Here is a 72,089-nt window from a genome sequence, read left to right as displayed (position 1 = left end):
TGATAACCCACAACTTAAATAAATAACAACAACAGAGCTATGAAATATGCACAATTTAAATGAAAAAATGCATTAATTTGCCACAATTTAATATTCGAAACTTTTCGGGTCATCAAATATAATCTATCAATAAAGAAGGAAGCATATTTATCATTACTAGAGTTGAACAAAAAACACAATACTGCAATAACTTTGATCAATGCAAGACAATAATGTACTCAGTTTTCTTTTCACGAGGCTTTTTTTTTTTTTTATCCAGTAAAAGAGAAAGAAGAAATTAAATTATTTATTTTTACCAGAATCCACATGACTCATCCTCACCAGACCAATCAGACTTTCCCAACTTTCCTTTATTTTTAAGACAGAGGTTGCCTAGGTAGTTCCTCTCACATCCTTGGCTGATCTCAGACACAAAATTCAACCCTTTAATATGCAAATATACCACCCACAATTGTCAAGAATTAATCAATACAGATGAGTGTAGGAAATTAGTGCTGCAAACAAAGTTCGGGGAATAAGATCAAATCCCAAAGACGCAAAATATTTGAGCTAGACAGCACGTTCATATAGAGTCAGAAAGCAATTAAAACTGATGGTCTATAGTCTTCTCCAGTTATTGAACAAATATGGAAAGGGAAAATAGTGCAAGTTTCAAACCATGATTTGGTATGCATGAACATGTAATAAAACTAAAATGAAGTAATTGATGCCATAAGGGGTTATTGGTATGCACTTCAAAATAAATGATGAGGAAACAATCTCAAGTTTTTTAAATTTGATGAAAAATAGTGATGCTTATAATAAAAATGACAATTCGATTTAGATGTGGCAAACCTCTGCAAATTTTACGTGAGATAAATAGCTCAATTGAATAATTGGAAGAACGGTTCACCGATTGGCGTCAAGCTACTGGTTGGCCATTCACAGACACAGAGCTCGTGCCGAGAGTTTTTAGAAAGAAAAATCCATCTGTTTTCATCTTGATTATTGCCTAAACGATATACTTACATCGGATAAGGTTGTTCAAGATCTGAAAACATAAAAGAAAAATGATAGCCCAAACTTAAATGCATGACAACAACAGAGCTATGAAATATGCACAATTTGAACGAAAAAAATGCATTCATTTGGCACCATTTAATATTCGAAACTTTTTGGGTCATCAAATATAATCTATCAATAGAAAATAAAACATATTTATCATTACTGGTGTTTAACAAAAAACTCAATACTGCGCAAACCTTGATCAATGCAAGACAATAATGTACTCAATTTTCTTTTCACGAGCCTTTTTTTTTTTATCCAGTAAAAGGGAAATAAGAAATTTATTTATTTATTTATTTTTACGAGAATCCGCATTAGTGATTCATCCTCACCACACCAATTAGACTTTCCCAACTTTCCTTTGTCTTTCAGACTGAAGTTGCCTTAGTAGTTCATCTCACATCCTTGGCTGATCTCAAACACAAAATTCAACCCTTTAATATGCAAATTTACCACCCACCATTTTTAAGAATTAATCAATACATGTGAGTGTAGGAAATTAGTTCTGCAAACAAAGTTCGAGGAATAAGGTCGAATCCCAAAGACGCAAAATAATTGAGCTAGACAGCACGTTCATATAGCATCAGAAAGCAATTAAAACAGATGGTCTATAGCCTTCTCTAGTTACTGAACAAGTATGGAAAGGAAAAATAATACAAGTTCTAAACCATGATTTGGTGTGCATGAACATATAATAAAACTAAAATGAACTAATTGATTGCATTACGGGTCATTGGTATGCATTTAAAGATTAATGATAAGGAAACAATCTCAAGTTTTTGAAATTTGATGAAAAATGTGATGCTTATAAAAAAAAATGACAATTAGATTCAGATGTCTCACAACTCTCACTACAAAAAAATATCAATTTTGTAACAAGATTTTTTCGTTTTTAAATCAACTTTTTCCGTTACTAATGATATTAGAGACGGAATCAGGGATGGAATTACGTTAGCTACGTGAACTTTAAGAACGGAATTCCGTTACAAATATACTATTTTTTTGTAGTGTCTGCAAATTTTAGGTGAGATAAGTACCTCAAGCGAATAATTGGAAGTAAGGTTCACTAATTGGCTTCAAGCTAGTAGTAGGCCATTCATAGACACAGAGATCGTGCCAAAAGTTTCTAGAAACAAAGATCCATCTACTTCCATTTTGATTATTGCCTAAACGATATACTTACATCAGTTAAGGTTGTTAGGGATCTGAAAACAAAAAAAACAATGATAGCCCACAACTTAAATAAATAACAACAACAGAGCTACAAAATATGCACAAATTAAATGAAAAAATGCATTGATTTGCCACATTTTAATATTCGAAAGTTTTGGGTTATCAAATATAATCTATCAATAGAGAAGGAAACATATATATCATTACTGGAGTCGAACAAAAAAAAAAAATACCACACAAACCTTGATCTATGCAAGACAATAATTTACTCAATTTTCTTTTCACGAGCCTTTTTTTTTTAATCCAGTAAAAGGGAAAGACAAAATTAATTAATTTATTTTTACCAGAATCCGCATTCATGATTCATCCTCACCAGACTAATCAGACTTTCCCAACTTACCTTTGTTTTTCAGACAGGTTGCCTAAGTAGTTCCTCTCACATCCTTCACTGATCTCAAACACAAAATTCAACCCTTTAATATGCAAATTTACCACCCACAATTTTCAAGAATTAATAAATACAAGTGAGTGTAGTAAATTAGTGCTACAAACAAAGTTCGGGGAATAAGGTCGAATCCCAAAGACGCAAAATAATTGAGCTAGACAACACGTTCATATAGCATCAAAAAGCAATTAAAACAGAGGGTCTATAGCCTTCTCCGGTTACTGAACAAACATGGAAAGGGAAAATAGTGCAAGTTCTCAACCATGACTTGGTATGCATCAACATATAATAAAACTAAAATGAACTAATTGATGTCATTACGGGTCATTGGTATGCACTTAAAGATTAATGATGAGAAAACAATCTCAAGTTACTGAAATTTGATGAAAAAAAGTGATGCTTATAAAAAAATGACAATTAGAGTCAGATTACACGACTCTGCAAATTTTTAGGTGAGATAAATACCTCAAACGAATAATTGGAAGTATGGTTTACCGATTGGCCTCAAGCTACAGGTAGACCATTCAAAGACACTGAGCTCGTGCCGAAAGTTTTTAGAAAGAAAGATCCATCTGATTCCATCTTGATTATTGCCTAAACGATATGCTTATATCAGTAAGGTTGTTCGAGATCTGCAAAATAAAAAACAATGATAGCACACAACTTAAATGCATAACAACAACAAAGCCATGAAATATGCACAATTTAAATGAAAAAAATGCTTTATTTTGCCACCATTTAATATTAAAAACTTTTCAGGTCATCAAATATAATCTATCAATAGAGAAGAAACATATTTATTATTACTGTGAATCGAAAAAAAAACACAATGCTGCACAAGCCTTGATCAATGCAAGACAATAATGTACTCAGTTTTCTTATCACAAGCTTTTTTTTTTTTTTTTTCTATCCAGTAAAAGGGAAAGAAGATATTAATTTATTTACTTTTACCAGAATCCACATTCATGATTCATCCTCACTAGACCAATATGACTTTCCCAACTTTCCTTTGTCTTTCAGACAGAGGTTGCCTAAGTAGTTCCTCTCACATCCTTGGCTGATCTCAAACACAAAATTCATCCCTTTCATTCGCAAATTTACCACCCAAAATTTTTAAGAATTAATCAATACAGGTGAGTGTAGGAAGTTAGTGCTGCAAACAAAGAAAGGGAAATAAGGTCGAATCCTAAAGACGCTTAAAGATTAATGATTATGAAACAATCTAAGGTTTCTGAAATTTGATTAAAAACCGTGATGCTTATCATATAAAATGACAATTAGATTTAGATGTTGCACAACTCTAAAAATTCTAGGTCAAAAAATATCTCAATCGAACAATAGGATCTAAGGTTTACCGATTGGCCTCAAGCTACTGGTAGGCCATTCACAGACAGAGAGCTCTTATCGAGAGTTTCTTAGAAAGAAAGATCCATCTGCTTCCATCTTGATTATTGCTTAAACGATATACATACAAAGGTTAAGGTTAATAGGGATCTGAAAACATAAAAAAACAATGATAACTGACAACTTAAATGCATAACAAAAACAGAGCTATAAAATATGCACCATTTGAAAGAAAAAATGCATCAATTTTCCACCATTTAATATTCAAATCTTTTCGGATCATTAAATATAATCTATCAATAGAGAATGAAACATATATATCATTACTGGAGTCGAAAAAAACACAATACTGCATAAACCTTGATCAATGCAAGACAATAATATATTCAATTTTCTTTTCCCGAGCCTTTTTTTTTATCCAGTAAAAGGGAAAGAAGAAATTAATTTTTTTTATTTTTACCAGAATTCACATTCATGATTAATCCTCACTAGATCAATCTAACTTTCCCAACTTTCCTTTGTTTTTCAGACTGAGGTTGCCTAAGTAGTCCCTCTCACATCCTTGGCTGATCTCAAACACAAAATTCATCCCTTTAATATGCAAATATACAGCCCACAATTTCAAGATATAATCAATACAGGCGAGTGTAAGAAATTAGTGCTGCAGACAAAGTTAGGGAAATAAGGTCGAATTCCAAAGACACAAAATAATTTAGCTAGACTCATATATCTTCAGAAAGCAATTAAAACAAAGGATTTCTACCCTTCTCCAATTACTGAACAAATATGGAAAGGGAAAATATTGCAAGTTCTAAACCATGATTTGGTATGCAACAACATATAATAAAACTAAAATGAACCAATTGATGCCATTACGGGTCATTAGTATGCAATTAAATATTAATGATGAGGAAACAATCTCAAGTTTCCGAAATTTGATAAAAAATGTGATGCTTATAAAATAATAATAATAATAATAAAAGAAGATAATTAGATTCATATGTCGCACAACTCTTCAAATTTTAGGTTAGATAAATACCTCAATTGAGTAATTGGAACTAAGGTTCACGGATTGGCCTCAAGCTATTGGTAGCTCATTCACAGAGACAGAGTTCATGCCGAGAGGTTTTAGAAAGAAAGATACATTTGCTTCCATCTTCATTATTTCCTAAACGATGTACTTATAACGGTTAAGGTTGATAGGGATCTGAAAACATAAAGAACAACGATAGTCCTTAACTTAAATGCATAACAACAGAGCTATAAAATATGCATAATTTAAATAAAAAAAAATGCATTAATTTGATAGCAATTAATATTCCAAACATTTTGGCTCATAAACAATAATCTATCAATAGAGAAGGAAACACATTTATCATTACTAGAGTTGAAAAAAAAAACACAATCTTGCACAAACCTTGATCAATGCAAGACAATAATGTACTTAGTTTTCTTTCACGAGCCTTTATTTTTATGCAGTAAAAGGGAAAGAAGAAATAAATTTATTTATTTGTACCAGAATCCACATTCATGATTCATCCTCACCAGACCAATCAGACTTTCCGAACTTCCCTTTGTTTTTTAGACACAAGTTGCCGAAGTAGTTCCTCTCATATCCTTGGTTGATCTCAACCAGAAAATTAATCCCTTTAATGTGCAAATTTACCACACACAATTTTCAAGAATTAATTAATACATGTGAGTGTGGGAAATTAGTGTTGCAAACAAAGTTAAGGAAATAAGCTGAAATCCCTAAGACGCAAAATAATTGAGCTAGACAACACGTTGAGATAGCATCAGAAATCACTTAAATTAGAGGGTCTATAGCCTTCACCTGTATTTATTAATTCTTGAAAATTGTGGGTGGTAAATTTGCGTATGAAAGGGATGAATTTTGTGTTTGAAATAAGTCAAGGATGTGAGAGGAACTAGTTAGGCCCTCTCTCTGAAAAACAAAGAGAGTTGGGAAAGTCTGATTAGTATAGCGAGGATGAATCATGAATGTGGATTCTGGTAAAAATAAATAAATTAATTTTGTCTTTTCCTTTTACTGGATAAAAGCTCTTGAAAAGAAAACTGAGTACATTATTGTCTTGCATTGATCAAGGTTTGTGCAGTATGGTGTTTTTGTTCGAATCCAGTAATGATAAATATGTTTCCTTCTCTATTGATAGATTATATTTGATGACCCGAAAAGTTTGGAATATTAAATTGTGGCAAATTAATGCATTTTTTCATTTAAATTGTGCATATTTCATAGCTTTGCTGTTGTTGTTTATTTAAGTTGTGGGCTATCATTGTTTTTTTATGTTTTCAGATCCCTAACAACCTGAACCAATGTAAGTATATCGTTTATGCAATCATCAAGATGGAAACAGATGGATATTTCTTTTTAAAAACTCTTGGGACAAGCTCTGTGTCTATGAATGGCCTGCCAATAGCTTGAGGCCAATCGGTGAACCTTACTTCCAATTATTCTTTTGAGGTATTTATCTCACCTAAAATTTGTAGAGTTGAGCGACATCTGAATCTAATTGTCATTTTATAAGCATCACTTTTTTTAATCAAATTTCAGAAACTTGAGATTGTTTCCTCATCATTAATATTTAAGTGCATACCAATGACCCGTAATGGCATCAATATGTTCGTTTTAGTTTTATTATATGTTGATGCATACCAAATCATGGTTTAGAGCTTGCACTATTTTCCCTTTCCATAATTGTTCAGTAATTGGAGTAGGCTATAGACACTCTGTTTTAATTGCTTTCTGACGCTATCTGAACATGTTGCCTAGTTCAATTATTTTGTGTCTTGGGAATTGGACCTTATTCCTCGAACTTTGCTTGCAGCACTAATTTCCTACACTCACCTGTATTTATTAATTCTTTGATAATTGTGGGTGGTAAATTTGCGTATGAAAGGGATGAATTTTATGTTTGAGATCAGGCAAGGATGTGAGAGGAACTACTTAGTCAACCTCTGTCTGAAAAATAAGAAAAATTGAGAAAGTTTGATTGGTCTGGCGAGGATGAGTCATGAATGTGGATTCTGGTAAAAATAAATTAATTTATTTCGTCTTTCCCTTTTACTGGATAAAAGAACAGCTTGTGAAAAGAAAATTGAGTACATTATTGTCTTGCATTGACAAGGTTTGTGCAGTATTTTGTTTTTTGTTCGACTCCAATAATGATAAATATGTTTCCTTCTCTATTCATAGATTATATTTGATGACCCGAAAAGTTCCGAATATTAAATTGTGGCAAATTAATGTATTTTTTATTTAAATTGTGCATATTACATAGCTCTGTTGTTGTTATTTATTTAAGTTGTGAGCTATCATTGTTTTTTTATGTTTTCAGATCCCGAACAACCTTAACCAATGTAAGTATATCCTTAAGGCAATAATCAAGATGAAAGCGGATGGATCTTTCTTTCTAAAAAGTCTCGGCACGAGCTCTGTGTCTGTGAATGGCCTACCAGTAGCTTGTGGCCAATCGGTGAACCTTACTTCCAATTATTCATTCAAGGTATTTATCTCACCTAAAATTTGGAGAGTTGTGTGACATCTGAATCTAATTGTCATATTTTTATAAGCATCACTCTTTTTCATCAAATTTCAGAAACTTAGATTGTTTCCTCATCGTTAATATTTAAGTACATACCAATTACCCGTAATGGCATCAATATGTTCATTTTAGTTTTATTATATGTTGATGCATACCAAATCATGGTTTATAAGTTGCACTATTTTCCCTTTCCATATTTGTTCAGTAACTGGAGAAGGCTATAGACCCTCTTTTTAATTGCTTTCTGACGCTATATGGACTTGTTGTCTAGCTCAATTATTTTTTGTCTTTGGAATTTGACCTTATTCCCCAAACTTTGTTTGCAGCACTAATTTCGTACACTCACCTGTATTTATGAACATGAAATGGAGAAGGAAAAGCTATGCAATCATAGAATCGATTCCGATCATGCTTAAAAAGAGAAGTCATTATTATTATTATTAGTAACCTCCAAACGCCACCACTCCAAGGAAGGGGATTTGGAAGGACATTCAACGAACTATAAGCCGCTAAAATCTCTTCCATGCTCCTTATGTGGGTTGTTTGGACATGCTAACGATAGAATCAGAATTAAGGGGGGAAAATGACTTACCCAACATATAGGATATGTTGAAAGTGGATTATATTTGTTTTTGGATTTTGGTTGATATTGTTTGCCGATGGTTGATCAATCCAATGAAGACCTAAACAAATGGATAGAGAAAACTCGTTGGTCCCCCCAATCCATTTGTGGGGAATAACAAAAATTGGTTGCAATAAACTTTGTGAAGGTAGGGACAGAGATAGTGGAGGAAAATATTCCATTCTTGTTGAGTTTGTTAGAGTGAATATACTCTTGTTTGAAGATTGAGCTTTATATAGAATATAGAGTGAAACAAGAGAGATTTGGGGAGCATATAGAAAAATCTGAATGTAATTCATCTAAAGAAAGAATTGAGTGAGAAAAATAAAACATTGAGGGTGAGGGGTGTGTGGGATAGGTTTAGTATGGGAAATCGTCAAGAAATGGGTAGATAGATTTCTTGAGTGTGTAGCTCGATTGTATTCACACATCTTGTGCTTCAATGGTTTCAGTAGTGGTTTTCGCCTGGGTTGGAACCCCCCAGATGTAGGCTGGTGCAGCCAAACTAGGTTATGATTTTGTTGTGTTTCTATTGTTCTTTGTCACCAGTATGTTCATTTTCAGTTTGATTATCCAGCAAACAACCGATCCGAATTTACAATCTGATCGTGGAAACTGTCTTTGTTGCTCCTTTGCGTGTTCTAGGTGTTGAGATATTGTTGTTGTTTGGTTTGGAGTGAATACGGTGATCACAGAGGAATAGGCTACACTCTTGGAGCTGCAATTTCTCAAACAACATTTGTCAATGGTGGATTGCTCTTTGAATCAACTGGTAACAAAGAATGTGGTAAACTGACTGCTATTTTGAAACCCTCTGAAAATTGAAGGTATGTCTGGTGGTCGGGCAGACAACTATCAAACTGCAAGTATTGCAAACAATCTGGACACTAGGAGTTGGACTGTGATCAAATTAGACAAGATTTATGGCTGGGCAGAAAAGTATTTTGGCCATCAAAACAATTGAAGAACAAAATTATGACAAGACTAGTGTAGAGACCTAAGGTGAATAAAGAAGCATGTCCAGTTGTTCTCTCCACACAGAACATTGGAATGGAGTCCTTTAACGTGAGCTGCCGCAATGAATTTTCTGAGGTAAGAAGTCAAAATTCAAGTGATGACAAATTTGAATTGAAGTAGAGCACATAGAGATTGGATTTGATTGATGCAAATAAAGATGAGTCAGATTGCGTTTGGACATCCCACGAACAACCCACATGAGCAGCAACCTTGAACCATCAATAAAAATTCTTATTAAAGCCAACAAGAAGCATTCACCGGATCATATCCTTGGAGACGCTCACTGTTGCACATCAGAAATCAAACTAAACAATGTTGTTAAAGGTTCAGAAAATAGACTGTGCAGTCTTGATCATGTGCAGACAACAAATCAACTGGAAGACATTCAAATCAAAGCCTTGAATTCGAATCAATGTGAAGAGCTATGACAGAATCTTGATATGTGTTTCTTGCAGTAATGGGTGTTGTCTTGGAAGAGTAGTCGAGCGCAAAAGTGTATCTGTGTAGCAAAAGTGGTCATCATCTTGATCAAATGAGTATGTTTGGTATTAAAAGTTTGGGCGCATACTTATGGGAGGTACATGCTTCAATTCATATCTCTAATATTTTGAATTAATCATATTATGGAGGTTTGGACTTGTTGACTCTATTTTGGAGGAGATAATTTTTTTGGGCCAGGTGTTTTGAGAAGTGTGTTAGTCCACTAAAATTGTTTGGAAGAGATGTTCTAGGTGTTGGTGAAATCAATGAGATGGATGAGGTGCCGGTGATGGATGAAGAGTAGTTCGATAATTCGATGGATTGACATTCCTTTTTGGATAGTTTTTCCCCAAAGGGGAGAAAAAGTTGTTGTCATTCATACATTTTGGTTGCTGTTAGTAATTGAGGACAACTACGTCTAGAGATTGTCTAGATCAACAGAAAACAATCTGGTAAAGAAGATGAGAAAGCATTTACTTCCTTCCAACTCTAGTTGAAGTCAAATGCATATTCAATCCGTTTTGGCTTGATTGTCTCCCACGGTGGAGAACAAAAGGAACGAGTAAAGCTGCGATTGATGGGGTAAATTATTTATCTTCATCTTAATATGATTTGATATTGGATTGATGGATTGGATTAATTGCTTGCTTGTGCATATTAGTTATTGTTGCTGATTGTGATGGATAACTAAGCTGATGTGCATGGATTAAGGGGGAATCTCTTACATTCTGAAACATAGTCAGCCCCTATTTCGTCGTTGAAGATTTTTTTTGTTTGATGTCTCCCAAAGGGGGAGTGGATTGCATTTCCTTAGCTTGATGTATTTATTCTTGGTTGAGGGGGAGTTATATAATGGTCTGAATGTGTGCTTATGGTGTGTAATGCTGAAAAGATCATCCCTATTGTGGTTGGTAAACATCAACCAAAAAGGGGGAGATTGTTGAAAGTGGATTATATTTGTTTTTTTATTTTGGTTGAAATTGTTTGGCCATGGTCCGATCAATGGACGAATAGTGATGGACAGACGCGGCTCAATTTGTCTTGAGTCCAATCAAACAAGGAAATAGCCCAAATTGATCAATCCAATGAAGAGAGAAAACTCGTTGGTCCCCCCAATCCATGTGTGGGGAAATAACAAAAATTGGTTGTAATAAACTTTGTGAAGGTAGGGAGAGAGATAGTGAAGGAAAAGATTCCATTCTTGTTGAGTTTGTTAGAGTGAATATACTCTTGTTTGGAAATTGAGCTTTATATAGAATATAGAGTGAAACAAGATAGATTTGGGGAGCATATAGAAAAATCTGAATGTAATTCATCTAAAGAAAGAATTGAGTGAGAAAAATAAAACATTGAGGGTGAGGGGTGTGTGGGATAGGTTTAGTATGGGAAATCGTCAAGAAATGGGTAGATAGATTTCTTGATGTGTAGCTCGATTGTATTCACACATCTTGTGCTTCAATGGTTTCAGTAGTGGTTTTCGCCTGGGTTAGAACCCCCCTAGGCTGGTGCAGCCGAACTGGGTTATCGTTTCATTGTGTTTCTATTGTTCTTTGTCACCAGTATGTTCATTCGCAGTTCGATCATCCAGCAAACAACCAGTCCGAATTTACAGTCTGATCGTGGAAACTGTCTTTGTTGCTCCTGTGCGTGTTCTTGGTGTTGAGATATTGCTGCTGTTTGGTTTGGAGCGAATTTGGGGCCAACAGGATGTATCATACTTGAAAATTGTAGGTGGTAAATTTATGTATGGAAGGGATGAATTTTGTGTTTCAGATCAGCCAAGGATGTGAGAGGAAATACTTAGGCAACCTATGTCTGAAAGAGAAAGCAAAGCTGGGAAAGTCTGATTAGTCTGGCGAGGATGAATCATGAATGTGGATTTTGGTAAAAATAAATAAATTAATTTCGTCTTTCCCTTTTACTGGATTAAAAAAAAGGCTCGTGAAAAGAAAACAGAGTACATTATTGTCTTGCATTGATCAAGGTTTGTGCAGTATTGTATTTTTTATTCGACTCTGTTGATAAATATGTTTTGTTCTCTATTGATAGATTACATTGATGACCCAAAAAAATTCGAATATTAAAGTGTGGCAAATGAATGCATTTTTTCATTTAAATTGTGCATATTTCAAAGCTCTGTTGTTTTTATTTATTTAAGTTGTGGGCTATCATTGTTTTTTATATTTTCAGATCCTTAACAACCAAAACCAATGTAATTATATCGGTTAGGCAATCATCAAGATGGAAGCAGATGGATCTTTCTTTCTAAAAATTCTCGGCACGAGCTCTGTGTCTGTGAATGGCCTACTTGTAGCTTGAGGCCAATCGGTGAACCTTACTTACAATTATTTGTTTGAGGTATTTATCTCACCTAAAATTTGCAGAATTGTGCAACATCTGAATCTAATTGTCATTTTTTTATAAGCATCATTTTTTATTTTTTTCATCAAATTTCAGAAACTTGAGATTGTTTCCTAACCATTAATCTGTAAGTGCATACCAATGACCCGTAATGGCATCAATTAGTTCATTTTACTTTTATTATATGTTGATGCATATCAAATCACAGTTTAGAACTAGCAATATTTTCCCTTTCCATATTTGTTTAGTAACTGGAGAAGGCTATAGATCCTCCGTTTTTATTGCTTTCTGACGCTTGATGAACGTGTTGTCTAGCTCAATTATGTTGTGTCTTTGGAATCTGACCTTATTCCCCGAACTTTGTTTGCAGCGCTAATTTTCTATACTCAATTGTATTTTTTAATTCTTGAAAATTGTGGGTGGTAAATTTGCGTATGAAAGGGATGAATTTTGTGTTTGAGATCAACCAAGGATGTGAGACGAACTACTTAGCCAACCTCTGTCTGAAAAACAAGGAAATTTGGGAAAGTCTGATTAGTCTAGTGAGGATTGATCATGAATGTGGATTCCGGTAAAAATAAATAAATTATTTCTTCTTTCCCTTTTAATGGATAAAAAAAGGCTCGTGAAAAGAAAATTAAGCACATTATTGTCTTGCATTGATCAACGTTTGTAAAGTATTGTATTTTTTGTTTGACTCTAGTAATGATAAATATGTTTCCTTCTCTATTTAAAGATTATATTTAATGACCTGAAAAGTTTCAAATATTAAATTATGGCAAATTAATGCATTTTCTCATTTAAATTGTGCATTTTATAGCTCTGTTGTTATTATTTATTTTTGTGGGCTATCACTGTTTTTTATTTTTCAGATCCTTAACAACCTGAACCAATGTAAGTATATCGTTTAGGCAATCATCAAGATGGAAACAGATGGATCTTTCTTTCTAAAATATCTCGGCACGAGCTATATGTGTCTGTGAGTGGCCTACCAGTAGCTTGAGGCCAATCGGTGAACCTTACTTCCAAATATTCGTTTGAGGTATTTATCTCACCTAAAATTGGCAGAGTTGCGCGACATCTGAATTTTATTGTCACTTTTTTTTTTATAAGCATCACTTTTTTTCATCAAATTTCAGAAACTTGAGATTGTTTCCTCATCATTAATATTTAAGTGCATACCAATGACCCGTAATGGCATCAAAATGTTCGATTTAGTTTTATTACATGTTGATGCATACCAAATCATGGTTTAGAGCTTGCACTATTTTCCGTTTCCATATTTGTTCAGTAACTGGAGAAGGCTATAGACTCTCTGTTTTAATAGCTTTCTGACACTATATGAACGTGCTGTCGAGCTCAAATATTTTGTGTCTTTGGAATTCGACTTTATTCCCCAAACTTTGTTTGCAGCACTAATTTCCTACACTCATCTGTATTTATTAATTCTTAAAAATTGTGGGTGGTAAATTTGCGTATGAAAGGGATGAATTTTGTGTTTGAGATCAGCCAAGGATGTGAGAGGAATTACTTTGGCAGCCTCTGTCTGAAAAACAAGGAAAGTTGGGAAAGTCTGATTAGTCTGGCTAGGATGAATCGTGAATGTGGATTCTGGTAAAAATAAATAAAAAATTTCCGTCTTTCCCTTTTACTGGATAAAAGCGCTTGAAATGAAAACTAAGCGCTTGAAATGAAAACTGAGTAGATTATTGTCTTGCATTGATTAAGGTTTGTGCAGTATTGTGTTTTTTGTTCGACTCCAGTAACGATAAATATGTTTCCTTCTCTATTTGACAGATTATATTTGATGATCCGAGAAGTTTTTGGAATATTAACAAAATAATGCATTTTCATTTAAATTGTGCATATTGCATAGCTCCGCTGTTGTTATTTATTTAAGTTGTCGGCTATCATTGTTTTTTATGTTTTCAGATCCCTAACAACCTGAACCAATGTAAGTATATCGTTTAGGCAATCATCAAGATGGAAGCAGATGGATCTTTCTTTCTAAAAACTCTCGGCACGAGCTCTGTGTCTGTGAATGGCCTACCGGTAGCTTGAGGCAAATCGTTGAACCTTACTTCCAATTATCCGTTTGAGGTATTTATCTCACCTAAAATTTGCAGAGTTTGTGCGACATCAGAATCTAATTGTCATTTTTTTATAAGCATCGTTTTTTTTCATCAAATTTCAAAAACTTGAGTTGTGGGATATCATTGTTGTTTATGTTTTCAGATCCCAATTAAGCTTAACCTTTGTAAATACATCGTTTAGGAAATAATCATGATGGAAGCGGATGGATCATTCTTTCTAAAAAATCTCGGCAAGAGCTATGTGTCTATAAATGACCTACAAATAGCTTGAAGCCAATTGGTGAACCTTAGTTCCAATTGTTCAATTGAGGTTTTTATGTCACCTAAAATTCTCAGAGATGTGCGACATCTGAATCTAATTGTCATTTTATATGATAAGCATCACTTTTTTTTCATTAAATTTCAGAAACTTGAGATTGTTTCCTCATCATTAATATTTAAGTGCGTACCAATGACCCGTAATGGCATCTATTAGTTCGTTTTACTTTTATTATATGTTGATGCATACAAATCATGGTTTTCAGCTTGCAATATTTTACTTTCCCATATCTGTTCAGTAACTGAAGAACGCTATAGACCTTCTGTTTTAATTGTTTTCGGATGTTATATGAAAATGTTGTCTAGCTCAATTGTTTTGCGTCCTTGGGATTTGACCTTATTCCCCTAACTTTCTTTGCAGCACTAATTTAATACAGTCACCTGTTTTGATTAATTCTTGAAAATTGTGCGTGGTAAATTTGCAAATTAAAGGGATTAATTTTGTGTTTAGATCAACCATGGATATATGAGGAACTACACAGGCACCTCTGTCTGACAAATAAAGGAAAGTTGGGAAAATCTTATAGTTCGGGTGAGGATGAATCATCAATATGGATTCTGGTAAGATATTAAATTGTGGCAAATTAATGCATATTCCGATTTAAATTATGCATATTTCACAACTCTGTTGTTGTTAGACGTTTGAGTTGTGTTATATCTTTGTTCTTTATGTTTTCAGATCCCTATTATGCTTAACCTTTGTAAATATATCGTTTAGGCAATAATCAAGATGGAAGCGGATGGTTCTTTCCTTTTAAAAAATCTCGGCAAGAGCTCTGTGTCTGTGAATAGTCTACAAATAGCTTGAAGCCAATTGGTGAACCTTACTTCCAATTGTTTGATTGAGGTATTTATGTAACCTAAAATTTGCAGAGATATGCGACATCTGAATCTAATTAGATTTTATATAATAAGCATCACTTTTTTTCATCAAATTTCAGAAACTTGAGATTGTTTCCTCGTCATTAATCTTTAAGTACATAGCTATGACCTGTAATGGCATCTATTAGTTCGTTTTACTTTTATTATATGTTGATGCATACATATCATGGTTTTCAACTTGCAATATTTTTCTTTTCCATATTTGTTCAGTAACCGGAGAACGCTAGACACCTTCTGTTTTAATTGCTTTCTGACGTTATATGAACATGTTGTCTAGCTCAATTGTTTTGCGTCCTTGGGATTTGACCTTATTCCCCTAACTTTCATTAATTACCTACAGTCACCTGCTTCGATGAATTCTTAAAAATTGTGTGGTAAGTTTGCATATTAAAGGGATGAATTTTGTGTTTGAGATCAACCAAGGATATCTGAGGAACTACGCAGGCAACCTCTGTCTGACAAACAAAGGAAAATTGGGAAAGTCTGATTGGTCGGGTGAGGATGAATCATGAATGTGAATTCTGGTAAAAAAAATAATTGTATTTCATCTTTCCCTTTTACTCGATAAAAAAAAAAAAAAAAAAAACTCGTAAAATGAAAACTGAGTACATTATTGTCTTGCATTGATCAAGATTCGTGCACTATTGTGCTTTTTTTCCCCGATTGAGGTATTTATGTCACCTAAAATTTGCAGAGATGTGCGACATTGGAATCTAATTGTCATTTTATATGATAAGCATCACGTTTTTTCATCAAATTTCAGAAACTTCAGATTGTTTCCTCATCATTAATCTTTTAGCAATGACTCGTAATGGCATCTATTAGTTCGTTTTACTTTTATTTTATGTTGATGCATCGAAATCGTGGTTTTCAACTTGCAATATTTTTCCTTCCCATATTTTATTAGTGAAGAACGCTGTAGATCTTCTGTTTTAATTGCTTTCTAACGTTATATGAACATGTTGTTTAGCTCAATTGTTTTGGGTTCTTGGGATTTGACCTTATTCCCCTAACTTTGCAACACTAATTTCCTACAAGTAGCTTGAGTCCAATTGGTGAACCTTAGTTCCAGTTGTTTGATTGACGTATTTATCTCACCTAACATTTTCAGAGTTGTGTGACATCTGAATCTAACTGTCATTTTATATGATAAGCATCACTTTTTTTCATCAAATTTTAGAAACTTGAGATTGTTTCCTCATCATTAATCTTTAAGTGTATAGCAATGACCAATAATGGAAGCTATTAGTTCGTTTTACTTTTATTAAATGTTGATGCATACGAAATCATGGTTTGAACATGCAATATTTTCCCTTCCCATATTTATTTAGCAATTGGAGAAGGCTATAGACCTTCTGTTTTAATTGCTTTATGATGTTATATGAACATGTTGTCTAGCACAATTGATTTGCATCCTTGGGATTTCACCTTATACCTTTAACTTTCTTTGCAGCACTAGTTTCGAAAATTGTGTGTGGTAAATTTTCAGATTAAACGAATGATTTTTGTGTTTGAGATCAACCAAGGATTTGTGAAGATCTACTTACGTATCCTATGTCTCAAAAACAAAGAAAAGTTGGAAAAGTCTGATTGGTCCATTGAGGATTTATCATGAATATGGATTATGGTAAAAAATAATAATGTTATTTCATCTTTTCCTTTTTACTGGATTTAAAAAAAAGGCTCGTGAAAATAAAACTGACTATGTTATTGACTTGCATTGATCAAAGTTTGAGCAGTATTGTGTTGTCTTCCGGACTTCAGTAATGATACATGTGTTTCCTTCTCTCTTGATAGGTTTTATTTGATTGCCTAAAAAGTTTCCCATATTAAATGGTGGAAAATTAATGTATTTTCTTATTTTAAGTATGCATATTTCATAACACTGTTGTAGTTATGCATTTAAGTTGTGGGGTATCATTTTTTTTTTTTTTTTTTGTTTTCAGATCCCTATCAACCTTAACCTTTGTAAGTATATCGTTAAGGCAATAATCAAGATGGAAGCAGATAGATCTTTCATTCTAAAGAATCTCGACAAGAGCTCTATGTCTGTGAATCGCCTACCAGTAGCTTGAGGCCAATTGGTGAACCTTAGTTCCAGTTGTTTGATTGAGAAATTTATCTTACCTAAAATTTGCAGAGTTGTGTGACATCTGAATCTAATTGTCATTTTATATAATAAACATTACTTTTTTTCATCAAATTTCAAAAACTTGAGATTTTTTTTCGTCATTAATCTTTAAATGCATACCAATGACCTGAAACGGTAGCTATTAGTTCATTTTACTTTTATTAAATGTTGATGCATATCAAATCATGGTTTTGTACTTGCAATATTTTCTTTCCCATATTTATTCAGTAACTGGAGAAGGCTATAGACCATCTGTTTTAATTGCATTATGACATTATATGAATGTGTTGTCTAGCTTAATTGTTTTGCATCCTTGGGATTTGACCTTATACCCCTAACTTTCCTTGCAGCACTAATTTCCTACACTCAATTGTATTGACTAATTCGTGAAAATTGTATGTGGTAAATTTGGTGATTAAAGGGATGAATTTTGTATTTAAGATCAACAAAGGATATGTGAGGAAGTACTTAGGCAACCTCAGTCTAAAAAATTAGGAAAGTTGGGAAAATCTGATTGGTCCAGAGAGGATGAATTATGAATGTGGATTCGGGTAATAAAAAATAAAATTATTTCATCTTTCCATTTTACTTGATGAAAAAAGGCTCGTAAAAAGAAAATTGAGTACGTTATTGTCTTGCATCGATAAAGGATTGTGCAGTATTGTGTTTTTTTTTTCTCGACTTGAGTAATGATACTTGTGTTTCCTTAGTTATTGATAGATTATATTTGATAACCCAAAAATTTCTGAATATTAAATGGTGGAAAATTAATTCTTTTCTGATTTAAATTATGCATATTTCATAACACTGTTGTTGTTATGCATTTAAGCTGTGGGGGTATTTTGTTTTTTATGTTTTCAGATCCCTATCAACCTTAACCTTTGTAATTATATCGTTTAGGCAAAAATCAAGCTGGAAGCAGATGGGAAACATAGTTGTTGAAACATAGTTCCGATTCTGTGATTGAGGTATTTATCTCACCTAAAATTTGCAGAGTTGTGTGAAATCTGAATCTAATTGTCATTTGATATGATAAGCATTATTTGTTTTCATCAAATTTCAGAAACTTGAGATTGTTTCCTCATCATTAATCTTCAAGTGCGTACTAATGACCCGTAATGGCAGCTATTAGGTTATTTACTGTTTTTATTATGTTGATACATACTAATCATGGTTTTGAGCTTGCAATATTTTCTCTTCCTATATTTGTTCAGTAATTGAAGAAGGCTATAGATTGTTTATTTATTTTGCTTTCTAACATTATATGAATTTGTTGTCTAGCTCAATTTTTTTGCGTCCTTGGGATTTGACCTTATACTCCAAACTTTCTTTGCAGTATTGATGTCCTACACTCAGATGTGTTGATTAATTCTTGAAAATTGTTTGTTGTATGGAGATTAAAGGGATGAATTTTGTGTTTGAGATCAACCAAGGATATGTGAGGAAGTACTTAGGCAAACTTAGTCTAAAAAAGTAGGAAAGTTGGGAAAATCTGATTGGTCTGGTGAGGATGAATCATGAATGTGGATTTGGATAATAAAAAATAAAGTTATTTCATCTTTTCCTTTCACTAGATCAGAAAAAGGCTCGTGAAAAGAAAACTGAGTATGTTATTGTCTTGCATCGATCAAGGATTGTGCAGTATTGTGTTTTCTTTTTCTCGACTCGAGTAATGATACTTGTGTTTCCTTCTTTATTGATAGATTATATTTGATGACCCAAAAAAATTTGAATATTAAATGGTGGAAAATTAATTCATTTTCTGATTTCAATTATGTGTATTATTGCATAACACTGTTAAGCATTTAAGTTGTGGGGTATCCCCTATCAACCTTAACCTTTATAATTATATCGTTTAGGCAGTAATCAAGATTTAAGCAGATGAATCTTTCTTTCTTAAACATCTCGACAAGAGCTCAGTGTCTGTGAATGGCCGACCAGTAGCTTGAGGCCAATTGATGAACCTTAGTTCCAGTTGTGTGATTGAGGTATTTATCTCACCTAAAATTTTTATAGTTGTGCGAAATCTGAATCTAATTGTCATTTTATATGATACGCATCACTTTTTTTCACCAAATTTCAGAAACTTGAGATTATTTCATCATCATTAATCTTTAAATGTGTACCAATGAACCGTAATGGCAGCTATTAGTTTGTTTTACTTTTTTATTTTTATGTTGATGTATACTAAATCATGGTTTTGAACTTGCAATATTTTCTCTTTCCATATTTGTTCAGTAACTGGAGAAGGCTATAGACTCTTTGTTTTAATTGCTTTATAATATTATATGAACGTGCTGTCTAGCTCAATTTTTTTGGGATTTGATCTTATATTCTTAAATTTCTTTGTAGTACTGATATCCTACACTCAGATGTGTTGATTAGTTCTTGAAAATTGTTTGCTGTAAATTTGCAGATTAAAAGGATATGTGAGGAAGTACTTAGGCAACCTCTGTTTCAAAGTTGGGAAAGTCTGATTAATCCGGTGAGGATGAATCATGAATATAGACTTCGGTAGAAAAAAAAAAAAAGTTATTTCATCTTTCCCTTTTATTGGATAAAAAAAAGCCCCATGAAAACAAAACTGAGTACGCTATTGTCTTGCATCGATCAAGTATTGTGTAGTATTGTGGTACTCCTCTGGACTTCAGTAATCATACTTGTGCTTCCTTCTCTGTTGATAAGTTCTATTTGATGACCTAAAAGTTTCTTGTATTAAATGGTGGCAAATTAATGCATTTTCTTATTTTAATCATGTATATTTCATAACACTTTTGTTGTTATGCATTTAAGTTGTGGGGTTTCATTGTTTTTTATGTTTTCAGATCCCGATCAACCTTTGTAAGTATATAGTTTAGTAAATAATCAAGATGGAAGCAGATGGATCTTTCTTTCTAAAAAAACTCGGCAAGAGTTCTGCGTCTATGAATGGCCTACAAGTAGCTTGAGGCCAATTGATGAACATTAGTTCCAATTGTGTGATTGAGGTACTTATCTCACCTATAATTTGAAAAGTTGTGCGACATCTGAATCTAATTGTCATTTTATGTAATAAAAATCATATTTTTTCATCAAATTTCAGAAACTTGAGAACGTTTCCTTATCATTAATCTTTAAGTGCATACCAATGACCCGCAATGGCAGCTATTAGTTTGTGTTGGGAATTTTGGCCGTTCGAGGCCTAACCCGACAAGTCCCTCGATAAATAATTAGTTGGCCCACTCCGTAATCCGGATTGGCCAAACTCTTTAATCCTAACCTAATTCAAAGCCAAAACCATTTAGCACAATTAGTTTGTTGAGTTTGTTAATTGGTTAGTTTGTTAGGAGGGTTTAAATAGAAATTAGTTTGGGGGTTTTGAGAGTAACCGAGTAGTGTGAAAAGTGAGATACACCAAGAGTTAGAGATAGGTGTAATCGAGAGAGAGAAAGGGAGAGACGGCGATGGGAGAAGGAAAGGAACCGAGAGAAGGATTCCGGTGAGGTTCGGGACCTTTTCGATGGCTGATTCCGGTGGGCGTCGAGGCTTAGAGTGACGAGCCGACCTCCAACCTTGAGGCGTGATTACCTCGGGCCACTTCGCACCATGGACTGAGCCGAGCGTTGCGTCCCTAACGCCATCGAAAGAAGATCGACAAGATCGGGTTCGAGTTCATCGGAGAAGATCGGTGCAGCCGCTGGTTAGTCCGAAAGCCGTCGCCGAAGGAGATAGTCGGAGGAATCGCCGACCACCGAATGATGCCCTGCCGCTTCCTAGCTGTGTCGTCACCGGAGGAGGTGCAGTCGCCGGAAATCGAAGGATGTTGATGTCCGTAAGAAGAGAGCCATCGTCAATCTGCTCTTTGCTGGAGAAACTGGAGTTGCTGCCGGTCGCTGTTGTTTGCCGGTGATGTCGTCGTCTTCGTGAATCATCGTCATCGTCGGAATGGAGGAACAGAGACACGAACGAACAGGGAGTTTTCTATGTTAATTTAAATTCTCAATTTCAATTGCAGATTTATGCCTTTGCTTTTATTTGTTTAATTTCTTTTAATTTCATTACGGTATTATTGGTATTGGTTTTATTCGAATTCGCTGACGCCAATTCATTGTTTCGTATTTTTGTATACGAGATTTTGTTCGATAAATCCAAATTATCCGGGAATAAATTCACAACAGTTTGTTTTACGGTTTTTTTTTTTTATATTGACACATTCTAAATCATGGTTTTGAACTTGCAATATTTTCCCTTTCCATATTTGTTCAGTAACTGAAGAAGGCTATTGATTCTTTGTTTATTTTACTTTTTGACATTATATGAATGGGTTGTCTAGCTCAATTTTTTTTGCGTCCTTGAGGTTTGAGCTTATACTCCTAACTTTCTTTGCAGCACTTATATCCTACATCCAGATGCACCCAGATGTGTTGATTAATTCTTGAAAATTGTTTGTGGTAAATTTGGATATTAAAGAGATGAATTTTGTGTTTGAGATCAACGGAGGATATTGTCACGGGTTAACTTCCTTCACTCGAAGTAACCGTGCGCCCCTTAGCAACTCACTCCCGTCGGCTACTAAGGCAGGCTTCCCGACTCGGCCAAGCACCACAAAAGCCAAAGGCTTTCTAGAGAGAGAAACTAGAGAGAGAAAGTGTGGAGAGAAATGCTTTTGATTGCTAAAGACTTGGATACTTACAAGTGAGGTGCAAGCACCTATTTATACAAGCCAAATGAATAAATGCTACCTTCCTAACTACCGAATTAAATACAATCTACCAACAATCAACCATCAACTCCCAACCACCTCATTAATGCCAAGTTCTACCACCTTCCGGAACCTTCTAGAAGATGCTAGTGAGTTTGAGTGAAGTCTTTGGCATAATGAAAAGTGTTAAGTATAGGAAAACCACCGCCGTGTGTCCGCTTGAAAGTCCGACCGTGACAATTCTCCCCCACCTAAACCTTGACGTCCTCGTCAAGTGCTCGCTCGGTACGTCTCGATGTGGTTCTTGAATTGCCATAGGTCTTGTTCTTTCTCCCATGACGCCTCGCTATCCGGCTCGCCCTTCCACCGGACTAAGTATTCGGTCCAACGGGGTGTCCCCCGTTTTCCCATCACACGATCCGCCATGATCTCCGCAATGTCTTTCTCGTAGGATACCGTCGTCGTCGGTGGAGCGCGGTGTGACTCGTTCCGGGACGGATCCTCCTCATCCTTGTGATACGGCTTCAATAAGCTTACGTGAAAGACCGGGTGGATCTTGAAGTTGTCGGGTAGGTTGAGTCGGTACGATCGGGTTCCGACCTTCTTCACCACCTCGAACGGCCCTTCGTACTTCCGTGTCAAGCCCTTGTGCACTTGACGGATCGCCTTTACATTCCTCCCCAACATTCGGACCAACACTTGGTCCCCGACCTCGAAGTCCCGTGGACGTCGCTTGTCGTCCGCCCACTTCTTCATCCGTTTCGCGGCCTTTGCCAAGTACGCCCTTGCTATGTCGTGCTCCTCGTTCCATCCCTTAGCAAGTTTGTACGCCGCCGGACTCGCTCCCTCGTATCCCCGTGCCAACTCGTGGGGCGTCGTCGGTTGTTGCCCCGTCACCAACTCGAAAGGACTCCGATTGGTAGACTCGCTACGCTGCAAGTTATACGAGAATTGTGCAACATCAAGTAAACGAGCCCAATCGGTTTGGTTGGCACTTACAAAGTGTCGGAGGTAGATCTCCAACAAGTGATTCGCCCGCTCGGTTTGGCCATCGGTTTGCGGGTGAAAACTCGTCGAGAAGTGGAGACTCGACCCCAAGAGCTTGAAAAGCTCCCTCCAAAACTTCCCGGTGAAGCGTGGGTCACGGTCGCTAATGATATATCTCGGTACTCCCCAATACTTGACCACATGCTTCAAGAATAGTCGGGCGGCTTCTTCGGCTTTGCAATCTTTTGTCGCCGGTATGAACGTTCCATACTTGGAAAATCTATCGACCACCACCATGATCGATCCGCATCCGTCCGACTTTGGTAGCGCCGAGATGAAATCCATCGTCACACTATCCCACGGCCGCTCGGCAATCGGCAATGGCTCCAAAAGTCCCGCCGGTTTGGCTTGCTCAACCTTGTCTTGTTGGCAAACCAAGCACGTCCGCACGTAGGCATTAATATCATCCTGCATGTTAGGCCAATAAAACGATTGCTCGACCAACGCCTTTGTACGATGGATACCTGGGTGTCCCGCCCATTTGGAGTCGTGGCACTCCTTAAGGATATCCCGCCGAAGATTATCCCACCGTGGCACAAATAGTCGATCCCCGACCGTGAAGAGTAGGCCATTCTCTTCCCAAAACTTCCTTGTCGTGCCCTTCTTAGCCATTTCTATCAAGTTCGTGGCTAAGGAATCCTCGGCTAATCCCTCCTTGATTCGGTCGGCAAGGTCCCCTTGCACTTGAGTAATCGCCGCAAAGGAACCCTTCCGACTAAGCGCATCCGCCACGACATTGGCTTTGCCCGGCTTGTACACCAATGTGTAGTCGAACTCCGCCAAAAAGTCTTGCCACCGTGCTTGCTTCGGGGTGATCTTCTTTTGGTTTTGAAAGTAACTCGTCGCCACATTATCCGTTTTGATCACAAAGTGACTCCCGAGCAAGTAGTGCCTCCACGTCCGAAGGCAATGGACGATTGCCAACATTTCCTTATCGTGGACCGGGTACCTCCGCTCCGTGTCGTTGAGTTTCCGAGACTCGTACGCCACGGGATGGCCATCTTGCATCACCACCCCTCCAATGGCATAGTCCGAGGCATCCGTGTGAAGCTCGAACGGCTTCGAATAATCCGGGAGGCTAAGTACCGGGTCCTCCACGACCGCCGCCTTCAAGTTCTCGAAGGATGCTTGGCACTCATCACCCCACTCCCAAGCAACTTTCTTTTTCAACAAGTTCGTCAATGGCGTCGCCCTCGCCGAGTATCCCGCAATGAATCGCCGGTAATAGTTCACCAACCCAAGGAACGACCGAAGTTCGGAAACGTTCTTAGGCGGTTCCCACTCGACAATTGCCCGCACTTTCTTTGTGTCCATCAAGATCTCGCCTTGCTTCACTTTGTGTCCAAGGAACATCACCTCCGATTGAGCGAACGAGCATTTCTCCAATTTCACATACAATTTGTTCTCCCGTAAGGCCCGGAACACCAATCGTAAGTGCTCCGCGTGCTCGTCTAGAGACTCGCTGTAGATGACTATGTCATCCAAGTACACCACAACAAACTTGTCCAAAAATGGGTGAAAGATTGTATTCATCAAAGTGCAAAAGGTAGCGGGGGCGTTAGTTAAGCCGAAGGGCATAACTAAAAACTCGTAGGATCCGTACCTCGTTACGCAAGTGGTCTTTGGCTCGTCGCCTTCCGCAATCCGAACTTGCCAATATCCCGACCGCAAGTCCAACTTCGAAAACCACTTGGCCCTCCCCAAGCGGTCGAATAAGTCCGCCACCAATGGTATCGGATACTTGTTCTTGATTGTCACTTTGTTGAGCGCCCGGTAGTCGATGCACATCCGAAGGCTCCCGTCTTACTTCTTTTGGAAAAGCACCGGTGCGCCATAAGGAGCTTTCGACGGTCGGATGTAGCCGGCATCCAACAACTCCTTTAGTTGTCTTCGAAGTTCCTCCAATTCGGGCGGGGCCATCCGGTATGGACCCATTGCCGGAGGTCTTGCCCCTTTCTCCAATTCGATCTCGTGATCGACTTCTCGTCTCGGGGGCAACTCCTTTGGTAATTCGGGGGGCATCACGTCCTTGAACTCGTCAAGCACGCCTTTGATCTCCGTCGGGACATCTTGGCCCTTTGACGGGTCATCCTCCTTGAGAGCCACGAAATACGTCTCGTGCCCTCGCTTGAACCCCTTCGAAACTTGCATAGCCGACAAAACATGCGATTTAACTTTCTCAACGTGTAAAGGAACATGAACACTTACGTCACCTTCCGTGAAGCTCATTGACTTGGTCTTGTGGAAGATTACCGTCATCTCCCTCATGAACTTCACGCCAAATATGACTTTGTAATCGCTCATCGGCAACACCATGAAGTCCAATTTGCCGTGCCATCCACCAATTTGGACCGGGACTTGTTTGGCCATGCCGGTGATTGGTTTTGACGCCGAATCCGCCGGTTTCATCCACCCAATTCCCTTCGTCACCTTTACACCCATTTCCGTCGCCTTGTCTTCGGACAAGAAGTTCCGAGATGCTCCCGAATCCATCAAGACCTTCGTAGGTACCCCGTTTACCTTGGCCTCACAATATATGAGTTCATCCTCGGGTCCCTCCTCCGTAGGCACCGTGAACATTTCGTCGCTTGCTTTCACGGCATTGAGGACTCTCATTGCTCCCAACCTCGCCTCTTCGGACTTCTCCCGCTCCACTTGGACTACGGTGGTAGCATTGAGAGCCTTCCTCTTCGGACAATCCCTAACAAAGTGTGGCCCTCCACACGTGAAACAACTCCGGTCTTTCGCACCGGCCTCGGGTGCTCTTTCCCGACCCTTAAAGAAAGGTTTGTTCGTCGGCTTGTAGGGCTTCACTCCCCCACCTTTGTCCTTGATCACCTTCTTGGGCACAAAGTCCCGTCGGATCTCCAAAAGATCCTCGGCCGCCGATATAGCTTCTTGTAATGTTTGGACCCTTTGGCGTCTCAACTCGATTGCCGCCCACGATTGTAACCCCTCCATGAAGTTGAACAACCGATCCTTCTCGACCATCTCGGGGAGTTCAAGCATCAACGATGTGTATTCATTGATGTACTCCCTAATACTTCTCGTATGTTTGAGGTCCCGCAACTTCTTTTTGGCCATATCCTCGGCATTCTTCGGGTAGAATTGATCCTTCAAGTCGGACTTGAATTCTTCCCACGTATCGATTTGGGCTACCCCTCGGGCAATATCATTGTGGCGCCTCCTCCACCACAAACCCGCATCATCCGACAAATACAAGACCGCCGTCTTGATTTTGTCCCCATCATCGCGTATTCTTTCTGCATCTATATAATTCTCGATGGACCAAAAGAAATTATCGATTTCTCTAGGAATACGCTTACCCGAATATTTCGGAGGTTCCGGAGCTCTAACCCGCGGACCTTCTCGCACCTTGGTGCCGCCTCCGCTCTCCAAGGCCGCCTTGAACAAGGCTCGTTCCTCTTCAAGGCGTTCCAACCTCAAAGCCGTGTGTTCCCGCAACTCGCCTAACTCCACCGCGGTCATGGCTTTGAATTCCACCCTCAATTCGTTAAGGGACGTCGTCATGGTACCCTTCAACGCATTGATAGTTTCCAACACAAAACTCCTCAACTCGTGGAGTCCCGCCAAGGCGTTGTTCTCGACTTCGCCCATGTTCGTCTCCAAGGTGTCCAACCGCTCTATGGACTCCCCCACGGCAAGCTCCAGCTTGACCGCCCGTGTCTCCAACTCCGCAATGAATTCCCGAGACCTACTCCGTCTCTCCTTGCGTCCGTCCAATCCCGCAGCATTTCCGTCCGACACGTTCCCGTCGTTTTCTCCCGACATTCCCACTGCTTGCCAAGATCGTTGCTCTGATACCACGTGTCACGGGTTAACTTCCTTCACTCGAAGTAACCGTGCGCCCCTTAGCAACTCACTCCCGTCGGCTACTAAGGCAGGCTTCCCGACTCGGCCAAGCACCACAAAAGCCAAAGGCTTTCTAGAGAGAGAAACTAGAGAGAGAAAGTGTGGAGAGAAATGCTTTTGATTGCTAAAGACTTGGATACTTACAAGTGAGGTGCAAGCACCTATTTATACAAGCCAAATGAATAAATGCTACCTTCCTAACTACCGAATTAAATACAATCTACCAACAATCAACCATCAACTCCCAACCACCTCATTAATGCCAAGTTCTACCACCTTCCGGAACCTTCTAGAAGATGCTAGTGAGTTTGAGTGAAGTCTTTGGCATAATGAAAAGTGTTAAGTATAGGAAAACCACCGCCGTGTGTCCGCTTGAAAGTCCGACCGTGATTGCAGATTTATGCCTTTGCTTTTATTTGTTTAATTTCTTTTAATTTCATTACGGTATTATTGGTATTGGTTTTATTCGAATTCGCTGACGCCAATTCATTGTTTCGTATTTTTGTATACGAGATTTTGTTCGATAAATCCAAATTATCCGGGAATAAATTCACAACAGTTTGTTTTACGGTTTTTTTTTTTTATATTGACACATTCTAAATCATGGTTTTGAACTTGCAATATTTTCCCTTTCCATATTTGTTCAGTAACTGAAGAAGGCTATTGATTCTTTGTTTATTTTACTTTTTGACATTATATGAATGGGTTGTCTAGCTCAATTTTTTTTGCGTCCTTGAGGTTTGAGCTTATACTCCTAACTTTCTTTGCAGCACTTATATCCTACATCCAGATGCACCCAGATGTGTTGATTAATTCTTGAAAATTGTTTGTGGTAAATTTGGATATTAAAGAGATGAATTTTGTGTTTGAGATCAACGGAGGATATCCTACATAGGCAACCTCTGTTTGAAAAAGTAGGAAAGTTGGGAAAGTCTGATTGGTCCGGTGATGATGAATCATGAATGTGGATTCGGGTAATTAAAAATAAAGTTATTTCATCTTTCTCTTTTACTGGATAAAAAAAAAAACGTGAAAAAAAGAAACTGAGTATGTTATTGTCTTGCATCGATCAAGGATTGTGCAGTTTTGTATTTTTTTTCCCGACTCGAGTAATGATACTTGTGTATCCTTCTTTGTTGATAGATTATATATGATAGACCCAAAAATTTCGAATATTAAATGGTGGAAAATTAATTTATTTTTTTTTTAATTATGTGTATTTCATAACACTACTGTTGTTATGCATTTAAGTTGTGGGGTATCATTGGTTTTTATGTTTTCAGATCCCTATCAACCTTAACCTTTGTAAGTATATCGTTTAGGAAATAATCAAGATGGAAGCAGATGAATCTTTCTTTGTAAAAAATCTGGACAAGAGCTTTGTGTGATTGAGGCCAATTGATGCACCTTAGCTCCAGTTGTGTGAGTGAGGTATTCATCTCACCTAAAATTTCCAGAGGTGTGCGACATCTGCATCTAATTGTCATGTTATATGATAAGCATCGCTTTTTTTCATCAAATTTCAGAAACTTGAGATTATTTTCTCATCATTAATTTTTAAATGCATACCAACGACCCGCAATGGCAGATATTAGTTCATTTTACTTTTATTATATGTTGATGCATACCAAATCATAGTTTTGAACTTGTAATATTTTTCCTTCCCATAATTGTTCGTAACTTGAGAAACCTATAGACCCTTTGTTTTAATTGCTTTCTGACATTATATGAACGTGTTGTCTCGCTCAATTGTTTAACATCCTTGGGATTTGACCTTATACCCCTAAATTTCTTTACTAATTTCCCGCACTTAGCTGTATTTATTAATTCTTGATAATTAATGTGTGTTGTAAATTTGCAGATTAAAGGGATAAATTTTTGTTTGAGATCAACCAAGGATATATAAGACCTTCCGCAATGGAGATACCCGTTTTTGGGTATCTCTACTGCTTTTTTTTATCCACGTCATTCTCTCTCTCTCCCACGTTAGCGGAGATACTCTCTTCTGTTTTATATTCACAACAAAGATACTCATCCTAATTTTTTAATAAATTTTTATTTTTATATTATATATATATTATTTTTAAATTATAGTTTTAACGTGTAGTATTAATTATTTCTTTAATTATTATATTATATTATATTATATTACTATTTGTCAATATTTTGATTTATTAAAAAATTATGGAAAAAAATTATATTATTTATTATTTAATTAAATTAAATTTATTAATATTGATTTGTTAATAGAATTATATAATATTTCTATTTATATATTTTAAAATTTAAATTAATAAAATATATTCAATATTAGTATCATTTTGTAGAATACAAAATATCATAAATTATAAAAATATTACAAAATTTAAATATAACAATAAATTCAATATAAATTACAAAAATAAAATATATTACAAAATTTAAATATAACAATAAATTCAATATAAATTACAAAAACAAAATATATTACAAATTTAAATATAACAATAAATTCAATATAAATTACAAAAACAAAATATATATATATATATATACATAAATACCATGTGTCACAATTTAATCATGGCAATTAATCAACATCTTCCCCGTGCAGAGATGCTGGGAAGCAACATCTTTATTTTCTTTTATTTTTTTTTAAAAAAATTTGCTGATGTGGTTGTGGTTGGCCTAAAGAACTACATAGGCATCTGTCTGAAAACAAAAGAATGTTGGGAAAGTTTTATTGATCCGTCGAGGATGTATCATCAATGTGGAATTTGGTAAAAAAGAATAATGTCATTTCATCTTTCCTTTTATAGAATTAAAAAAAAAGGCTCGTTGATGGAGATGAAGCTGTGATTCAATGGAGAAGATCGATCCAACTATCTTAAAATTTTAATTATTTAATATATTAATTTTTTATTTTATGTTGGACCCAAATATGTTGGGCTTTTGTTATTATTGATCTTTTTTGCATTTCCTTTAGTATTTATACCCTACAAACATCCAATTGTTAGGGTTGGAAGATTGATAATAAGGAAATACAGAGTATTTATCCATTTGAGTTGTAATTCGTCCTAAGGCTTCTTTCTGCATCATTTGGTATCACGTTGCCAAGGTTCACGATCTGATGCGAACCCCCGCCTTGTGACACTGCACTCGCGCATAGATTGGATGAATTAACACAACAATTGGAAACCGTTTGTTCAATTACTTCAACATCAAGCTGAGCGCGCACAACCTCCACTAGCGGCTGACCATCCTCTCCCACGCCGCGACCAGCGCGACCCCAATCAGCCTCCTCTCCCGTTTGATGCGCCATCATCGGATGACGAAGTTACCCTTGACAACCCATTTGCCCCCTTCCCGGGCCGCAAAAATCGTCGTGCCGAAACCGATCACAAGTGGGAAAATAGTTTCAAACTTGATCTCCCCGAATTCAATGATGGATTACAACCTGATGATTTCCTCGATTGGCTTCTCTCAGTGGAAGAAGTCCTTGACTTCAAGGACGTCCCTGCAAATCGTAGGGTGGCTCTTGTCGCCACCCGTTTTCGTGGCCAAGCAGCATCTTGGTGGCATTAATTGAAGGCCTCTCGCACACGATACGGCAAATCCAAGATCGCCTCTTGGGAGAAATTCACAAAACATCTGCGGACCGAATTTCTGCCTTGTAACGTTTCAGAAATTGCAAAATCTACGCCAGGGGATGCGCACAATCGATGCCTACATTGAGGAATTCTACCAGTTAATTTCACGAATTGACTGGAATGAATCCGAAGATCAATTAATTTTGCAATACATGGGGGGGGTTTACGGGTTAATTTTCAGGATACTATAAACATGTTCTCACCGGAAACTGTCTCTGAAGCACACCAGTGAGCCTTGTTATTGGAACGCCCTCCATCTTGACACCGTCACCCGCACATGCGTCTTCAAGTTCTGCAGCGCCGCCCGCTTCATCGCGTCCAGCCGCTGCTCGACCGCTCTCCTCGATGATGCCTCACCGCCCCTTCCTGACACATCTAAGGCCTTGGCCAAAACTAAAAAAGGAGGCCCTTACCAAATAATTTTTTTTAAAAAATTATTATTAAAAAATTAAAAATAACAACATTTCAGTTTTACAAAGTATGTTTAATGCAAAACAAATTAAACATTAAACAATACAAGTCAAAAGAGTTTAAGCCAACTATTAATATTTTGGATTATTCCACCAACTTCAAACATGTTGCCGGCTCCTATTGTTTGATATTTTGTGAGAGCTACTTCTATTGTCAGCCTGCAGAATATAAATAAAAATATATAGGTATTACATAAAATTATTCTTCTTAGCATTTTTTTTGATGCAAAATCATTAATAATATTATCAACATCAATGGTTTCTAACATTTCTTTTTCAATAGAGAACATAGCTAAACCATTCAATCTTACATACATGCCTTCAAATAAGTTATCAGTAATTTTAATTTAGAAAAACTTCTTTCAACATATTCTAATGTTACATGAACTTTCCTGTTAATAAAATTTGATAAGCAATTGAAACATTTGGATAACAATAAATAAGTAGCTCTAACATATTAAAGAATTTCAATAGGTGAATTTAAGTTATCCGGTAAAGTAACTTGTAAAACTTTTAATTCAGTAATAAAATCTTCTAAATCAACATCACATAAATCATTATGAGATAAACTATTTGAAAAAACAACACTCCATTTTCTAAGTTCATCGTCATTCAAAGATTTAAAATTTTTAGAATTAAATAAAAACCCAAAAATACTACTCCCTCTGTCCCAATACTACTTGTTTACTATTTTTGTCTGTCCCAAAACATTTCCATAAATAATCATATTACTATAAAAACTACCCTTACTTTTTCATTATTATTACACAATTGCCACTACTTTTTACACTAATACACTCACAAGGACAAAAAAGTCTTTTATCCGTACTTTTTATCCACTACAATATAATATTAATATTCCTTAAATCTCGTGCCAAATACAACCCAGACTATAATTTTGGAACGGAGGGAATATTAAATTTACTTAATTGTTCAAATCTCTCGTTTAAGGATGTAATAACCATATCAACAATAACCAGAAAATAGTTCATCTTAAATTGTTCTTCATCATATTGTATTTCATCTTCATTTTCATTTCCATCAAACTGTTTTTTTCTATAAATATGTCGTTTTTATAAAATTTACATTCAACATCCATATTAAAAACAACTTCTTTAGCTTTTTCTAAACCAGAGTCAAATCCAATATTTCTATAATTTTTAAAATATTTCATAACATCTTCTATTTGTTTGACAGCAATATCAACACAAACTAATTTACATTGTAATGTTTTATTTGCAATATTTATTAAAGATAAAATATCATACAAAATTACCGTACCAAGTAAAAATTCATAGGACTCAAGAGCATTTAATAAACTTTTAGCTTCGCTTTTTGACTTTGCATCACTACAGGAATTATATAAATCCACTAGAGCTAATCGAATTTAAGGAGTTTGAAATCTAATAGCTTTAACACTTTTAATTTTATTTTCCCATCGAGTATTTGACAAGGATTTTACCGTTAAACCAGGTATATTGTTAAGCAAAAATTTACATCTTTTTGTAAAACTTGAAAATAGTATATATATGCGTTGTATAACTTCAAAAAATGATATAGCTTTCACACACGAGTTTGCCATATCACAAAGAATAAGATTTAGACTATGACAACCACATGACATATAAAAAGCCCTATGATTGATATCAAGTAATCGTTTTTGAACACCTTGGTGCTTACCTTTCAGATTAGAACCATTATCATAACTTTGGCTTCTAATATTAGCAATATCAAGATCAAGATCAAGAGATTTAAGCGTATTTACTAATTCATTGAAAAGCTCTAACCCATTTGTATCATCTACTTTTAAGAACTCTAAAAAATATTATTCAATTTTTATCATACTATTTGACATATTTACACAACGTATAATTAAATCATATGCTCTTATCACTCACATCTGGGGTACAATTCAGAATAATAGAAAAATATTTTGATTCTTTAATAGTGTTTATAATTGAATTTTTAATACTAATAGCCAATAATAAAATTAACACATTTTGAATTTTAGGACCGAGATAATGATAATGAATGTCTTGATCTTGAATTCGTCTAACGTGATCTTGCATTACTAAATCAAATTCAGCAATCATTTCAATCAATCCTAAAAAATTGTCATTGATATTTTGATAAAGTTTTGCATTTGATCCTCGAAAAGCTAAATTATTTTTAGCAAGACATTTGACAATATAAATAATTCTTATCAAAACTTGTCTCCAACATTCTTTTTCTTTCCCAATTTCTTGTTGCAAATCTTTATCAATTGTTTGATTATTTGCTAATCTTATTTTCACTTCATTCCAAGTATTCATATTAATATATTCAAAACTTCTCATGTGTTCTAAGTCTATCCCAAGATGTTTCCGGTCACTTAATCTATCACCTGCTAAATAACTTTTATTATTATTATATTTAAATAATTTGCAACAAAAACAATATACTTTATTTCATATTTAGAATAAACTAACTATTTTCGGTCTAAAATCTCACTAATTTTAAATTTTCTAGTGTAATGAATATTTGAAAAATGTCAAGAAGTACTATCCAAGGAAAAAGTAAGATTTAAGCCTCTTCTCGATCCATTTTCGATTAAAATATCTTTTTTTTATTATCAAAATTATTCTAATACCTCGGGTAATTAATAAATAAACTTTCATCTAAAATATCATCATAAACTATATTTACATCATTATCATGCTCATTCAAATTATTATCATTAAATTCGTCAATATTATTTTTATTTTCAGTATTTAATTATAATTGGATTCCAACTGATCAATATCATCTACATTCAAATCATTACCGGAAGAACCTATATTTCTAGAAAAAAATTATCAAGAGATCCTTTTTGTGATTCTACCGATTGCTCAATCCATTTTATTATTTCTTTTTCTCTTTTTTCACTACCAGAACTACATTTTCTTGGAAACATTGCACCTGGATTTTATTCACAATTATTTCCTTTTCGTTTTTCAGTTGTTTGTATTATTTGTAAAGAATATAAAAGAAAAAAAAGAGTTAACCTATAACACCAAAAAAAAAATCAATTAAAAAAATTAATTACAATTGTTTTTAGATAAAAATTGTATCTATTATCTATATCACTGTAATCTTATATATATATATATATAATCAAACAATTAAGTTAGCTTATAACACTAAAAATAAAAAAAATAAAAAAATCTAAAACTGAACAAATCAATTCAATTAAAATATTGTAAGATTAAGCAAAGAAATTCAATTAAAAAAAATCAATTGAAACCCTAACTGCATGTAAAAATGGCTAATCGGGCTGCAATTCTTCAATTGGACAAATGGAAAAAATTGCAGAGAAAGAAAATGGATATTGGTGGAAGTGGAATGGTCGCGCATCGGGAATATGAGATTTGCCATTAAAATGAACGCCCGCATGTAGCATGCTATTATTACCCTTCTATATATAATACCCTTTTTAAGAATTTGGACCCAACCTGGACTGGGCCCTGGACGGTCATGGCCGAGGCCCAGGGACGGGCGTGCCTACAGGGCCTGCTCGCGGTCCATGTTTTGGGTGTGGTGAATTTGGTCACAGATTGAGTTCTTGCCCCAAGTCTACATGTGGACTTTTCATTGCTGATTCTGAGATTTCAACTAATACCTACCTAACTCACTTTTTATGCCATTACAGAAGAGGATGTCCCTACAATTTTTCTTGCTGGTGACACAGGCCCCTCTCTGCTTGTAAACAGATCATGCCTTGCTCCCCAAAGGTCCCGTTGATGGGGTAAAACGCCATACATTATTTTATTCTACGTGCACGGTTAATGGCAAAGTGTGTTCTTTCATTGTTGATTCTGGCTCTCGTGACAATGTCATTTCCAAATCTGCAATGGAGAAACTATGTTTGCCCTCTGAATCCCATCCTCACCCTTATAATTTTTTTTTTTGTGGTTGGAACGTGGTAATCATGTACATGTAGATAAACGCGTCTTGGTTAAATTTTCTGTGGGCGTGTCCCCATCGATGCGTGTCATATTTTGTTTGGTCAACCTTGGCAGTTTGATCACAATGTGTTTCACGATGGCCATAAAAATACTTAGAGCTTTATTTTTTCTGGCGTTAAGATTGTACTACTACCGTCTGTGCTGAAACTTCTAACTCCGGTTTCTCCTGTTAAGGTTCTTTTTCTGAATTATGCTACTTTTTTTAAGGAAATGTCTGCAGCCCCTATTACGCTCTTATTATTAGGGCATGATATCTGTAAGTCCTCTGACATTCCTTCTATAGCGTTGCCTATTATTGAGCCGTTTCGTGATGTATTTCCTGATGCCCTACCGGAAGGCTTACCACTTCTTCGGGATATTCAACATCAAATTGATCCGATTCCCGGAGCTCCTCTTCCTAACCTACTGCATTATCGTATGAGTCCTGTTGAGCATGAGGAACTTCGACGCCAGGTAGAAGACCTGTTTCGCAAGGGCCTTTTTCGCCAAAGTTTGAGCCCCTGTGTTGTTCCTGCTTTGCTTATTCCAAAAAAGATAGGCGAGTGGCGTATGTATGTTGATAGTCGGGCTATCAATAAAATTATTGTGCGTTATAGTTTTCCCATTCCTCGTTTGGATGGCCTTCTTGATCAATTAGTAGTGCTGTGATATTTAGTAAATTGGATTTACGCAGTGGGTATCACCAGAACCGCATTAGGCCTAGTGACGAGTGGAAGACGGCTATCAAGACTCGTGAAGGTTTATTTGAGTGGCTGGTCATGCCTTTTGGCTTATCCAATGCGCCGAGTACTTTTATGCGTGTTATGAATCAATCTCTTGATCCGCTTATTGGCATTTTTGTGGTGGTTTATTTTGATGATATTTTGATATACAGCAGATCCGACACCGAGCATGCAGCCCATCTTCGGGCTGTTTTGTCTATCCTTCGCGCTAAGCATTTTTTCGCCTCACCGGCGAAGTGTACTTTCTTCACTACATCCGTGTTATTCTTGGGATATCGCATTTCTGCAGATGGCATAAGGGTAGATGAAGAAAAAATTACTGCTATTTGGAATTGGCCAACACCTACTTCTCTCACAGAGGTTCGAAGTTTTCATGGATTAGCATCCTTTTATAGGCGTTTCATTCGAAATTTTAGTACTATTATGGCTCCTCTTACCGACACTATGCATGATAAGAATTTTTCATGGTCATCTGAAGCAGAGGCTGTGTTCCATGAGATCAAACATCATTTGACTGCTGCACCCCTTCTCATCTTACCAGATTTTTCGACCCCATTCGATTTGTTCTGTGACGCTTCTAAGGTTGGGATTGGGGCTGTTCTTTCACAAGATGGTCGTCTTATTGCCTTTTTTAGCGAGGAACTTATGATGTTGAATTTTATGCTGTAGTCCATGCAGTTCGGCATTGGCGTCATTATTTATTTCACCGCGAGTTCGTTCTCTACACTGACCATGAGGCACTAAAGCACTAGGCTTCTCAGGATTCTCTATTTGCACGGCACGCTAAGTGGGCTACCTTTCTGCAGCAATTTACTTTTACTGTGAGACATCATGCAGGGGCAGACAACAAGGTCGTCGATGCTTTTAGTTGGCATCATTCTTTATTGACTGATATGAGTATTTAAGTGACAGGTTTTGACACTTTTCGGGACCTATATACTTCTGATCCTTTCTTTGGACCAATTATTGCCCTCTTGGATCGAGGTGCTTACGACCACTATTCTATTACTGATGGATTTCTATTTCGGGGCCTTTGTTTATGCATTCTGTTATGTAGTTTACGCCTATACCTTATTGCAGATATTCATAATGTGGGACATGTTGGTCGCGATCGCTCTGTTGAGCTTGTGGGTTGACACTTCTTTTGGCCGACCCTCCGTCGGGATGTATCCCATTTTGTTACTAGGTGTCACATCTGCCAGGTCTCGAAAGGCACTACCACCAATGCGGGTTTGTATCGTCCCTTGCCAGTCTTTTCTCGTCCGTGGGCCGCTATCAGTATGGATTTGTCCTCAGCCTCCCTCGCACTCAACGTGGACATGATTCCATTTTTATTGTCGTTGATCGGTTAAGATGGTTCATTTCCTTCCATGCAAACGCACCTCTGATGCAATGCATGTTGAGACTTTATTTTTTCGCGATATATCTCATTTGCATGGTTTACCGCTTTCTATTGTGTCGGATCGCGATTTCCGCTTTCTCGGGCATTTCTGGCGTTCTCTTTGGCGCATGGCTAACACTAATCTGAATTTTAGCAGTGCGTATCACCCTCAGATTGATGGCCAATCTGAGGTAGTAAACCGTTCTTTGGGGAATATGCTTCGATGTTTGGTTGGGGACAACCTGAAGACTTGGAATCTTAAATTGCGTATTGCTGACTTTGCTCATAACCAAGCTTTGAATCGTAGTACAGGTTTCTCTCCTTTTTGGTGGTTTATGGCTTTGTTCCCCGTGCGCCTATTGATCTTCTCAATTTTCTGTCCAACATCCCCGCTGATACACGTGCCGTCGATCTTATCGAGGAAATCCAATAGATTCATGCGACAACAAATACCAGCTTGGAAGCTGCAAACTCCAAATATAAACTTGCTGCTGATGCAAAACGATACGATGCGATGTTCAGTTTGAGGTTGGTGATTAGGTTTGGGTTATCCTTACTAAAGATCGTTTTCCCACCCACGAGTACAGTAAGTTGGCATCTCGAAAAATCGGGCCTTTTGAGATCATCGAGAAGATTAATCCTAATGCTTACCGTCTTCGCCTTCCCGGTCACATTCACACATCAGACATCTTCAATGTCAAACATCTAGTCCCTTACCATGGTGATTCTTCCGATGGAGATGAAGTTGTGTCCGATTCGAGGGCGAATCGTTGTGAAGATGAGGAGAATGATGGAGATGAAGCTGCGATTCAATATTTGGAGAAGATCGATCCAACTATGTTAAAATTTTAATTATCTAATATGTTAACCTTTTATTTCATGTTGGATCCAAATATGCTGGGATTTTGTTATTAGTCTTGTTTGCATTTCCTTTAGTATTTATACCCTAAAACCATCTATTGTTAGGGTTGGAAGATTGATAATAAGGAAATACAGAGTGTTTATCCCTTTGAGTTGTAATTCGTCCTAAGTCTATAAGCTTCCCTGCATCACTCGTGAAAAGAAAACTGAGTACGTTATTGTCTTGCATTGATCAAAGTTTGTGCACTATTGTGTTGTTCTTCGACTCTAGTAATGATACTTGTGTTTCCTTCTCTGTTGATAGGTTCTATTTGATGACATAAAGTTTCCTATATTAAATGGTGGCAACTTAATGCATTTTCTGATTTTAATTATGTATATTTCATAACACTGTTCTTGTAATGCATTTAAGTTGTGAGGTATCATTGTTTTTTATGTTTTCATAGTCCTATCAACCTTAACCTTTATAAATATATCGTTTAGGAAATAATCAAGATGGAAGCAGCTGGATATTTCTTTCTAAAAAATCTCGGCAAGAGCTATGTTTCTGTGAATGGCCTACCAGTAGCTTGAGGCCAATTGGTGAACCTTAGTTCCAGTTGTGTGATAGAGGTATTAATCATACCTAAAATTTGTAGAGTTGTGCGACATATGAATCTAATTGTCATTTTTTATGAAAAGCCTCACTTTTTCCATCAAATTTTAGAAACTTGAGATTGTTTCCTCATCATTAATCTTTATGTGCATACCAATGACCCATAGTGGCAGCTATTAGTTTGTTTCGCTTTTTTTTTTTTTTTTTTTTTTATGTTGATGCATACTAAATCATGGTTTTGAACTTGCAATATTTTCCCTTCCCATATTTGTTCAGCTTTAGAACATTTGTTTTAATTGCTTTATGACATTATATGAACGTGTTGTCTAGTTCAATTATTTTGCATCATTGGGATTTGACCTTATACTCCTAAGTGTTTGCGCAGTACTGATATGCTACACTCAGATGTGTTGATTAATTCTAGAAAATTGTTTGTGGTAAATTTGCAAATTAAATGGATGATTTTTGTGTTTGAGATCAACCAAGGATATGTGAGGAAGTACTTAGGCAACCTCTGTCTGAAAAATGAAGGAAAGTTAGGAAAGTCTGATTAGTCCAACGGGGATGAATCATAAATGTGGATTTTGGTAAAAATAATCAAGTTATTTCATCTTTCCCTTTTACTCGATACAAAAAAATGTTCATGAAAAGAAAAGTGAGTACATTATTAACTTACATTGATCAAAATTTGTGCAGTATTGTGTTTTTCCGACTCCAGTAATGATACTTGTGTTTCTTTCTATGTTGGTAGGTTCTCTTTGATGACCCTAAAAGTTTTCCATATTAAATGGTGGCCAATTTCTGCAATTTATGATTTTAATTATGTATATTTCATAACATTATTCTTGTTATGCGTTTAAGTTGTGGGGTATCATTATTTTTTATGTTTTCAAATCCCTAACAACCTTAAGCTTTCTAAGAATATCTGTTTATGAAGGGCCTACCAGTAGCTTGAGGCCAATTGATGAACCTTAGTTCTAGTTGTTTGATTGAAGTATTTATCTCACGTAAAATTTGTAAAGTTGTGCGAAATCTGAATCTAATTGTCTATATAAGCATCATTTTTTTTCATTAAATTTCAGAAACTTGAGATTGCTTCTTAATCATCTATCTTTAAATGCATACCAATGACCCGTAATGGCAGCTATTAGATCATTTTACTTTTATTATATGCTGATGCATACCAAATCACGATTTTGAACTTGCAATATTTTCCTTCCCATATTTGTTCAGTAAGGGGAGAATGCTATAGACATTTTGTTTTAATTCCTTTATGGCATTATATGAGCGTGCTGTTTAGCTCAATTGTTTTGCCCAATTGGGATTGACCTTATACCCATGACTTGCTTTGTAGCACTGATTTCCTACACTCCAATGTATTGATTATTTCTTAAAAATTGTGTGGTAAATTTGAAGATTAAAGGGGTGAATTTTATGTTTAAGATCATAGAAGGATATATAAGGAAGTACTTAGGCAACCTCTGTCTAAAAAACATAGCAAAGATGGGAAAGTTTGATTTGTCCGGTGAGGATGAATCATGAATGTGGATTCTTGTAATAAAAAATAATGTTATTTCAGATTTCTCTTTTACTGGATAAATAAAAGGCTCGTGAAAAGAAAACTAAGTACATTGTTGTCTTGCATTGATCAAGGATTGTGCAGTATTGTGTTTTTTTTCCCCGACTCCAGTAATCATATTTGTGCTTCCTTCTCTATTGATAGGTTCTATTTGATGACCTAAAAGTTTCCTGTATTAAATGGTGGCAAATTAATGCATTTTCTTATTTTAATTATGTATATTTCATAACACTTTTGTTGTTATGCATTTAAGTTGTGGGGTTTTCATTGTTTTTTATGTTTTCATATCCCTATCAACCTTTGTAAGTATATAGTTTAGTAAATCAAGATGGAAGCAGATGGATCTTTCTTTCTAAAAAAACTCGGCAAGAGTTCTGCGTCTGTGAATGGCCTACAAGTAGCTTGAGGCCAATTGATGAACGTTAGTTCCAATTGTGTGATTGAGGTACTTATCTCACCTATAATTTGCAGAGTTGTGCGACATTGAATCTAATTGTCATTTTATATAATAAAAATCATATTTTTTTCATCAAATTTTAGAAACTTGAGAATGTTTTCTTATCATTAATCTTTAAGTGCATACCAATGACCTGCAATGGCAGCTATTAGCTTGTTTTACTATTATTAAATATTGATGCATACCAAATCATAGTTTTGAACTTGCAATTTTTCCACTTCCTATATTTTTTCAGTGATTAGAGAAGGCTATAGACCTTCTGTTTTTAATTGATTTTTGACATTATATGATTGTGCTGTCTAGCTCAATTATTTTGTGCCCTTGGGATTAGACCTTATACCCCTAAGTTTCTTCGCAGTACTGATTTCCTACACTCAGTTGCATTGATTAATTCTTGAAAATTGTGTATGGTGAATTTGCATATTAAAGGGAAGAATTTTGTGTATGAGAACAACCAAGGGTGTGTGAGGAAGTATTTAGGCAACATGTGAGGATGTATTTAGGCAACCTCTGTCTAAAAAACAAAGGAAAGTTAGGAAAGTCTGATTTTTCCGATGAGGATGAATCATTAATGTGGATTCTGGTAATAAAAAATAAATTTATTTCATCTTTCTCTTTTATTGGATAAAAAAAATGCTCGTGAAAAAGACATTGAGTACGTTATAGTCTTGCATTGATTAAGGATTGTGCAGTATTGTGTTTTTTTCCCCGACTCCAGTAATGATACTTGTGTTTCCTTTTATATTGATAGATTATATTTTATGACCCAAAAATTTTTGAATATTAAATGTGGCAAAATTAATGCATTTTTTGATTTTAATTATGCATATTTCATAACACTGTTGTTATGCATTTAAGTTGTGGGGAATCATTATTTTTTATGTTTTCAGATCCCTATCAACCTTAACCTCCGTAAGTAAATTATTTAGGCAATAATCAAGATGGAAACAAATGGAATTTTCTTTTTAAAAAAATCTTGGCAAGAGCCCTGTATCTGTGAATGACCTACGAGTAGCTTGAGGCCATATGGTGAACCTTAGTTCCAGTTGTGTGATTGAGGTATTTATCTCACTTAAAATTCGCAAAGTTGTGCGACAACTGAATTGAACTTTCATTTTATATGATAAGCATCACTTTTTTTTATCAAATTTTAGAAACTTGAGATTGTTTCCTCACCATTAATCTTTAAGTGGATACCACCGTAATGGCACGTTTTACTTTTTTGAAATGTTGATGCATACCAAATCATGGTTTTGAACTTGCAATTTTCACTTCCTATATTATTTTAGTATCTAAAGAATGCTATAGACCCTCTATTTCAATTGATTTCTGAAATTATATCCTTTTTCACTTCCATTAGCCTTTGATTTCCTTTTTCCTACCCCAACTATAGCCACATTATAACCTTTTATTAAGACCATTGATTATGAACATTAATTCCTTGATGAATTGTGGAGCATATTTTATTTGCTTGCAAACCTATGATATTCGTTGTATACTTCATATGCTTTGAGTAAATATAGCCTAAAAAGTTGAGGGTGAGAGATTTACTTTACATACGTTCTATATTTGGTAATGTTAGTTGGGTTTTGCATGTTTTGAATGCGGCGTAGCGGATGACATGATTAAGTGACTTTTGCACTAGTGAGTACTCCAAAAAGCCTTTAGGTTATCATTTTATGTCTGTGGAATTAAGGATCAGCAGTGATCCACCCATTGAAATAGGAAGAAACTGACTTAGGAATAGATTTTCATTAAAATGAAAAAGAAAGGTAAAAGCGGAATCTAAAAAAAACGATAAAGAAAACTAGTAAAGGTGCTGAAAAAGTAAAATATTGGAAAGATAAAATACTGAAAAAGATAAATATAAAATTTGAAATGTTGGATTGGTTGAGGACCTTTTTCTTGAAAAAGCTCTCCTCTTTTATAGCTTCCTTTTAGCCCTTCCTTTGGCTTCATTGAAATCTTCCATTAACTCTACTTATAACCCCCAAAACCGCCACTTCATTGATGGCAAAAAACCCCTCAAGCATTGACTCTCCTCATTATTGAACGAGAGTAACTTCCACTCTTAATCACTCCTCATTAATCTTCCTCTGAGTAACCCCCGAGCTTCCCGTCATGCTGCCTTTTCACATGCAATTTTCCGCAGTTCCCTTCTCATTAGCAAACTTTTCCACAGTCGTTCCCAATCCGCCAATCAGCTGATTTCACGCAAGCGTCTAGGCCTCCTCTTCCACCAGCCTTATCTACTCAGCCCGCTGCTTCCTGGACCTCCCAAATGCTACCTCAACTTGGGCCACCATTCCTTTCTTGAGCTTCACTTTAGGCCTAGCTCATTTCTCATAATTTTTGGGTCCAATAAGGTGAATTAATCTTATTAATAACAACCTCATTCTATCTCATGACCAAACCATCATAATTATTCATATTTTTTTATTGCATTCGATTTGGTGCAGGTTGGGCAGTGTTCAGTTGGGTCGCAGATGTTCTGCTGGGAAGGAAAAGATCAACGGTGGTGTCATGTCTCTCCCCAACATTTGGATTTACTCTCTTCCCCATTTTGAAGACTGAAATTTTTTAGCTGGGGATCAGAATATGCTCCATGGTGCTTTGGATAGAGATGGTCAGCCGGAAATGGCGCGGTCATGTCGGGTTCTTCTTCCATGCGGCGGAGTTCTTGTTATGCCTTTGATTGCTTTTTTTACCAGAGATTTTTGGCGGTGCCTCTGTTGGATCATTTTGTGCATCCATCCAGCTCGTCTACTCCCGTGCTCGTGCTGATTCCGTTTGTGCTGGAATGGCCCAAATGATGTAACACGGCCGTGGGTTTTTCAAACACAGGCGTGTTTTCTAGCACGAACGTGTTTGATCTAGATCAGATGCCACGTCCAGTCCGCTATATCCCCATCAATATTTTTAGTTAATTTTTAGATGGTGAAACTTTAATATTGGGATTAGTTCCCTTAATTTTTCAATGGTGAGACTAAAAGTAATTAAATATTTTAGAATTAAAATTGATAAATTTTTTATATTAAAACCAAAATTAATTTTTTTATGATTATAATGAGATATTTATTATTTTTTTCCCTATTATTTAATAGCCTAAAATATACTTCCTCCATCTCGACTACGGTGTTTCCTTTATTGTAAACATCGAAATTTAAGAGATTCATAATTAACAAATAATTAAAAATGTATTACTAAAAATAATTATAGTATAATAAAAATAAATTTAAAAAAATTAAAAATAAGATTAAAGTGTAAATTTTTTTTTTTTTACAAAAAAGAAAAGCTAGACATAGAGAAAGATGTGTATAAGTGGAATGGTGAGAGTAAAAGTATTATTTAAATAAAAACTTAAATAAAATCTTAAAAACTCAAGCACAAATATGCCTAGCTTTCCTCTCCTTCCTGCTTATAATTTTTCGCTCCCAAATTTCTCGTTAATCCTCCCGCCTATATTTGGGTTATTGTGTTTTATTACTTATTTTAAAATGACATTTTATTAGTTTTAATAAATTCTACTATATTCTCGACAATAAATATCAAAATTACATTAGAAATCATCAAAGGAGTATTCCGCCCCGAACAAGCACTAGTGTGTATATATATATATGATCCCCTATTTTACTTCAATATATATATATATGAATAAGAACATAGACACAAATAAAACCAGAAGAAGACAGAAGCCATTCATGAAAATTTTACACAAGTTTCTTCATAAGACTGATAGATATAGATGGATATTAATAATACTCATCACCTTATTACAGATACAAACACTGCTCTGCCCCTACAATGTACAATCACTTCTTCCGAGCTGCTGCAGCTATGCCAGCTATGCCCCCTGCCACCAGACCAACGGCGGTCGCAGCAATGCCAATTCCGATTACCCCATCTGGACAAGATTCAGGTAAAACACACAAAACACTACATACGCTGAGGAACAGACCACACAAGTCAAAAACTGCAATATTTATACGAGCAATAGGCAATAGAGGAAAATGGATGGTCTCACCTTTCTTGATTTTATCTTCGAGGGCTTTCTTGAGGCTCTGAGCTTGCCTCCAGTCGGGGGAACTCTGCAGTAGCGTATCCGATCATATTGGGTGTTAATGTATGTGCAGCTTCTACATAAACAAATCTCAAGATCTAATGAATTGAATAAATTTGAACCTCCAAACAGCGATCGACAAGCTGCCTGCTCCTGGTGTAATCCCCACTTCGGTAATATCCAACTGCAAGAAGATAAAGCTTCTCCCTGGCCTCGAGTGGGCTGTTCGAACCAGACAAAGAAGCTGCAGCAAAAACATGATTTTTAATAAAACTTGCAGCTCATTATAAAGGTGTGTTTGAATAAGTCTCGATTATATACGACAACAGGGGTTCGGTAGGACCTTCAAGCATTGCTATTCCTCGCTGCACGTCTTCGGGGCGTCTTGAGTGAACAAGGGCCCAAGACAAGCGCATTATGCTTTCGCCTTTTACTTTATCGGAGGTGCCTTTTTCAGCTTCGGCGACCTCACGCTCACAACCCTGAATACGGGAAATTATTAATCATATCTGTTTGAAAGCTGCACAGAAGATCATTAGCAATAACAAGATCATGAACATTCATTTCACCATTCATTTTGTTGTGATTCCTCATTTACGGATAAATTCACATTTTGATTGCTAAAATATCAATCTGGTGAAGAAGACAGTGGAGTAGCGTGGAATCCATACAGATGCAAAACTATTGCATCACTTCAGCATAATACCAGAATTGAAACCATAAACGCAGCTACTATATATGTATGTAGGTGTGTGTGAAGAGCAATCTCTTATTAAATCGATTCATATGTCATACAGTAATTTCAGTTTTGATGTTTTTCCGCTCATCGACAAATGCCTCTCGGTAATCAAAGTAAAGTAAAATTTTCATCTCGAATTTCCCAATCGAATCCGATCCCTATAACTTGAAGGCTGCGGATGAAGAAAAACGACCCCAAAAATTCAAATTCCAGAAACCCTAGCAAAATCACAATCACTCCCGCTATTCTGCTCTGGAAGCATGTCGAAGAAAACGAGGTATTAATTATATACTTACAACGACAACATCGGAGTCGCACCACGGCATCTGGTCGCCGCCGGTGAAAAAACTAGCAACTGAGTCGAAGAATTTCCCCATCTTGGCATCCATTTCCTTCCTAACTGAGTCGCAGTTTTGTAATTTGTAGTGTCAACCGACTCTTCGGATTCTTCCCAGCTAAGAAATCCCCCGTTCCGCGTGAAGCAATATCTGAAGCCCCACCTAATAAGCGTGACCCGACCCGTCAATATGTTCTCAAATTTTGGTTGGACACACCGGCAGCAGTTCAGGCAGCGGTTTTTATAAAAATAATTTTTTGTGTGCGGTTGCGAGAATTATATAAAAAATATATTATTTTAAATTAAATATGTAATTTTTTGTAGCGATATTTTAATTTTTATAATAAATACTTTAACTTTTTTTTACTTCTGTATAAGATATAGTGATTTTATTATTATATTTTAGAAATTGTAATTAAAAAATAATATTTGAAGATCGAAAAGGGTGTTTGCATTGGTTTTAAACAAAGTAAAGCAATTTGATTTTTTCTACGTATATAAAAGTTACTTTTGCAGACGCCAATGCAAAGTAATATTTTTATTATTTTTTATGTACAATTTCTTATTTAAAAAAGATAAATAATTATACATTAATATTAAAATATCAATTTAATTTTTATTTAAATTAAAAATATACCCATAGACATACTATTACTTTAACGGAAAAAATATCAAAACTTTTTACATATTTTTATTAACTAATAAATTATTATTATTTTTTTATTTACTATAAAATCATAAAAACCCCTTTTATAAAAAAAAAAAAAAAAAATTCTTTTGCATTGATTCGGAGTGATTATTTATATGAAATAAAATTTAAAATATTTTTAAAATATCAGAAAAATTATAAAAGAATATATATTGTTAATCAAAATATTTTTTTATTTAAAATTTTGTAATATACTCTTAAAATTTTAAATATTAAATTTTAAAAATATATTACCAAGTATAATTAAATATATATATATATATATGTAATTTAACATCTTCATTATATTTTTAACTTTTATTTAAATATAATAGATAAATTATAGAATAAAAATACAATTTGATTGAAAAAATCAAAATATTAATGTAAATGCATTCAACAAAAATAAAAACATATTATATTATGTATTAAAGTTTTCAAAAAAATTTAAATAAAATAATTTCATTGATAATATATTTTAAAATAAATTAATTTCAATTTTATCATTTTCGTTGTTCTCGCGGTCCCCAATTGAGTTTTTCTTCTCTTTCATATATCTGACACTTTGGATCGTTGGTCCTTCCAATTTTGGTTAACCTTCAATATCATCAATCTCTTCATCATGATCAATATCTATTATCTCTCCAAGATCTTCAAACACCTCAAGCATGTAAATATCAGAATATATTCTTCTTATATAATTATGTGAAGCAAAGCAAGCCCATATAATAAGCAAATTGATCTTGAAGATCAAAACAATGTATATTTTGAAATATCTTCCACCTAACTTTGCAAACTCTAAAGGCCCTTTCAATGATGTTTCTCATGTTTAAGTGATAAAAATTAATGCTTTCACTTTGAGATCGAAATTTTGGAGCCAACTTAAATTATAGAATGTGATATAGGGCAATAATGAGAAACAAGGAATGAGGTCAAGTCAAAGAAGACCTCTTTCCGCAAAGAGGATCTGTATCACTCCCAAATATAAAATAAAGAGAGTTAGAGTAAGATAATCGGCAGAGGGAGGAGAAGAGAGTATATCGATAAAAGTGTATAGGCTTATTCTATAAGCCTTATGTTTTAGGGTTCATGCCTATTTATAGGCTCTTCACACAACAAATTTTTAGGAATTCTTTCTTGATATAACACCGATAATATAGGTAACAACCATATAAAGAATCATATCTCACACCATATAATATCAAAAATTATATCTCACATAAACCTTCTTTTTGTTATATATATAATAATAATTATATCTCACAAGATATGATTTTCAAATATTAGATATGAAAATCAAGTCTAAAATATGTTTTAGCCAGACACCCCAGACTTTAGAGTATTGGTAGGAAAGTTCATAGCCTATAAAAAATTAGAAATGATTCACATTTTAACCTTTTATGAGAATTTTATTAACAATTTAACTCATCGTCGATATGGCTCCCCCTTGCATGCCCTAAGGCATTTGTTGAAAGGACCACGGCATTTCCACGACTCATAAGGAACTATATCCTTATTTTTTGAGGAAATTATAACTTTTTTGTCAACACGGCTTCCCTTCACATGTCTTAAGACATTTGGTAGAGAGTATATATTGTTTTGAAACATTAATTATCTTGAAACAAATCACAAAAAATAATCCGAGAGTATATATTGTTTTGAAATTAGTCATAAAATATATTTTGGGAGTAAAAATTATCTCTAAATAAGTCACATAAATTTTTTTGAAAGTTTGAACTGTGTCAACACAAATCGCGAATAATATCTCTAGAGTATGAAGTCTCGAAATAAGGTGCAAAAAATATTCCAGATCATATGTTGACTCGATATCCATCAAGAATTTTTTATTTTTGAGATTTGTATTATCTCAAAATGAATAACACAAATAATCTAAAAGTATACATTGCCACAATAAAATGGTCACGGCAAAGGTTTATAGACAATTGCCGAGAGTATTTAATTAATTGTCTCGTATCTATACGAGACAAATCTATATATTTTTGGTAGTAATAAATAAAATACTATTTGACAAAGATATTTAATTATTATTCAGACATATTGCATGATTTGACAGTTTTCGTTAGAATTTCAATACAATTTTAATGATGAATATTTCAAACATTTTTGACAGTTTTTATTAGAACTTCAATACAATTTTTTTTTTCTATGTATACATGAATATTTCAAAATGTTTATAACAATATATTTTGTGTATCTTTTATATATATATATATATATATCTCCAAAATAAATAAGATTACAATAATATTTGCAAGGAGTGTCTTTAACATTGCAATTGGGTTCCAAAAATTCAAAATAATTCATTTTAGGCATATTTCTTTACTAGGACATATTTGTTATACATATATATATATATATATATTTGTGGGTTATCATGCATATATATATATATATTTTTTTGGTCTATGTTACAAACTGACATAATTAAATTTAAGCACATCATCTTCACTAGGATTCTCCAAGATTAAAGATAATTTATTTTAGGCATATTCTCTTTACTAGGACAACTATATATGGGAAGACGATCAAGTGTTGGAATCTGTACTGAATGAGTTAAATTTTAAATACCTAAATTATATAATTAAATAATATAATAGCATAATTAAATATTATATAAATTTAATGATTAGTATGGGTGCTGAAATTAACATGTGTATAGACTAGTGTATTTGCATGTATAAGTTATATTTTGATCTAATTTACACATTGACATAATTTAAGGGGGTGTATTCAATATGGATTCTATAAGATTTTGATAGAGTTTTAAAATCTGGGTGTGTTCATCTAGATTTTTAAAAGTTTTTCAAAATCTTGAGATATTCCATTTAGGGCGTGCTTGACAATTAGCTGATAGCTGTTAGCTGATTCAATTAGCTGGTTTGACTAGCTGATTCGATTAGCTGTTTGTATTAAAATGTTTGGTAAAACAATTGTTTGATATTAGTTGTTTATACATAAAATGACAATTGAGGACATTTCTATTTTATTCTTGTTTCTAATATATTCAATTATGTTCTTTTGAGTTAAGAATGTTTAAAATTTTTTGTTATTAGTTATTGAAAATTGTAAAAGTGTTATAAAAATATTTATTTTTATTACAGTTAGATTTAAAAAATAATATATTTTTATTAAAATATATAAATAGTTTTTTTTATTGAAAATGATGTAAAATATAATATAATAAATTTTTCGTGTCTATATTTATTATGTTAGTTATCAATTAGTTCATTATATTTATAATTTTCAATAAATTTACTTTATTTAATTTATTTTTAGTATAAAATTTATATAATATAATTCTAATAAAAAATATAAATATTATTAATATTTATATTTTTTATTTTATGTTGATTTTAATAAATTTATATATTTTACAATTAAAATAATTTTTATATAAAAATTAATTATTTTAAATTTATAAAAGTAAAACTATAATATAATAAAATATTCTAATATGATTTATAAATAATCAAAATATATTTATTTGTGTAAAATGTATAATAAATTTTTAAGGGCATATAAGGAATAAAAAAATTTTTACAAAAAAAACTATTTCAAAACGTTGGGTAAGTTAGCTTTTCCAGAATTAACTTTTTGGGTCCAAAAAGCTATTCTAAAAACTAATTTACCAAACACCTAAATTAGCTTTTTGACTGGTCAAACAACTGTCAATAAGCTAAAAGCTCTTCAAAAAGCTGTTTGCCAAATACCCCTTAGACTCTTTTAAAATCTGGAGGCATTCAATCTATATTTTTAAAGTCTATGAATTTTATTGAATTTTATTGGATTTTAATGGAATGTTATAAAGAATTTATATTGTACAAAATCTTTTCGAATAAGTAGAGATTTTGATGAATTCTTGAAAATATATTACTATTATTAATAATGTATGAGTAATAAATATTATAATAATAATAATATTTATATTGTTAAAATATTTTAATAAAAAATAATAATTTAAAATTAAAATATACAAGCAAATAATAATTAAAATGTGTTCTTATATTATAAATATAATATTTAAAAAATACTAATATTTTATCATAATAAATATGTATTACAATTATCATCTATTTTCAATTATCAAATACATTATTATTGTGTCATTCTCGTGGAGATAAACTAAATATTATTTTATATAAAATCAATTAATGTAACACTATATTCATAATTAAAATTACTATTAAGTCCAAATGAACATATAATTAGTGGACCAAAAAAGTACTCCCTCCGTCCCAAATAAGCTGCTGCAACATTTTCCTTTTGATACATACCAAACACCCTGCAACATTTCTAAAATAGAAAATAATTAATTATATTTAATCTCTACCCTACACTTTATTCCCTCACATCAAATAAAAAAATTAAAATATATATTTCTCTCTCCATCACATTACCTAATTTTTAAATTATCTTATTTAATACTATCCACCTAAAAACCTGTGCCAAAAGTAAATGTTGCACCTTATTTGGGACGGAGGGAGTACATGTTTTTACTATACACTCTAGTATATATCTTTGAAAATAAGAACAACAAAATATATTCAAATGTTTATTTCTTTGAAAATTTGCAACATATCTAAATTTTTTATAATAAATAATTTACATAAGCAAATTATATTAAACTTATGTAAACTACTTAACCAAAAAAAAAAAAAAAACTATCAAAACCAAAAATGTATTCAATATAATATTAAAAAATACTCATAAAATAAATATATATAAATTCTATAATATATATATATGTTTGCTGCTTTAATTAACTCCTAAAATCTAGCGGAGAAATATTTTAAATGATTTTCCCCTACATTTTATGATATTTAATTAGCATGCTATATATAATGTAAAAAAAAATCCCCTGTAATTTACAAAAAAAAAAAAAAAGGAAAAAATCAATTAATTTAGCAAGTTATATAATGTAAAAAATATTTTCTACAATTATAGAAAATCAATAACATAATAACTACCATTTTAAATAATTTTGCCCACAGTTATATTATATCATATTCTACTTGCCATGGCTACAATTAAAATAATCAATTACAAAATCAGGAACTATAAATATTAGATTGCAATTATGATTAAATCCTTAAAATATAGATATCCTTTTAAATCAAATACTTTTTCATTCACTATATATATAACACAATATACACAGTGTACCTTACCTATACACAAATACTTCACGAGAAATAAAAAAAAAATAATCTGATTATTCAATATGAAGGGGAATTATGGTTTCACTACTTTACTTGTTATTTGTTTTGTTCTGGCCGTGGAAGGGTCGGAGAATGCGGCGGAGATGAGAAGGACGCTGCAGGGTTCGACGCCGCCCAACTGCGACGGACAGTGCGGCGGGTGCAAGCCGTGCAACCGTGTTCTGGTGGAGGTGTCGCCGGGGAACTTTGTTTGGCAGTGTAAATGTGGCGGCAGCGGCATGGCGGATGCGGCGGAGAGTAGGAGGGTGTCGCAGAGGTCAGAGCCGCCGAGCTGCGTCGGGCAGTGCGGCGGCTGCACGCCGTGCAACCGTATATTGGTGGAGGTGTCGCCGGGGAATTTTGTTTGGCGCTGTAAATGCGGCGGTCTTTGAGAATTAATTAGCAATTCCACGGTGAAAGATATGTATTTTAGTTAAATCGTAAAATAAATAAATATGTATATCGTTTATTTTAATTTATTTTTATATTTGTTCAAATCAAAATTTAAAATTAAAATCAAAGTAAACAAAGCACTAATTGTCCATGATTATTCTTCATCCCCACTATAATTAACCTACGATGGAAAACTTTACTATTTCTTTGGGGGTGTGTTTTCTAAAATAATTTGAAGTGATAATTTGAGGTATAGGAAATTGTATAGAAAATATAAAAATAATAAATAAATGTAATATGCTAATTTTTTGGGAAAATATGTAAAAGTTTTTACAAAAAGATCATACATTTTTATCTAAAAACATTAAATCTAATCTTTACTTTTCTATTTTTAATATTATTTAAATATTAATTTTATATTTAAAATATCACATTAAATAATTATTTCAATTCAAAATCCAAATTTCCAAACAAACACACTTTCAACAAAAATAGCAACTATTGCTAATGTTTATTAAATCAATATATATTGAAACTCTAACATAAACTATACTATCATCTATTGTTTGAATAATTAAATAATTATAAAAACACAAGTATTTTTAATTAATTAACTAATTATACTTTATTTAGTTTATTTTTGTCAAATAACATGCGTTTATTATTATTATTATTATTATTATTGCATATATGCAAAATATTTTGTTTATATTAATATGATAAAAAAAAACACTATTAATTGCATTATATTATTCTAAAAAGAAATCCCAACATATATACAATTAATTAGTTTTTTCTTAATAAGATAAGCCAATTATATAGTACAATTAAATTATTGCTGTTTTTTTTTTTTTAATTGCAAATGTATGCACAATATTTGTTCTATTAATATGATAAATAAAGCATATTTCACAATTTACAAATAATAATAATAATAATCATAAAATCTCATTCATTTAAAAAAAAAAAAAAAAAAAGCTATTGTCCGGTTCTAGCATGGAAAATGATTTCTACATCTCTTTTTATAAATACATAATTTATTTATTTTTTTTATCTTATTTATGTAATTGTTGTCGATTTTCACATTAATTTTCTATTTTAGATAAAACATTGAAAAATAAAAATAAAAATAAAAAATTGGATTCCTCGTCAACGAGTCTGTATTCCACTTTTAAGCACAATATTTTATATGCATTTGGTTTGGATATGATGGTGAGACCGCGGTTAGGATGCTCATTTGGTCAAATCAAAAAATTGATTGAAGTAATTAGCAAATCATCATACAACATATAACGTATTACCAAATTAGCATATTATCGTTAAATACTTAGCAAATTGTTACAAGAAAGATAACTTTCTTTAGAGACATTTGTTGATCAAATCAAATTACTGTTGTACTAAATCATAATATATTTTTCTGAAATCAAGATATATTATATATATTACATGTAATTATATAATATGTTATTCAAATATTTGCTACATATTATATCATTATTTACTAACTTGATAAAATCAACATGACCATGCTAATTTGACTCAATCAACACTGTAAGTGAAACAATATATCAATTACTAGGATACTCACAACATATATATTTTTTTGAATTGGACATTGTCCAAATAAATTAAATAAACAATTATTAATATTCTCAACGAATCTTTAAATTTACTTTTTAAGTATCTTTTTTGAATATTAACTTTCTAAGTATTTGAATTTATATTCACTTGAAATACACGAATCTAGTGTACTATTAAATTGTACAATATTGCAAACATAAATTTTGGATTATTTTTTATCCGAAATAATTAAATGAAAAATTATTATTAGCATTAGCAAAATTTTAAATTCTACTTTTAAATAATTATTTTAATTTTCGTGCGAGATATTTACTATATCTTTATTTTACTATAGAACGAAAATAACAATTTTTTTTATTGGTGGATTTTAATTTGTTAATTACTTATAATATTATATAATATGTATGTTATAGCTTAATAGTATTATTAGTATGAACTATGTACTATATTGAGTAAACTGTTGTTTTTTTTTTTTTGTATCTCAAAGTTAACCGTATTTATCATTTTAAAATTTATAAATGATTACTGTCTGAAAATAGTCTTATAAGTTTTTTTGCTAACATGGTTTTCTAATGCCAAACCCGCCACGTTAGCCCGTCGTTGATGATGTAGCACTGACGCCGCTGACATGTCATCGTAAATGTCATGCCCGCAACACATGGAATTTTATTATTATTTATTATTTTTATTTTACAAGATATTTTGGTAAAGTATTTTTTAAGTCCTGTATATAACCTTTTTTTTTTTTTTTTATCATTTTAGACTTTAAATAGTCTCTGTCTAGAAATAGTCCCCCAAGTAAAAACATTTCGGTAAAATGGTCCTTCGACGTGACATCTACGTGACGATGATATGTCAGCCGCGTGCGAGTCCGACACTAGAAGACCATTTTAGCAAAAAAAAATTTATTTACTAAACTATTTGAGACATAGTTAATTTAAAATTCCAAAATGATAAATGAAGTCAAACACGAGTCTATACAAATATTTTACTCTATTATACTTTAATAACTTTTCAATTTTCATTCATAAATTACTAAACATAAACATATGAAATACATATTTATATATATATAGTGTATACATACCATAAAAGTAATATATGTGTATCATTTTAAAAGATGTGTCGGAATAAAAAATTATTTTATTTTGTTCTTACATTCAAGTTCAATTGTATTAAAAAAATTTTAAAAAAATTGTATAATCTGTAATTACAGTCAGTACAGTTAATTAATTAATTTAAAAAATATAGATATTTTCTTTATTTTTAAAATCTTCTTATTATATAATTCATATAATTTTTGTAAAAGTTTATTAATTATTTCATATTATAAATTATATCAACTCAACTAATATATTTAAACACAAATTAAACCAAACACATTCAAAATCCAATACTCACAAGAGAGTGATGCTTGGTTGTTTTTAATCTCTACACAATTCTCGTTAAGAAAATTTTATGCATATATATATATATATATAGTAAAAAAATATATTAATTTATTTTAATAAATTATTAAAAATATAATAAAAAGTAATTCGATAGTGCAGGTTGTCAGTGAAGAAGAGGGCAAGCTATAGCTCGGAGAAATTTTGCCCCACATTTAAATTCAAAATTTTGTATCTTATTTATTTTATTATTGTCAATTTTCATATTAATTTTCTATATTTGACAAAGCGTAGAAAAAAAAATCATTAAATTTTTATTTCCTCGTCAATAAATTTTAGTATACTTTTAAGCATAGGTTTTACATCCACTCAAATAATGGTTTAAATACCATATTGACGCGGGTGTGTATATATATATATATATAGTTTACTAGGATACTGACAATAAATATAATTTTGAATCGGATATTGTCCAAATAAATTAAATAAACAGTTATTATTGCTCTCAATAATTTGTTGTTATAAAAATTTACTTTTTAAGCACTTGAATCTATATTCACGATGAACAAAGGTTAAAGACATTAATGGTGTATTCTTTAAGGGATTTTTTTTTTTGCAAATCTTTACTATTCATAAATTTTTGTTCAAAAATATCAAATCAAATACTTATTTTTTATTTTTATATTATAATAAAAATTAATTTTACATTACAAACATCACATCAATAACTATTTTTATCACATCATACCACTGTCCCAATTCAAAAATTTTACTATTCAAATTCCACCTCAAAATCTAAACCCCAAACAAACACACCTGAATTTATTTTCCAGATTTTCACTATTCATCAAATATTTTCTCTCCAAAAACATCAAATCAAATACTTAATTTTTATTTTCTCTACGTTCAAAATATCACATCAATACATATTTATATCACATTATACTATTATTCTAATTTAAAATTTTTACTATTCAAATTTCAACTCAAAATCCAAACTCTCAGACAAACACACCACTCAGCTTTTTATTTTTATTTTTATTTTTATTTTATTTTTACATTAAGCTTGTGTACAATAAAATTAGTACAGGAATACATAATTTTGGATGATTGTTTATTCGAAATAATTAAATAAAAAATTATTGATATTAACAAAATACTGTATTATACTTTTAAAAAGAGTATTCTAATTTTTATGCAAAATATCTACTATAGTTTTATCTTACTAGCGAAATGAACATAACAAATTTTCTTTTTCTTTTATATGTAAATTTAATTTGTTAATTACTTATAATATATATTTTTTATTATATATATATATTATAGCTTAATAATATCTAGGGATGAAAAAATTAGACCGGTCAAAACGGGTTAGTGGGGCGGATTGGCCCACAATCCTAACTCGCAAATAAGCGGGTTGTTTGCGGGCCAACCCACGGTGGGGCGCATCAAAATTTCATCAGTCCAATCCAACCCACTGGCGGGTGGCGAGCTAAGCAGGCTAGCCCACGGACTTTTTAAAAATATTAAAAGAATATTAATATTATAAATATTTTCGTAATTAATATTTAAAAATAGGTAAAAATAGTTTTATTATAGAATTTAAATAATAAATATTTTAAAATAAATAACAAATATAAAAATTCTCAATTCTAAATATTATTAATTGGTGTATTTAAAAAAATTAATAGTAAGAAATACTTCATTTTAAAAATAAATCATAATTAATTTTATAAATTTGTAAAATTATAAAATAATAAAATGGAAGACGAACAAAACAAATGATGAAAAATCGAAACAAATAACAATGTCATAAATAACATAGTTAGAGAAGAAAAAAAACGTGTAGAAAATATTGATAATTTATTTAAGCTAATGATAATATAAATTTTATTTTATTCGTCTTAACTTATTTATAATGGTATATTTGTAATTTATAAAAAATTAAAATATATTGTTATATTAATATTTGATTAGTTCTATTATAATTTTTTAATATGACAGTAAAAAATTGTTTAAAAATACATTTAGTTAGACGAGTGAGTACTAATTATTATATTTACTTGACCCGCGGGCTAATCCGCCCCACTGCGGGCTAACCACTACAAAAAAATAATATGTTTGTAACGGAATTCCGTCCCTAAAGTTCATGTAGCTAACGTAATTACATTCTTAATTCCGTCTCTAATGTCATTAGTAACGGAAAAAGTAGATTTAGAGACAAAAAATTTTTGTTACAAAACTGATTTTTTCTTATAGTGAACCCACCCTCAACCCACGGCCCATGCGGGTTGGCCCATTTAGACCCGCATTTTAACGGGCTTAAACAATCACAACCCAACCCTCCTTAAAAGTAAGGCGGGGCGGGTCAACCCGACAGGCTCAACCCATTTTGATGGCTCTAGGAAAAATGTACTGAAATTACCAAAATTAGAGTACTCATAATGTATCTTGCACTATTGCACGATGTCCAAATTGTATCCGGCTTTTGCTAGTTAGCATTCGAGCTTGACTATGCAGAGTTTTGAGCTTTAATATAATGATCAGTTGTCTGTGAAGCAAAAAAGTCAGTTTCTATTGACGTCGATGAAGACATAGGTTTTTCCTTTTTGCATTCCATTGTTGACCTTTTCACCCTTATAACACTGCATTAATAGTTACGAGTTGACATATGAAAAAATGAGAAGAGATTGAAAATTAAAAAACTTAATGAATCGAAGAATATAATAACTGCAATATGACAATGGAGAGGTCCTTGAAAAATATCGTGATTAAGGTGTATCATTATACTCAAATAATTTTCTAGGTAAGTTAACGAGGCAGTTACGAACAAATAGAACACAACCAAGTTGGACACGAATCCACGTTATTGTTCTAATATATCTTGCCACAGAATAGGTAACAAATTTATTTCGAATATTAGATGGTGTAGAAGGGAAGTCGTGTAGACAAACCAACAACTCAGTTAGATCATGTATACTGATGAATTTATGTTGGGGAAGTTACCATTGAATGCTGATTAATTTACATGTCGGCTCCGTTATATTCATCCTATATATGGCGTCATCTAAGGAATTTGATGTCATAATCAAAATATAAGGATAAGTCAAACAAAACACAAACTATAAAAGGCTTGACGCATACTACCTTACATTGAATTCAAAATATATGGAGAGACCAAAGTCACGAATCTACCTTTCTATAAACAAAAAATAATATAAAAACTATGTATTCCATATTATAGCAATTTTTTTTTCTTCATATACAATAGTAGATCTAAATATTAAATAATAATTCTCAACGGTTCAAAGAGTTTTCAAATATCATTCTTAGAAACCAATAACAACCAAAGGCCAAAACAGTTGAAACAAGTCCGTTTCAGCTCAAAACAAGACACGAAGGGGAAGAAGAAAAGTACCAAGGAACTCCATAAAAAAACAGGAGGAAGGCACAACCGTCGTTCACCGGAAAAAATTGTCGGAAAGGATGAGAGAAGATATGAGTGTATGTGTTTAGAGCGAGAAAGAAAAATGTAGAGTGAGAACGAATATATGGTATCACAACTCTCACTCTCTCTACAAAGATATGTATAAATATATATATCTAGGGTTAGGCAAGATGAAGGGTGAGGATTAGAACCCTACAATAGACGGTCAAGATGACTTAAACTTAACCAAACTACACGGATTTGTAGTGATTAAGTCCAAATCTATCTGAAACACACTCGATCGAGGCTATAAAGAACATATCCAAACACAAAAGGGCTGATTTTTGACTCAAATCTAAAAGAAACGAATCGAACACTTCAAAATAAGTTCATCTCAGCCAGATGTTTTAGATTTAACAAAAACTCTTAAAGATTGGTAAGGATCTTTGCAAAATTGAAGTGTTAAACACAATTTTGCAAAGAAAAATCACAACCATATTCTGACCATTTGTAATAATAATAATAATAAAAAAAACTTGAAAACAATCACATGGGCCATTGGGGTTCACAAAAATCCTAACTTCCCGAAATCAAAAGACAAAACGTAAATCATATAGTCAAACTAATAGTGGCGATTCCTTTCAAAAACTGTATAATGAAATAAAACTTTAAAACAACTTTTATTTCTCCAAAACTATGGCGGAAAACTTCAAATATTACGAATCTTTGGGATTTCACCCAACAACCAAAATCTCCCTAAGAGTATCAAAGAGATTTGGGTCTCGGACCCCCAAACAACTCAAAAAATACAAAATCAACACAAATACTACCCAAAATGTGACGAACACATGTAAAACAGCCCGAAACCCACCACTTAAAAAAGAATAACCCCCAAAGAAGAGAACTTAGGCAAACAATAGAAACCAATAACAACCGACGGTCAAAATAGTTGAAACAAGCCCATTGCAGCTCGAAACAACACACAAGGGCGGAAGAAAAGTACCAAGGAACTCCACACAAAACAAAAGGAAGGCATTTCCGTCGTTCACAAAAAACAAGCTGCCGGAAACGGTGAGAGAAGAGATGAGTGTATGTGTTTAGAGAGAGAAAAATAGATGTAGAGTGAGAATGAATATATGGAATGATGACTCACTCTCCAAAAAAATATATGTATATATCTAGGGTTAGGCTAGATGAATGGTCAGTATTACAACCCAATTGACTGCCAAGATGAATTAAACTTAACCAAACTACACGAATATTTAGCAACTAAGTCCAAATCTATCCAAAACAAACTTGATCGAGGCTATAAAGCATATATCGAGACACAATAGGGCCGATTTAGACTCAAATCTAAAAAAATAAAAAGAACAGTTCAAAATAAGTCCGACTCAGCCAAAAGTTTTAGATTTTTTAATAACTCTTACGGATTGGTAAGGATCCTTTTGAAATCGAAATTTTGTACATAATTTTGCAAAGAAAAATCACAACCATGTTTTTTATACCACTTGTAATAAAATAAAACTCGAAACAATCACATTGGCCATTGGGGTTCACAAGAATCCGAATTTTCCAAAATCAACAAACAAAATGTAAATCATATAGTCTCACTAACAGTGAACATTCCTTACAAAGACTGTATAATGAAATTAAACCCTAAACAAACTTTTATTTCTGAGTTACTTTAACGAAAACCTTCAAATACTATATCTTTGGGATTTCACCCAATAACTAAAATCTCCCTAAAAGTATCAAAGAGATTTGAGTCTCAGACCCCCCAAACAACTAAAAAACACAAAATCAACATAACTAGAACCCAAAACATGACAAACACACAGAAAATAGCCTGAAACCCACCACTCAAAGAAGCAAAACCCCCAAAGAATATAACTAAGGCTATGAATAGAAACCAATAACAACTGAAGGCCAAAATAGTTGAAACAAGCCCGTTGCAGTTTGAAACAACACACAAGGGGGTACGAAAAGTACCAAGGAACTCCATACAAAACAAAAGGAAGACATTTCCGTCATTACCCAAAAACAGCCGCCGGAAAGGGTGAGAGAAGAGATAAGTGTATATGTTAAGAGAGAGAAAAATAGATATAGAGTCAAAATGAATATGTAGAATGACGGCTCTCTCTTCACAAAGATATATATTTGTCTAGGGTTAGGCTAGATGAAGGGTGAGGATTAGAACCCAATGGACTGCCAAGATGACTTAAACTTAACCAAACTACACGGATTTTTAGTGATTGAGTGCAAATCTATCCAAAACAAACTTGATATAGGCTATAAAGCACATATCGAGATACAAATGGGCCAATTTTGACTCGAATATAAAAACAAACGAACCAAACAATTCAAAATAAGTCCGACTCGGACAGATGTTTTAGATTTTACAAAAACTCTTATGGATTGGTAAGGATCTTTTCAAAATGGAAGTGCTAAATGCAATTTTCCAAAGAAAAATTACAACCATGTTCTGATACCACTTATAATAAAATAAAACTGGAAAATAATCACATGGGCCATTGGGGTTCACAAAAATCCTAGTTTCCCAAAATCAACAAACAAAATGTAAATCATATAGTCTAACTAACAGTGACGATTCCTTATAAAGATTGTATAATGAAATAAAACTCTAAAACAACTTTTACTTCTTTGTTGCATTGAAAAAAAACTTCAAATATTATGATTATTTGAGATTTCACCCAACAACCGAAATCTCCCTACAAATACATAAAAGATTTGGGTCTCAAACCTCCCAAACAACTCAAAAACACAAAATCAACACAACTACAATTTAAAACGTGACAAAAATACGGAAAAAGGCTTGAACCCACCACTTGAAAAATCAAAACCACTAAATAAGAGAACTAAGGAGAAAAATAGAAACCAATAACAATCGAAGTCCAAAATAGTTAAAACAAGCCCGTTGCAGTTCGAAACAACACACAAGGGGGGAAGAAAAGTACCAAGGAACTCCACACAAAACAAAAAGAAGGCATTTTCGTTTTTCACCTAAAAAAGCCCCCGGAAAGGGTGAGGGAAGAGATGAGTGTATATGTATTGAGAGAAAAAAAAAGATGTAGAGTGAAAATGAATATATGGAATAACGACTCTCTCTCCACAAAGATATATATATATATCTAGGGTTAGGCTTGATGAAGGGTGAGGATTAGAACCTACTGGATTGCCAAGATGACTTAAATTTGACCAAACTACACGGATTTTTAGCGATTAAGTGCAAATCTATCCAAAACAAACTCAATCGAGGCTATAGAGCACATATAGAAACACAATAGGGCCGATTTAGACATAAATCTAAAAAGGAAACTAACCGAATAGTTCAAATTAAGGCCGACTCAACCAGATGTTTTAGATTTTTCAAAGAAAAATCACAATCATATTTTGATACCACTTGTAATAAAATAAAACTAAAAAACAATCACATGGGCCATTGGGGTTCACAAAAATCCTAATTTTCCAAAATCAACAAAGAAAACGTAAATCATATAGTCTCACTAACAGTGACGATTCCTTACAAATTCTGTATAATGACATAAACTCTAAAGCAACTTTTATTTTTCAGATACATTGACGAAAAACTTCAAATATTATGATTCTTTGGGATTTCACCCAACAACAAAAATCTCCTTAAGAGTATCAAAGAGATTTGGGTCTCAGACAACCCAAACAACTAAAAAATACATAATTAATACAAATACAACAAGAAATGTGACAAAAACACAGAAAAAAGCCCGAACCCACCATTCGAAAAATCAAAACCCCCAAAGAAGAGAACTAAGGTAAACAATAGAAAATAATAACAATCCAAGGCCAAAATAGTTGAAACAAGCCCGTTGCAGCTTGAAACAACACACAAGGGGGAAACAAAAGTACCAAGGAACTCTACACAAAACAAAAGGAAGACATTTCCATCGTTCACCAAAAAAAGTTGTCGGAAAGGTTGAGAGAGGAGATGAGTGCATGTGTTTAGAGAGAGAAAAAAAGATGTAGAGTAAGAATAAATATATGGAATGACAGCTCTCTCTCCACAAATATATATATATATATATATAGGGTTAGGCTAGATGAAGGGTGAGGATTAGAACCTAATGGACTGCCAAGATAACTTAAACTTAACCAAACTACACGGATTTTTATCGATTAAGTCAAAATCTATCATAAACAAACTTCATCGAGGCTATAGAGCACATATCGAGACACAATGGGGCCGATTTACACTTAAATCTCAAAAGAAACGAACCGAACAATTCAAATTAAGGCCGACTCGGCCAAAGCTTTTAAATTTTACAAAAACTCTTACGGATTGGTAAAGATCTTTTCAAACTCGAATTTTTATACACAATTTCTCACAGAAAAATCATAACCATGTTCTGAGACTACTTTTACTAAAATAAAACTCGAAAACAATCACATGGGCCATTGGGGTTCACAAAAATCCTAGTTTTCAAAATAAAAAAACAAAACGTAAATCATATACTCTCACTAACAGTGAGGATTCCTTACAAAGACTGTGTAATGATATAAAACTCTAAAACAACTTTTATTTCCAAATTATATTGACGAAAAACTTCAAATATTACGATTATTTGTGATTTCGCGCAACAGCCAAAATTTCCCTTAGAATACCAAAGAGACCCCCTAAACAACACAAAAAAATAAAATCAACACAAATACAACCCAAAATGTGACAAACACATGGGAAAAAGCCCGAAACCCACCACTCAAAAAATCAAAATCGCCAAAGAAGAGAACTAAGGCAAACAATAGGAGACAATAACAACCAAAGGCCAAAATAGTTGAAACAAGCGCATTGCAGCTCAAAACAACACACAAGGGGGGAAAAAAAGTAGCAAGAAACTCTACACAAAACAAAAGGAAGAAATTTTATTCATTCACCAAAAAAAGCCCCCGGAAAGGGTGAGAAAAGTGATGAGTGTATGTGTTTAGAGAGTGAGAACGAATATATGGAATGACGAGTCTCTCTCCACAAAGATATATATATATATATATATAGGGTTAGGCTAGATGAAGGGTGAGAATTAGAACCTAATGGACTGCCAAGATGACTTAAACTTAACCAAACTACACGAATTTTTAGCGATTAAGGCCAAATGTATCCAAAACAAACTCGATTGAGGCTATAGTGCTCATATAGAGAACTAATGGGGCAGGTTTAGAATTAAATCTAAAAAGAAACGAACTGAATAGTTCAAATTAACGCAGATTCGGCCAAATGTTTTAGATTTTACTAAAACTCTTACGGATTGGTAAGGATCTTTTCAAACTCGAAGTGTTAAACATAATTTCTCAAAGAAAAATCACAACCATGTTCAGATACCATTTGTAATAAAATAAAACTCGAAAACAATCACATTGACCATTGGGGTTCACAAAAATCCAAATTTCTAAAAATCAACAAACAAATGTAAATCATATAGTTTCACTAACAGTGAGGATTCCTTACAAAGACTGTATAACGAAATAAAACTATAAAACAACTTTTATTTCTAAAGTTACATTGACGAAAAACTTCAACTTTGGGATTTCACCCGACAACCAAAATGTCCCTAAGAGTATAAAAGAGATTTGTGTCTCAGACCCCCCAACTAACTTAAAAACACAAAATCAACACAAATACAATCCAAAACGTGACAAACACACATAAAAAAACCCGAAACACACCACTCAAAAAAGAAAAACCCCCAAAGAAGAGAATTAATGCAAACAATATAAACCAATAACAACCGAAGTCCAAAATAGTTTAAACAAGCCCGTTGGAGCTCAAAACAACACACAAGGGGGGAAAAAGTACCAAGGAACTCCATACAAAATAAAAGAAAGGCATTTCCATTGTTCACCGAAAAGAATCCCCGGAAAGGGTGAGAGAAGAGATGAGTATATGTGTTTAGAAAGAGAAAATGAGATATAGAGAGAGAATGAATATATGGAATAACGGTTCTCTCTCCAATAATATATCTATATCTAGGGTTAGGCTAGTTGAAGGGTGAGGAATATAACCTAATGGACTGCCAAGATGACTTAAACTTAACCAAACTACACGGATTTTTAGCGATTAAGTCCAAACCTATCCAAAACAAACTCGATCGAGGCTATAGAGCTCATATAGAGACATAATAGGGCAGGTTTAGGATTAAATCTAAAAAGAAACGAACTGAATAATTCAAATTAACACGGACTCGGCCAAATTTTTTAGATTTTACAAAAACTCTTACAGATTAGTAAATGATCTTTTCAAACTCGAAGTGTTAAACACAATTTCTCAAAGAAAAATCACAACCATGTTCTGATACCACTTGTAATAAAATAAAACTTGAAAACAATCACACAGGCCATTGGGGTTCACAAAAATCTAGTTTCTGAAATCAACAAACAAAATGTAAATCATATAGTCTCACTAACAGTGATGATTCCTTACAAATACTGTATAATGATATAAAACTCTAAAACAACTATTATTTCCTAGTTACATTGACGAAAAACTTCAAATATTAAGATTATTTGAGATTTCACCCAACAACCAAAATCGCCCGAGGATTGTCAAATTATAGTTTAATGCTGCAATCAAATTGCCAAAATCACATGTGGATATAAAAATATAAAATTTTAAGTACTTACTTAAAATGACTTATAACCCATTGCCAAAAAGGTGAAAACAAAAAAAAAAAAAAAAAAAAATCACTTATTCATCAATATGTATTTTATAATAAATCTTACACAAACTAAATAACTTAATTTGAAATAACAAAATATTTTGCTTAGGGTATTTATAATTTATGTCTAATATTTGTTGTCTTTTCAAATTTTGTCCCTCTAAACTTAATAACGTTTATCAATTTGTCTCTATTTGTTCTTTAACTATTTTTTCCTCTCCTTTTTTCTTATTATATATATATATTTTTATATTATTAATATTATTATTACTATCATTATAGTACTTTATTTTTTGCATTATTTATATTAATAGTATATAATATATTTCTATATTATATAAAAGTATTTTTTTAAAAATAAAATAATTATATTTTTATTAAAATATAATTTTTAAATAATAAAATATATTAATTTGATTTGGGTGATTTGATTTAATCTTATATCACGTCACACAATTATTCAAATTCAAAATTTTACTATTTAAATCAAAACCTAAATAAATACAGAGTTCTTTTCTAATCATATATATATCAAATAAAATTTTTATTTTACATCATCAATTAATATTAGTTATTATAATTAGTAAAATCTCCAAATTAATTCAAATACTCAGATAATTCATCATTTTTTTTAAAAAAGAATCAAATCTAAAAATTTCTTCGCATTTCAAATACATTTGTAAAAAGTTGATAATATAAAAATAAAAATTGTATTAAATATATTTGACAAAAAAAAAAGTATGTTTGTTTGGAGTTTTGATTTTTTGTTTTGATTTAAACAATAAACTTTAAATTGAATAGTTGTGCATGTGATATTAAAGGAATTAATGTGATATTTTGAATAAAAAATTATTTTTTAATGTAATATAAAAAATAAAAATAAGTATGTGTTTTGATATTTTTTTGGAGAAATTTTTTTTATGAATAGTAAAAATTAAATCAAATCATCCAAATAAAAGTTATGTATTTAAATACTTTAAAAAATATATTTTTCATAAAAATATAAATAATATACATCATTTAGTAAAAAATATCTTTATGTACTTAATTATCACTTTGTCATCTATTTATCACGCTGTGATGTTCACACAACAGCTGTGTCATGCGAAACTAAATGACAAAAATGACCGATTTTTTAAAATGAGTATGATATATTTTGCAGGTGAAATAAATAAATGATTTTTTTGGCAATTTTCTCTATGATAATAATAATAATAATATAAACTTAAATATATATAATTAAAAAGGAGAAGAGAAAAAGATTAACGAAGAGAGAAGAGAGAAAAATTGATAAATATTATTAATTACTCTCTAATTGATGATTATATAATTTGGCACTAATTAGTAAAAATTATGGATATTTTTTACGAAATTAATATTGAAGGGATAAAATTTGAAAAGACTATAAAATATGATGGTATAAATTATGAATACCCCTATGTTACGTCATTTAAATTTTTGTGATTCGCACTACCAGATAATTGGGTTATAGTTACGGTAATAAAAGTCATGATTTTAATACAAATTGGTAATTTTTTACTAAAAAATAAATAAATTTGTATTATATATATATATCGTAATTATCTTACTACATTAAATGTTTAATGAACATTCCAAATATTCTTAATATTGTAAATTAATTATCATTAATGATTTCTTATATAAAAAAATAAAAACAATTACGAAGTCACCATCTATATTACATGTGAATAATTACCTCTATCTGGTACAATGAAAGTACAAAATATAACTAAAATTACATAAAACGGTTGATAATGATTTGGATCATGCATAATAAACAAGAGCAAACAATCTTGAAAGCATAGAACAAAACAGTTGTATATATATGAGGAGTTTAAGATTGATCGATCACACTCTATTGAGCATGTCAAATTTTTATTTTTTTCATCTCAAATTTCTTAAGTTGGGCTGCGAGTTCCGTTTTTGACTTTCTTATTAAACCATCACACAATTCAGTACGAGATAACCTTTTGTATTGGACCTCTTCAGAGGTTCTTTCTTCTTATGCCTATAATTACCAAGGTTTGCTTTCTTCGTACAATCCTTCTCTCAACTTCTTTGATCGTATGTTGAAGTAACACCTGAAGGACCACCCTCACCTGGAGCTGGACCGATGTTCCTGCAGCTTTCCAGTTGTCACGGACCGAATCCGTGACCGAAGATGACCGAGAGAAGGAGCCAAAACCCGGAGGTTAGTCCAGAATCATGTGGATAAAACTAGAACTTGAATGGAGTAGTTGGGGGGTTGGTAAGCGGTAGGTTATAGATGGTAGTTGGCGGTTGGTAGATGATTGGTGGAAGATGATAGATGGGGGTTGGTAGATGGCAGGTAGATGGTGGTTGGAAGATGATCTTTGCCATTGAATCAATTTGATCTTGACCGTCTATTTCACAATGGACTTGTATAAATAGGTGGTAGCGCTCATGTGTAAATCATCAAGTTGAGAGTAATAACAAATACTTTCCCTCAGTACTTCCTCTCTCTACGATTCTTGAGTGTTCGTGATCATGTTGTTGAAGGTGTTCAAGGAAATGTTGTACTAGCAACCTCCAAGTGTGCAGAAGTTGCTAGGCCGCACGGAAGGTGTTCGAGGAACAACTAGGTGGTCTGGGACAAGTAATATCAGAGCCTCGTTCGAGCCTAAGACAGTGAGGGATGAGGAGTGACGGTTCCAACTTGACGATTGTGAACGAGGGTAACAACGAGGGAGGCAATGAAGGAAAGCACAACCGAAGGAACAAACGTAGTGTCTTTGTTGATGTCGTAACTGCGTTGGAGTCAAGGATTGAACGAGTGGAAGAATTCTTGGCTAGAAATTCCAAAATGATCGATGAGGTCAAGGAGTTGCATGAAGAATTAATGAAGTCTTTCACGGAGGGAGTAGATCAATGCCACAATGGGGCACAGGAAGTGACGAGGTCACTTTATGCTGAGATGGTCAAACTCAAGGAGGAGATGGCAAAATGCCGTCTCGAGTTGGCCCGACGGGAGAGGCAGTTGTGGTAGAGCCGTGCATGATACAAGAGGAGCTTGCAACACTTAGAGAGGCAATTTTGGAATCACAAGCTCGTGGTCCGATTGGAGGAGTAACCATGGCACCTAGGGTGGAGGTGCCACGCCCGGAGTACTACTTGGGAGTTCGGAAAGGTCGGGTAATTGATACATTTATTTTTGATGTGGAATGTTACTTTAATGCTATAGGTGTTGTGGGGGATGCAACCAAAGTATACACGGCATCATTATTCTTAAAAGACTTGGCGCTAATTTGGTGGAGGCGTAGGAGCGAACTTGCCCAAGATGGTGAGACCATCACGACATGGGCAATGTTCAAGTCTGAACTTAAGGCGGAATTTGAACCAATGAGGGCCATAACCGAGGCAAGGGCCAAGATCCGTTGGTTGACACACTAGGAAGGACGTTTGAAAGAATACCTTGATGAATATGCTAACTTACTACTCCAAATCCTGTCGATGACGCGAGAAGAAGGATTGAGACTATGGGCTAAGGAACAGGTAAGTGCCCCGAAACTGTGAATGAAGCAATAAAATATGCTTCACGATTGATTGAGTTCCAACGGAGGGAACCAAACAAGAGGGACGATGGGTGAAGAATGATCTCAGACAAAAGTGGGAGAGATGAGCCGAGATTCACCCCACGCCACCCCAACCTGAAAGTGAACGTCAAGCACCTATGGTTGCAATGAAGGATTTTTCCAAACTGGGACCGAGGTATGAGGGTTGTTTTATTGGTCAATCAAAATAACATTTTGCAAGAGATTGTCCGAACCGATCGAGCGTTTCCGTGGTGATCAAGGACAATAACCCGACGGAAGAACAAGTGGCATGCATGAAAGCGAAGGGCGATGGTGAAAAACATCAAGGAAGGATGTACATGAATGTTTTGATCAATGGACGCTTGTACTTGTGTTTACTCGACCCAGGGGTGAATGTGAATTACATTAGCAAAGAAATAGCTCACGGGTTGGGTTTACAATTGGGTGTCATCGGATGGTCGATTCAAGGGAGTAAATAGTGCATGGATGCCTTTGACGGGAGTGGCAAATGATGTGCCGATCCAAGTTAGAGATTGGAAAGGTACGGTTAATTTCAATGTTGCCCATATTGACGATTATTTGGTGTTCTTTGGCATGAGATTCATCGAGCAAACCAACTTAGCAAAAAAAAAAACTATCATGGAGGGAAGCATGCCGTGCTATATCACCGTGTACCACAAGAAGAAGTTGACGCCAAAGCAACTCAAAAAAGGATTGAGGAAAGAAGATCCGAAATTTGTGGCTATCTTTATCAACGATGATCTCCTGGATGATGAGGTCAAGGAGGCCGTCATGCCATCTAAAGAGTTGGAGGGTGTCCTCAAGGAAATCAAGGATGTGATGCCAAATGAGTTACCTAAAGAGTTACCACATCGACAAACGGTTGACCCCGCCATCGACTTGGTGGAGGGTACAAAGCCGGTATCTCGACCACTATACCGAATGTCGCCCAACGAAACAACCGAGTTAGGGAAACAATTGGGGAAACCTTTGAAGCAAAGTTTGTTTTCCCATCAAAAGCCCTTTAGGTACACCGTTGCTTTTTCAACCGAAGAGGGATGGGAGTCTCCATATGTGCAATAACTATAGGGTGTGGAAAAAGTTGACAGCGAGAACAAGTACCCGGTATCGCTCATTTCCAACTTGTTCAACCGATAGCAACAAGAGAATTTTCTATCAAAGCTTGAACTTTGGAAGGGTCACTATCAAGTCCGGATTCACGAAGAGGATGAGCCAAAGATGGCAATCACCACGAGTCGGAGTATGGCATACCATGACGGACACTTGCGGAGTGTGTTGCAAGCTCTACGAGAGAATCAACTATGTGTCCAGAGAGAGTTCAAGATGGACGAGGTTGGACTCTTGGGAAATGGGAGAATTCAGATAGAATCGGGAAAGATCAAAACGATCATGGAATGGGAGGAGTCCAAGTCACCTACAGAGAAAAATAAGAGTACCGGGAAGAGCCCGTTCAAGATCGTGCTTGGTTTCTAACCAACGACTCTGAAGGATTTGGTGAGGGCGTACAAAGGACCAAGTCCACCGGTGTTCCACTTTGCCAAGGGTTGGCAGGATAGGACGAAGGTGGCATGACTATAATTGGAGAAATCTCAAAGACGGAAGTGGGCGGACCGGAAGCGGGTGTTTCGAAAATCCAAGGAGAGAGAGTTACCATGGGTAAAGTTCTACCAATATGGGCATGTATGATGAGTGCCCAAGGGGTCAATGAGATGATACAAAGGCCCGTTTCCGATCGTGAAGAAAGTAGGCGAGGTGGCGTACAAGGACGGCTTGTCTAAACTTTACCCGGTGTTCTATGTTAGTATTCTCGAGCCTTACTACACGGATGATCGGGACCCAGGTTGGAATATATCAACAAGAGCACCACCCAGGATGCGGATGGTATTCGACAAAATAGCCGAGAAGATATTGGCGGATCCACCAGTGCGCCACAAGAACTGTCCGCCATCAATAGAGTACTTTGTGAGATGGCGAGGCTTGCCCGAGGCCAAGACGAGTTGGGAACCGGCGAAGAAACTTTGGTAATTCGAGGACTTGGTGCACAAATTTCTAGGCATTGAGGACAATGCCTTCATCAAGTGGGGGAGAATGTCACGGACCGAAACCGTGACCGGAGATGACCGAGAGAATGAGCCAAAACCCGGATGCTAGTCTGGAACCTTCTGGATAAAACTAGAACTTGTATGAAGTAGTTGGGGGTTGGTAGGTGGTAGGTGATAGATGGTAGTTGGGGGTTGGTAAGTGGTAGGTGATAGATGGTAGTTGGGGGTTGGTAGATAGTTGGTGGAAGCTGGTAGGCGGGGGTTGGTAGATGATAGGTAGATGGTGGTTGTGAGATGATCTATGCCATTGGATCGATTTGATCTTGACTGTCCATTTCACAATAGACTTGTATAAATAGATGGTAGTGCTCATTTGTAAATCATCAAGTTGAGAGCAATAACAAATACTTTCCCTCACTAATTCCTCTCTCCATGATTTTTGAGTATTTTTGATTGTGTTCTTGAGTGTTCTTGAAGGTGTTCAAGAAAAGGCAGTACTAGGAACCTCTAAGTGTCCGAAAGTTGCTAGGCCGCACGGAAGGTGTTCGAGGAACAACCAGGCGGTCCGTAACACAGTGATGCAGGTGGCACTCTTCTTACACAACTCAAGAAGGTGGATGGATCTTCAGTGTTCCGAAAGAAATTCCAAAAACGTGAACCCCCAACTTTCAAATTAGGTTAGTTAACATATAAGGTCCAGAAGCTTATTGCAATACACATTAGAGTACTCATATTGTATCTTGCACGTATTGCAAGCTGTCCAAATTGTATCCGGCTTTTGCTGGTTAGCAGTCAAGCTCGACAGTGCAGAGTTTCGATCGTTAATATATTGATTAGCTGTCTGTGAAGCAAAAAACTTAGTTTTTGTTGCCCTCGATGAAGACATAGGTTTTTCCTTTTTGCATTCTAATGTTGACATTTTTTTCACCATTAAAACACTGTATTAATAGTTGCAAGTGGAGGTATGTGAAAAGGAGAAATAGAGAGAAAATTAAAACCTTAATGAACCAAAGCATATAATAACTGTCATATGACAATCGAGATGTCCTTGACAAATATCTTGATTAAGGAGTATCTCTATAATCAAATAATTTTCTAGGTAAGTTAGTGAGACAGTTACGATCAAATAAAACACAACCAAATTTGATATGAATCTAAGTTATT

General features: G+C 33.9%; 2 protein-coding genes across 2 annotated transcripts; one reads left to right on the top strand and one right to left on the bottom strand.

The window, feature by feature from the left end:
* Positions 1-44,427: 44,427 nt before the first annotated feature.
* Positions 44,428-46,095, bottom strand: LOC127253506 (mitochondrial fission 1 protein A). The gene is made up of 5 exons (XM_051278134.1): positions 45,850-46,095; positions 45,158-45,296; positions 44,937-45,058; positions 44,779-44,842; positions 44,428-44,658 (listed from the first exon to the last, which is right to left on the bottom strand). The coding sequence occupies exons 1-5, from the start codon at positions 45,940-45,942 to the stop codon at positions 44,567-44,569; spliced, it is 510 nt and encodes a 169-aa protein (XP_051134091.1). The 5' UTR covers positions 45,943-46,095; the 3' UTR covers positions 44,428-44,566.
* Positions 46,096-51,820: 5,725 nt separating this feature from the next.
* On the top strand, positions 51,821-52,189 carry LOC127253578 (EPIDERMAL PATTERNING FACTOR-like protein 5). The gene has a single exon (XM_051278230.1). The coding sequence runs from the start codon at positions 51,821-51,823 to the stop codon at positions 52,187-52,189; it is 369 nt and encodes a 122-aa protein (XP_051134187.1).
* Positions 52,190-72,089: the final 19,900 nt, after the last annotated feature.

This window comes from Andrographis paniculata, unplaced genomic scaffold (genome assembly GCF_009805555.1).
Source record: "Andrographis paniculata isolate CXL003 unplaced genomic scaffold, ASM980555v1 Contig51END, whole genome shotgun sequence".
Taxonomy (NCBI): domain Eukaryota; kingdom Viridiplantae; phylum Streptophyta; class Magnoliopsida; order Lamiales; family Acanthaceae; genus Andrographis; species Andrographis paniculata.
The sequence above is the reverse complement of the archived record's forward strand: the minus strand, read 5'-3'. Positions and strand labels throughout refer to the sequence as shown.

Bases quoted from the DNA above. Each gene is read 5' to 3' on its own strand.
- LOC127253506 (XM_051278134.1), bottom strand. From the start codon at position 45,942: ATGGATGCCAAGATGGGGAAATTCTTCGACTCAGTTGCTAGTTTTTTC. The intron at 45,297-45,849 runs GTAAGTATATAA...TCCCGTATTCAG, and splicing joins GCGACTCCGATGTTGTCGTT to GGTTGTGAGCGTGAGGTCGC. The intron at 44,843-44,936 runs GTTCAAATTTAT...ACGCTACTGCAG, and splicing joins TTGTCGATCGCTGTTTGGAG to AGTTCCCCCGACTGGAGGCA.
- LOC127253578 (XM_051278230.1), top strand. From the start codon at position 51,821: ATGAAGGGGAATTATGGTTTCACTACTTTACTTGTTATTTGTTTTGTT.